At 38.1% G+C, this 72,089-nt stretch overlaps 2 protein-coding genes across 2 annotated transcripts; both read left to right on the top strand.

Moving 5' to 3' along the window:
* The first annotated feature begins 20,259 nt into the window (after window positions 1–20,259).
* Window positions 20,260–23,047, top strand: LOC127125770 (uncharacterized). Its single transcript, XM_051054593.1, has 12 exons — window positions 20,260–20,474; window positions 20,555–20,774; window positions 20,852–20,928; window positions 21,005–21,123; window positions 21,398–21,509; window positions 21,597–21,713; window positions 21,817–21,908; window positions 22,028–22,094; window positions 22,203–22,284; window positions 22,365–22,456; window positions 22,538–22,681; window positions 22,778–23,047. The coding sequence occupies exons 1-12, from the start codon at window positions 20,289–20,291 to the stop codon at window positions 22,922–22,924; spliced, it is 1,455 nt and encodes a 484-aa protein (XP_050910550.1). The 5' UTR covers window positions 20,260–20,288; the 3' UTR covers window positions 22,925–23,047.
* Window positions 23,048–23,709: 662 nt separating this feature from the next.
* Window positions 23,710–27,864, top strand: LOC127125771 (uncharacterized). Its single transcript, XM_051054594.1, has 13 exons — window positions 23,710–24,114; window positions 24,268–24,405; window positions 24,639–24,720; window positions 24,896–24,972; window positions 25,061–25,176; window positions 25,293–25,404; window positions 25,489–25,605; window positions 25,688–25,779; window positions 25,852–25,918; window positions 25,991–26,072; window positions 26,369–26,460; window positions 26,574–26,717; window positions 27,659–27,864. The coding sequence occupies exons 1-13, from the start codon at window positions 23,896–23,898 to the stop codon at window positions 27,803–27,805; spliced, it is 1,485 nt and encodes a 494-aa protein (XP_050910551.1). The 5' UTR covers window positions 23,710–23,895; the 3' UTR covers window positions 27,806–27,864.
* Window positions 27,865–72,089: the final 44,225 nt, after the last annotated feature.

The raw sequence follows: 72,089 nt of genomic DNA on the forward strand, positions 1-72,089 counted from the left end.
TTTCTCGAGCTGTGAGTATCTTGTTTCACAGTCGGTACCTTTTTGCTAAGGTAGTATATGGCATGCTCTTTTCGGCCAGACTCGTCATGTTGCCCCAGCACACCCTATTGGATTTTCTAACACGGTCGAATACATGATTAGAGGTCTTCCTTCAACAGGTGATAGGAGATACTTCTTGATTTTGTCAAAAAGCTTCCTGACATTCATCATCTCTTGACTGTTCTCAGTAATTTGAAGATGGGTTTGCAAGTAGCAGTCAAATGGGAGATAAATCGGGCGACGTGGTCCAGATTCACAATTTCGATCGATGCCTCATGCGGCTGAATAGTCCTTTCTTCTTGCAGTAGTCTGGCAAGTTCTCAGGTACTTCACAATCTTCCTCACTTCCATCCTCGGCTTGGTAGATCGGATTTTCAAAGTCATAATGAACAGTAGCAGATTATTACCAACAGGATCCAGAGTGGATATGAATACGCAATTTGTTACGTGAGTGTGTGCAAGAAAACATAGCTTTGTTTAGAAGATGACAGGAAAGATAAAGAGCGCAATATTTGAATGCAAAAAAAATCCATTGATTCATTGAATGTGAATATGCTTATGAAAATGACAAAACATTTAACCAAATTTGATACATTAGATGAGCAATAACAATTATTCCTGACTAAAGGAAATCGGGATAGTGTCTTCAGCCTTCCCATTATTGAGTCCGTCACCAATTGTTGGGAAAATCCAGCTATCCAGGTTGCAATCGCTATCAGCATCTTCTACAGCATTAACAGTCTCATCTTGATTAGGCAGAGGAGCAGTGATGACAATAGGAGTCTCCGGAGGATCAAATTCAAATTCTCCAGCGTCGATCATATCCTGAATCTTATTTTTCAACAACCAACAATCGTTTGTATCATGCCCGGGGCTATCAGAGTGATATGCACACCTGGCATTGGGATTATAACTAGGAGAAGTAGTGTTGGGTTTTACAGGAGGATCTCTGAGGGTAATTAAATTTGCTTTTAGCATACCCTGCAGTGCTTGTGCTAAAGTCATATTGATCTTCGTAAACTGCCTTCTTCCCGGGTTAATGTGACTCACAGATTTCTTGTCCTTTTTCTTCTCGAGCAAGAGAGCCTTCAGTTCCTCCTGCCCCTTGGATAAGTTCAAGATCATCTCCTGGAGTTGAGCATTCTGAGCATGGAGATCTTTGACAGTTTGTTCGAGGTCCATTTTTCTGTTTGGAGTAAAACCGTGAGAACATTGATCCCTTAGAATACCTGTTATGCAATGTTATGCTATGCAATGTATGAAATGTTTTCAAGGACTTTTGGAATTTAACTTTGCATAAACTACCAAAAAAAGGAAACTTTTTTTTTTTTTTTTTTACAAAATAGAGCAAAGTTAAATCCCTAAGTCCTCGAAATGGTTAGTTCAATGCCATGATGTTATGATGATGTTATGATGTTATGATGTTAAGTAAATAACAAGCACAAGCAAGTCACACAACCATCATTCCTAAGTTTTAAGGCTTGCATGAGTTCCATAGGTAAGTACCCTCCCCACTGAAGTTTGGTTGGTTCAACCTGTCCTAGAATAGTAACCGGGTTCTAGAAGGATCTCAAATCATCGACCTTTCTTTAAGTCCACTTCAGTGCAACACCAAGTGGTTGACCAAAGCTTCCCTAAAGTCCAATCTCAAAGAGTGTAGTATCGAGTATCAACCAACCCCAGTCGGAACCGAAGCCAGTTATCTCACTACTTTCTAATGGCTAGGATGAGTCAATTAGGGTTCTAAAGGTCTGGTTAATGCTTTGATGACACCACGCGAAAGCCAAATTTTTCCTCAAGTAAACATGAGGAACATCAGGACATCCAAAGTGTCACATTAACCGTAGCCATCATTTTAACCATTCCAGTATACGCCGGATAGTCGCGATGATCTATTGCTACTTACCTAAGGTACACTAGATCCGGGTGTAGGATCTTTCACTCAACAATACCCTTAAAAGAAGGAACAATTTGAAAACATAAATGATTTTTTAAGGTGACCTCTCTTTATGTCCCCAGCAGAGTCGCCAGTTCTGTCATACGGTGAACTGACTTTTTGTGTTTTTTTAATCGCAATGTCGCGGTTAGCAAGAGTCGCCACCGACTTTTCTTTTATCCAATAAGGAAAGGTGGAAAAGAACAGGAAAGACCTTAATTTAGATTCTTAGGTTCGGGAGGTACATTATACAAAGGGAAGGTGTTAGCATCCTTTGTATCCATGGTTATCCATGGGCTCTTAATTGCTCAATCATTTATGTTTTTCTAGTTTGAAAAAGTGGTTGAGAAATGTGTAGGAAATGTTTTGAAAAGGAGAATTTAACTTTGTAATGATTCTTGAATGAATGTATACAAAGTGGTTATCTCGTTTAGTTTTGAAAATAGTTTAGAAAAATATAACTCGACAATGATTCTAGTGCGAATGTATGCCAAGTGGTGATTTTCTAATGGAGGTTTTGAAAGGTGTAAGGTGTGAAAAGTAGTTTTAAATTGTGAATAAGCAATTAAGAGTTATACCTATCCGAGGTCTTTCCGGGCATTTCCTATCCTTATGAGGGTAAAACTGTCCTTACTATTGAGAAGTAAGCAGTTTTATCCTTTGGATGTAGAAGGGTCATCGAAGGGTCATCGATTGGTCATTGAAGGCAACAATTGTGAGGATACCTTAGCATTCGAAGGGACGATCATCATTTAACCGTAGGCTACACCGAAGGGTCATCGAGGGACAAAGGCAACATTCGAGGGACTATGATGATTTAACCGAAGGGTCACTGCTAAGTGTATCCCCACATTCGCGGGACATGACCATAATACCGTAATCGTAGGGTAACAAAGAGAGGTCCAAGATCGCATATTAAAAGGCAATGTGTTGTAATTACTTAGATAGCCGTAATCAAGTAGGTAATTAGGTCCATATTAAAATCAATACATTAAGATCAATTAAGCCATTAGAGTGGATCTTCGCCATGAAATGAATACATTAAAATCAATTGAGTAATTCAGGGTGAATCTCCATAAGGGAATCCCACACATAAAGTCGGATACCTAGCCGGCCGTTTCCTCGGGAATATGTAAACCTTTGCATAATTCAACACACGGGTTAGAGCATCAAAGTAAAGTACAATTGAAAATTGCATTACAACACAACAGTCATAATCTCAGGCCAAACGATGCAGAATTATAATAAGTCTTGGTTAGATAGACATAAGGTATAATAGAAAAGAAACAAAGCAGCCCCTGTCCCGTTCGCCTCTGCTTCGCCTGGCGAAGGCTCAGCGAATGCTCGCTACAGGCTCGCTTAGCGATGTGCTAGCGAGCGGCCACGGGTTTGGATTTTGACAGCAGCATGACCTCCTAAAACCTGAACTTGTATGGCACTTGATTACAGGAATAGCATGGACAAACATTCATGATATTCAAGCATATTTAAATTCGCATGTGAAATCAAATTACATATTCGAAACTTCAATCATGATACTTTATGTATATAGAGATTACCGATTAAAAGCATAAAACAATAGCGATGCGCAAACCTGCTTGCAACTGAGCTGCTATGTTGGAGAGACTGATCACTTTTGGTATCGGATGGAGTTGGGCGGCGGTAGCTTCGGAGCGGAGGAGCGGCCTTCAGGGTTTCTTCACTCGGAACTCTCTAAAGTAGCCTCCAGGGTTTCTGTGCCAGGGTTTTCGTCCGTCTTCCCCCCCCCCCCCCCCCCCCTCTTCCTCTTATTTTTTCCGTGACTAAAGCTTGGCTATTTATAGTGCTCTTGTTGTGACCTAATGGGCTCAGAATGAAGCCCAGAAATTCTGACATTCGCAAGCTTCGCTAGGCGAAGGAGTTGCTCGCCTAGCGAGCAAGCTATTTTGGGCTTTTACTGGATCTGGTGCTTCGCTGGGGCGAGTGTCATAACGAGGGGTTCGCTAGGCGAAGGAATTGCTCGCCTAGCGAGCAGGCCAGTTTGGGCCATTTTCTGGATTGGGCCTATTGTGAGCTGGGCTTTCGTCCCTTGAAGACTAGTGCCTTGCAGAATAAGTCGGAGTATCTTGAAAAAATGTTTTATAATATCAACGGGCAAATTTTGGGGTATGACATCATGCCTTCATTAGGCTTCAAAGCAGGAGCACTGGGTTTGGTTTGGTAACTTCCTTGCCTTTCCATTTACGACCATGCTTGGTGGGCCTTTTATTTTGTTTCTTTCCATTTCTGATCATCAAAATGGACTTCCCTTTTGACTTCAAATTCTGCTCAACAATTCTTAACATGCCAAGCAGTTCAGGAAGAGTTTTGTCCATATCATTCATGTTGAAATTAAGGACAAATTGACTAAAACTCTTTGGCAAAGATTGCAAGATCAAATCAGTCCCAAGTTCCTTTATGAGGGGAAAACCCAACCTCTCAAGGTTCTCCACATACTCAATCATCTTGAGCACATGGGGACCTACAAGGGCTCCCTTAGCTAACTTGCCTTGAAAAAAGGCTTTTGAAACTTTAAACCTTTCATGCCTTGCCTGCTCTTGATAGAGCATCTTCAGGTGTCTGATCATATCGAACGTTGTCATGTTCTCATGTTGCTTTTGCAACTCCGAGTTCATGGTAGCTAGCATGAGGCAAGCAACTTCATTGGCATCATTGACATGCTTCTTATAAGTATCTCTTTTTGCCTTAGGTGCAAAACTAGGAGGTTCCTATTTAGGAACAAGTTCCTTCAAGACATACAACTTTTTATCATGCTTGAGGACATCAATCATCCAAATCGTACACACATGATACCAAATTTAATTACTCATTTATTATTTAATTCATTATGTCTTTTAACCATATTAATACAAAAAATAACCAGCTATTAGATGCATGGTTTAGTAAGTGGCTCTGATACCACTGAAGGAAAATTGCGATAAAAAACGCAGCGAAAATTGATTTTTTTTCCTTTAGTGATCCTTACAAATGGGCATGATCAGTGATAGAAATCGTTACCTCTTGTGGTGATTGAAACCTTTGATGCAAATCTAAGAAGTGATAACGAGCATTGAATGGTGACAACGCCTCTACTCAGTCCACACGAACGGATTCCTTTAGTCTCAGTGCTAGCTGCTGCAAATGAAGGCTTTGAGTGAGAGAGAGAGAGAAAGAAACGAAATTTCATCAAGTGAAACGCTTCTGCAAGCTAAAAAATCCCACTTAAGTGTATGTGGCAAATATCTTATTGTATACCGAAAATCATTAAGCGCGTGGTATCTTACCATATGTCGTATTCTACTTAAGTGCACCACACCTTACGATGTTCTACAATTCACTTAAGTGCACCGTACCTTACATTGTTCCTTATTTACTCTATCTCTCATCAATCCGTCCTTTTGTGTGTGACCTTGTAGGTTTTTGCGACATCAGAAATTATATTAAATCGCGTATTTAACATAATAAACAGTGAGCGGCATCTAGAAACACATCACTGCTACCCAAGACACGCAAATGTCATGTGATTTGACAAATCCCTTTTTGTGATAATACTTGTGTGCACAATTTACCCTTTTTGCCCTTATGTCTATATTGAACACAAGGCATAGACCGTGTCATCCTTGTCCAGTTCAATATTGGGCCCTTAGACATTTATCCTGTTACGCAGGATGGGCAAATTCCATCTAGGTCACTCATGTCCCTCATCATGCTTCATGGAGTACCCATCAACTGTCTTTATGGTCATCCAGTTACGGACAATGTTTGATCAGTAATAAAGCACTCGACTCTACATCTAGGGTCCATAGTGGTTTCAGGTCGAAGGGTGGTATACACCATTATCACCATAAGAATAACTTATGACACTTTGCATAACATTCTATATAGTATTCTCATAGCGGGTCAATTCAGTATAAATATTACTCCTAATATTCATACGTATGTTTAAGACTTGATAACTCCTTATCCATGATCCATGAGATGTGGTCATCAGTCTATATACATAATAGTCTTAATGATTTAATATTATCCCACTTCTCAATAAAGCTCGACTACGGATGCTCTAAGAATATTGTCCTTATGTTTAATGGGATCTCATGATCAAGTCACACTTGATACATTAAACGGACTAGCTATTCTAGGGACTTTATTAAACAAACATAATAATGAAAAAGCCTTTTATTATTAATAAATAATTTAATACAAGTACCAAAAGTATTGGCCTCTAGGGCTTACACCAACACAAACCCCACTCACTTTGGTATCCATGTTGATGAATCAACTATTGGTTCTAACATTGAGTCAGATATTGAGTGTATATCCTTTCTAGATAGAACCCATCACCCCTATTCTGACCAAACACCCCTTCAAACCAACATTCGCCCCACTCCCTTGTGATCTATTGACTCAGTTTCAAGGTGATGCTGCTGGTAAACTCAATGCTCTCTCTGAGGCTTATGCTTATAACACAAACCTCTCTGAGGTATGCACTCTGATCAATAACTTCAGAAGTTGGATTGAAGTAAGTTATGAGGAGCTATAAGTTTTTTTCTTGAAGGAAGCAAAGAGGAACTTCCATGCCATACCCACTGGTATAGTTGAACCTCTTCTACAAAAGGTCCATCCAACACTTCTGCTTCTTACTCATTCTGTGACTCCACCTCTTTCTCCGGTTCAGGCTCCCTTGGTTATTTCCGAGCCTTCTCTAGAAGTTGTTAGTGTCTTCGGTGCTAAGAAGACTATGGTTATTGACGAGTTCATTCTGGAGAATTTTGGGCGTCTGATGGCTGCAAATTTTGAAGTGAAAGAGTAACTCAAGCTTCAAGGTGAGAAGACAAATAAGTTGACGGATATACTTGGAGAACTCTTATCAAGACTTCCACCCCATCCTAAAGCCTAGTTTTAAAAACTTTGTGTTTATTTCATTTCTGTTCTGTGTATTCTCATACTTTTTGAATGAAATGAAAATTTTATGTGTGCATGATTTCTATTTATACTTTGTCTTTTATTTCTTTTTGAATGATGATAAAGGGGGAGAAAAGGAATGACTGATTTTGATATATCTAATTACATTCTGAAACCCAAACATGCTTCTAACTTAGTTATTATTTCTGAGAACTTTGTAAAAGTACATCTTTCTAACAAAGTGTTTCCGGAACAAGGCCCGTTCAGGTTGTGATCTATGTTCTAGTGAACTTTTGTTGTGAAATCAGGCTATGAAACTAGTTTTGTCTTAGACATAAGTTATACTATCAGAAATCTGAAAGCTTATGTAACCAGGCATATAAAAGCTCTGACAAATCATGTTTTGTGACGAGGCTCATAACCAGACTCTCTTACACTCAAACAAGGACTCTGTATCAGTTAATTTTGTACCTAAGTTGATGCATTATGGGAAGTTACTTCATCCATGTTCACAAGACTTATGTCTTATGGGAAGATAGCAATCAGATGTTAACCAAATGTATTACTTTCTGAAAGAGAGTAACTACTAGGCTTTTTCCATATGGGACGTTAATTCTTTCATGTTGATTATAATGTTTATAGGTGTTAAGATTTCTTTTAAGTCTTAAATTCAAGGGGATCTGGCAAACCTAACTCTGAAATTCTATGAAAAATGAATTTTTAACAATATAAAATCCAGGGGGAGCTTACAAACATCGCTCTTATATTTTTATGTGATTAAACCAAGTAAAAATTGTTCATCAAAATACATTGTTTTGTCATCATCAAAAAGGGGGAGATTGTTAGAATAAGATTTGGTTCTACATTGTTTCTTAGAGAATAATTTTGTACATAAATGGTTTTGTTGTCTAGTGTGTAGATTTTGCTAACAGGTTCTAACTCTGAAGCAATGGCGTGTGACGTCATCAGATTATGGAATTAACACACTCTTACTTTGAGGAGATACAAGTGATTTACAAGATGCTGTCAACTTCTAGAAATCTCTTAGACAACGGTTCTTATGAATGTTCGTGTTAAAGCTTTTGACTGTGACTCTGATTGTTAGAGCCTCTAAAGGTTTATTTGCCTTCAAGATTTTGCGCTCAAGTTATGAAGACTCTGAAGAACAAGATCTGAAGACTCTGAAGACCGGGTTCTGAGGAACTATGTCAAAACTCTGAAGACCAAGGTTCTGAAGATTTCGCCAACCTGTCTCTTGATCCTTCTAAGCATGCTTCAACATAAATTTATCAGAAATCTCTGAAGTTTAGAAGATAAGACCAAAAGGTTTTGCATCAGGAAAATAGTACACAATACAAAATCACATTTCCTCCACTACCCCTGATTTTATGGGCTAATGATTGTACTATTGTACCATTTTGTCAATTGTACGCAAGCCGTTATGAAAGAGACAGATGCATTTCAGTATTCTAATTCTATCCTTCAATAGATCTTTTTCTGCCTATACAAATGAGACTTGAAAATTTGAATAAGTTGCCAATTCACATTACCGAAAAATGCTTACGATTGAACATACACAAGCTCTTAGTAAATATTATTTTTTGTGTATGTTATTTGTAAACGCACAAGAGTTTTTGCTTCTTACTGTGTGAGAAATATTCATTGTATTAACTTGTGTTAATTTTCTTTTTATAAGCATTCTTTGTAAACACAACTTGTAAATCTCAAATCCTTTTGAGTGGTTTCCTTGAGTGACTAGGTTTTAGTCAAATAGATTCGAGAAGACAAGGACAGTTTGTCTTTGTGGTGTATGTAACCAGGTTATGGTTATAGTGGATTAAGTCCTTCTTGAGAAGGTAAAATCACCTTGTTAGGATGAACTAGAGGTAGCTTCGTTAACAGCGAACAAGTATAAAAATAACCTTGTTATTTTTCTTGTTCATATTATGGCTTTGTTGTGTTGGTTTTGAAAAATATTTTGTTTTTAGAAGCTCAATTCACCCCCCTCCCTTTTCTTGTGTTTCTTGCCACCTTAATCTATTTGGTTGATTGTCAATAAACTTACTAAATCGGCTCATTTCATACTGGTTAAGACCAGTTATCCTTTGCAGAAGTTAGTTGAGTTGTACATTAAGAAGATTGTTAGCTTGCATGGTATTTCGTCGAGCATTGTGTCAGATAAAGATTTGAGGTCATGTCGAAGTTTTGGAAGAGTTTACAATAGGCATTGGGTACTAAGCTGAAGTTGAGTTCTGCTTATCATCCATGGACAGATGGTCAAATGAAGAGGACTATCCAATCCTTGGAGGATCTGTTGAGGGCTTATGTGCTAAAACAAAGAGGTGATTGGGATAGCTACTTGTCGCTAATTGAGTTCACTTATAATAATAGTTTCCACTTAAGTATTAAGATGGCCTCGTTTGAGGCATTGTATCGTAGGAGGTGTAAGACACGTCTATGTTTGTATGAATCTGGAGAAAGTGTGGTGATTGGACCTGAGATTATGCAATAAGCTTTTGAGAAGATCCAGATGATCCAAGAGAAGATGAAAACTTCACAGAGTAGCCATAAGAGTTACTATGATAAGAGGAGGAAAACACTTGAGTTCTAAGAGGGGAACCATATGTTTTTATGAGTTACTCAAGTAACCGATGTTGATCGAGCTTTGAAGTCTCGAAAGCTCACACCACATTTTATTGGTCCATACCATATCTTGCAGAGGAGGAGATGTGACCTATCAGATTTCCTTATAACCATCGTTTTCTAATACTCATGATGTGTTTCATGTGTCTCAGTTGAGGAGATACATTATGGATCTGTCTCATGTAATCCAAGTGGACGGTATTCAGGTGAGAGAGAACTTGACTGTTGAGGCACCGCCCATACAGGTAGAGGATCGAGAAGTGAAACAATTTTGAGGTAAGGAGTTTGCGTTGGTGAAGGTAGTGTGGGGATGACTAGCTGGTGGAAGCATAACTTGGGAGTTAGAGAGTTAGATGAGAGATTCATACCCGACTCTATTTCCTTTAGGTAATTTTCGAGGGAAAAATTTTTCTAAATGGGGGAAAGTTGTAACACCCCAAATTAGATTAATTATTTTAATTGTACTATTTAGAATTTTATTTGATTAATTGGTGTTTTGATCATTTGTTGTATGGTGGTGGGGGTAAGTATCATTGAAGTAGAGGTATAAAGAGAGCAAGAGTTTGGTGTGATTGTTTAGACTTAACTAGAATTTTAATTAATTATTAAAGTATATAGTGTTTTATTTGAATTAATTATATAAATAGTAAAATAATAAAATTGAGCCATTTGTGAGATTTGGAGAAATATATGGGAGCAAGGAGTTAGAGAATTGGGGCAATTGTGTGAATTAAGAAAGTTAAGGGTTAATGAGGTAATTGAAAAAAGTGTATAGAAAACCCTAAGGATGTGTTGGGAGTAAGAGAAAATTAGCCTAGTTTTCCAGTACGTGAAATTTGAGTAAAAAGGTAAAAGGAGAGAAAGAGCATAAACTAGGATTTTGAAGCAGGAACCATAGAGATTGCTTGATTCATCATCAATTATTGCAAATCTAAGGAAATGGGGGGAATAACCTTCAATAAGGGCTTATACATGAGGGGTAGGGTATAGAAGTCCTTACCTCCAATAGGGATGATCATTATGATGAATTTTGTGTTTGTCATTCATGAGTTTATATTCTCCTGGTTTTATTGATATAAAATTAATGTGAATTGATGTTTGAAATTATGTTTGTGTATACATGTATGTTTTCCACCATTGTTGTCTTGATGTATTGTTGATTTAGATGTTAATAGATGATAAAAACCCATATGTTTTCATGTACAATGATGTATGGTATGTTTTGCGACTGTCAGAGGTCAAAACATGGGGTTTGGGGTCTCATGAACGGTTGAAAAACAAGAGCGATCACATAAAATTGCGAGCAATTTGGGATTTTCTGGCCTCTGCTACGGGTCATAGCACGTGTTACGGGCGGTCGTATCAGCCATTTGGTTTCTATACCAGAGGCGTTCCCAAAAAGGGAATTTTGGGTCGGGGAGTGCTACAGACGGCCGTAGGAGCTCCCTGGATTTTGTACCAAGTGAGATGTTTTCGAGAATAACTTGAGTTTCGTGACTCCAAATGAGACGTCGTTCGAAGCATTGGGAAGCTAGCCCGTAGAGCTACCTCATGAATTACTTGATGATGATGTTTTTAATAATTATATTATCTTATGAATTGAGAGTGTGACATTGCCATTATGTTTAAGGTGTTATTTATGACTATTGTGTTGTTGCATGTATGCATAATAATCTAATTGAGGGGATTGATTAAATATTTGATTTGCACTCAATCATATGATGATTTGAATTTTATGATTGTGTTTGAGATGTAATCCATAGAGGGGATTACTAGAGTTGCCAATGCATTATGTTGGGATCATAAGAGGGGTCTTAACACATTGATTTAATGATATGTTGATGCATCATACAAGTTGTGTCAAGAGACATGTTAGCTAGTCCAGAGAGGAGACTAGTGGCTTGTCTCAAGCTTAAAAGAGGGGGCTTGGAGCTCAGAAGAGGGGACCCAATTATAGAGAGAACTGAATATTGAATTGGTACCACATGCATATGTATATAGTTGTACAGTCGAGTTGCATTGCATAATGAATTATATCCATGGTTTTTTAGTTGTGATTGATTGATGAGTTAGGGTGTGAGATTGTGATGAGATATAACGTGAATGAAATTGCTGGAGAATGTTGTGTTATTATCCTACCTTGCAGTATATGCATGTTATTATTATGTATGATTTCTCACCCCTTTGTTGTTGATGTGTTATGTGTTACTCTTCGAAGTACAAATAAGCAGGTAATTGAGTCGCTGCTTAGAGTGGAAGGATGATGAGAGGCCTTTTATTCCTTTTTCTTTCTCCGTTTTAGTTTACGTGCTCTGATATGTAATACTGGGAAACACTTGTGACTTCTTGTCTAATCTTTTGTTAGAGAGTTGTTGTATACTTTCATTTTTTATATTATTATGTTTTGAGGAGATTTCATTTATGAGTTTGATTATGCTATAAAGTGCATTTGAAGTTCAAATGATTTAGTTAACGCATGCTTTATTATGAGAATTTCCGCTGCAATGATACTCTAAGTGAAGGTGAGCATGCGATGACACCCTAAATGAAGGTGTTGATTGGTGTTTTTATTTGATAAAGTGTTAGAGGGCATGCATGTTTTGAAAAGAGAATGTCTTACATCCTACTTGATGGTATGAATACTCTGATTTTAATGTATATTTATACTGAGGAAAATAGGGTGTTACACTATGTAGCAGTATAATTACAAAAGGCCTTTCCTACGACGATGCCCAAAGGGAGATATGACGGACTCTCATTCACATATATTGCCCACTATTGAGAGAACATCACGCTTCAGGTAGCCCTAATACCTTATCAACCCTATTATCCTCCTGCACTCTACCAGCGGCGACCACCATACAGGACCTCTCACAACACGTGAGTCGATCCCTCTGATAACCTCAATAAACACCATACAGTGCTTCTCGCCTCGGTGGACAAACCCTCACCTACCAAATCGTAATATTCCTACTAAGGTCTCTGAGTCTCTCTTCCCTTGTAGGAGAAACATACACCGTTGTACTTTTTAAACAATACAAATGTCATGCTAACCATCTAGATCAATCTAATGGTTGACCGCATCCCATGTTGTTCCACACGAGTGCAATTACCAATATTTTATCTTATTTAAATAGGAAAATGCGCCACTTCAGAAGGATTCAAATCCTCTCTCATTCAAATACCACTTTTTCAATCTCATACTAAGTTGAGCATTGGAGTGATAACCTTGTAGGTCATCCCCTTCTCCACCGCATCAAAAGCTCAAAACCACCGCAACAAATTTTGAATTGATACTTTTCGATCAACTCTAGATCTACCATGAAAAAAGTTAGCTTAAAAAGGAAACAATCCACGATTATGGCCGCTTCCTAATCAATTAGATCAACAAACTAATTGATTAGGTTAACCTATAAAATAAAACCCTAATAAGCAATGTCACTTAATCGATTACAAGACTTCCTAATCTATGAGACATTACTCACGCCTTAAGCGTTTGGACAACAAGTTTTTGGCATAGTATTTTATCATATAAGTGTTATTTTGATTCTGTCATAGAAGTATGTTTTTGGCATAGTACTTTATCAAGTTATAAGATATAATCGAAGGAGAATGTTTAATTGGTGTCAAACAGAGACAAAACAATTTTACATCCTCAACTTAGTTTAGAACATTGATTTTCCTCACAAAAAAGTGTAGGCAAAATATGAGTGATAGACCGGATCCGCTTTTCCACCCCTAATATAAATTATTTTTATAAACTATCTTAAAGAATTTATAAAAAATATCATATGATAAAATCATCCCAACAATATCATAATACTTATATCAGTAAATACACTCATATAAGATAATTCAAACAACCTTAATTTATTAGTTCCCCTTCTCGGCTACAAGTTTTTTTTAGGATAGTTTATAAAACCTTGGCCAAGAGAAAATCTGTTTCTAATTGTAATTGTTTGATCAAGGGAAATATTTGTAACTATTACAACTTAGATGAACAAGTGATTAATAAGTTGATCAAACAATTTGTCACTTAAACAAATAGTTGATCGATTCCACAAGTCAACCAAGTTTTTCCAGCGTGTTTTGGCCTTTATTCAAGTGTTACAGATTTGGTTATGCATCTTGCCTTTAGTTTTGATGATAACAATGCATTGTTTCTTAGAGAATAATTTTATACACTAATGGTTTTGTTGTCTAGTGTGTAGCTTTTGCTAACAAGTTCTAACTCTGAAGTAATAATATCCGATGTCATCAGATTGTGGAATCAACACACTCTGACTCTAAGGAGATGCAAGGGTTTTACAAGATGCTGTCAAGTTCTAAAAAGCTCTTAGACAACAGTTCTGATGAATGTTTGGGCTAAAGCTTCTGACTGTGATTCTGATTGTTAGAGCCTTTGAAGGTTTGTCTACCTTCAAGATTCCGCGCTCAAGTTATGAAGACTCTGAAGAACAGGATCTGAAGACCAAGTTCTAAGGAACAATGTCAAGACTCGAAAGACCAAGGTTCTGAAGATTTTGTCAACTTGTCTCTTGATCCTTCTAAGCATGCTTCAACATCATTTTATCAGAAGCCTCTGAAGATTAGAAGATAAGATCAAAAGGTTTTGCATCAGAAATATAATACACAGTACAAAATCACCTTTCTTACACTACCTTGATTTTGTGGGCTAAGGATTATACTATTTACCATTTTTCCGCTTGTATGAAAACCGTTATAAAAGAGACATCTGCATTTTAAGTATTCCAATTCTACCTTCAATGAATCTTTTTATGCCTATATAAAGGAGACTTAAAGATTTGAAGAAGTTGCTAATTCACGTTACTGAAAAACGCTTACGATTGAACATACATAAGCTCTTAGTAAATATTATTTTCTGTGTATATTCTTTGTAAACACATAAGAGATTTTGCTCGTTACCGTGTGAGAAATGTTCATTGTATTAACTTGTATTAATCTGTTTTTTAGAAGCATTCTTTGTAAAGACAACTTATAAATCTCAAATTTGTTTGAGTGGTTTCTTTGAGTGACTAGGTTTTAGTCAGATAGACTCAAGAAGACAAGGACAATTTCTCTTTAAGGTGTCTCTAATCAGATTATGGTTATAGTGGATTAAGTCCTTCTTGATAAGGCAAAATCACCTTGGTAGGGTAGAGTGGAGGTAGTTTCGTTAACAGTGAACCAATATAAAAATAACCTTGTTATTTGTCTTGTTCGTATTGTTGCTTTGTTGATTTGGTTTTGAAAAAAGATTTTGTTTTTAGAAAACCAATTCAAACTCCCATTTCTTGTGTTTCTTGCCACCTTAATCTATTTGGATGATTGTCAATAGACTGGCTCAATTGGCTAATTTCATACTGATTAAGATCAAGTATCCTTTGTAGAAGTTAGTTGAGTTGTATATTAAGAAGATTGTCATCTTGCATGGTATTTTGACGAGTATTATGTCAGATAGAGATCTGAGGTTCACGTCGAGGTTTTGGCAGAGTTTGCAAGAGGCGTTGGGTACTAAGATAAAGTTGAGTTCTGCTTATCATCCACAGATAGATGGTCAAACGGAGAGGACTATCCAATCCTTGGAAGATCTATTAAGGGTTTGTGTGTTATAACAAATAAGGGCTTGGTATAGCTACTTGTCGCTGATTAAATTCACGTATAATAACAACTTCCACTCAAGTATTGGGATGGCCCCGTTTAAGGTGTTGTATGGTAGGAGGTGTAGGACACCTCTGTGTTGGTATGAATGTGGTGAGAGTGCGGTGATTGGACCTAAGATTATGCAACAAACTTATAAGAAAATCCATATGATCTAAGAGAATATAAAAGCTTATCACAGTCGCCATAAGAATTACCAAGATATGAGGAGGAAAACACTTGAGTTCCAAGAGGGAGACCATGTGTTTTTTAGAGTTACTTCAGTAACCGATGTTGATCGAGCTTTAAAGCCTCGAAAGCTCACGTCATGTTTTATTGGTCCATACCAGATCTTGCAGAGAATATGAGAGGCGACCTATCAGATTGCCTTACCACCATCACTTTCTAATATTCACGATGTGTTTCATGTGTCTCAGTTAAGGAGATACATTTCGGATCTGTCTCATGTAATCCAAGTGGATGATATTCAGGTGAGAAAGAACCTGATTGTTGAGGCATCACCTATGCAGATAGTGGATGGGGAAGTGAAACAATTGTGAGGTAAGGATATTGCCTTGGTGAAGATAGTGTGGGGATGACCAGTTGGTGGAAGCATAACTTGGGAGCTGGATAGTCAGATGAGAGAGTCATACTTGACTCTATTTCCTTCAGATGATTTTCGAGGGCAAAAGTTTTCTAAGTGGAGGAGAGTTGTAATACCCCAAATTAGATTAACTATTTTAATTGGATTATTTAGAATTTTATTTGATTAATTGGTATTTTAATTATTTGTTGTGTGGTGGTGGGGGTAAGTGTCCTTGAAGTAGAGGTATAGAGAGAGCAAAAGTTTTCTGTGATTGTTTAAACTTAACTAGAATTTTAACTAATTACTTGAATAAATAATATTTTATTCGAATTAAATAATATTTTATTCGAATTAAATAAATAAATAGTAAAATAATAAAATTGAGCAATTTGTGAGATTTGGAGAAATAGATGGGAGCAAGGAGTTAGAGAGTTAGGGCAATTGTATGCATTAAGAAAGTTAAGGGTTAATGAGGTAATTGAAAGAAAAAAAGTGTGTAGAAAATTCTAAGGATATGTTGGGAGTAAGAGAAAATTAGCCTAGTTTGTCATAACGTAAAATTTGAGAATAAAGGTAAAAGGAGAGAAAGAGAAAAAGTTAGGATTTTTAAGAAGGAACCATAGATATTGCTTGATTCATCATCAATTACTTGAAATCTATGGCAAGAGGGGAGAATAACCTTCAATAAGGGCTTATGCATGAGGGATATGGTGAAGGAGTCTTTAACCTCCAATAGGGAGGATCATTATGATGGATTTTGTGTTTGTCGTTGATCAGTTTATATTCTCCTGGTTTTATTGATATAAATTCGTGTGAATTGATGTTTGAAATTATGTTTGTGTATACATGTATGTTTTACACCATTGTTGTCTTGATGTATTGTTGGTTTAGATGTTAATAGATGATATATGTTTTTATGTACAATGATGTATGGTATGTTTTGTGACTGTCAAAGGTCAAAACTTGGGGTTTGGGGTCTGATGAACGATTGAAAAACAAGAGCGATCGCATAAAATCACGAGCAATTTGGGATTTTTTGGGTTTTGCAACGGGTCATAGCACATGCTACGGGCGGTCATAGCAGCTTTCTGGTTTCTATACCAGAGGTGTTCCCAAAAAGGGGATTTTTGGCCGGGAGTGCTACGAGTGGCCGTAGCAGCTCCCTAGATTTTGTACCAAGTGAGACGTTTTCGAGCATAACTTGAGTTTTGTGACTCCAAATGACACGTCGTTCGAAGCATTGGGAAGTTAACCCGCAGAGCTACCTCATGAACTACTTGATGATGATGTTTTTATAATGATGTTTTTATAATGATGTTTTTCTATGAATTGAGAGTGTGACATTGTCATTATGTTTAAGGTGATATTTATGACTATTGTGTTATTGTATGTATGAATAATAATATAATTGAGGGGGATTGATTGAATACTTGATTTATAGTGAATTATATGATGATGTGCATTTTGTGATTGTGTTTGAGATGTAATCCATAGAGGGGATTACTAGAGTTGTCAATGCATTACGTTGGGCTCAGAAGAGGGGTTTTAACGTATTGATTTAATGATATGCTCATGCATCATATGAGTTGTGTCAAGAGGCATGTATGCTAGTCCAGAGAGGGGACTGATGGTTTGTCCCAAGATCAAAAGAGGGGGCTTGGAGCTCAAAAGGGGGGACTCATGGGTTCAGAAAAGGGGACCAGGTTACATAGAGAACCGAATATTTAGTTAGTACCACATGTAAATGCATAGAGTTGTATAGTCGAGCTGCATTGCATAATAAATCATATCCATGATTGTTGAGTTGTGATTGATTGATGAGTTTGGGTGTGAGATCATGAGGATATATACTGTGAATAAAATTGCTTAGAGAATGTTGTGTTATTATCCTACCTTGCAGTATATGCATGTTATTATTGTTTGTTATTTCTCACCCCTTTGTTGTTAATGTGGTATGTGTTACTCTTCGAAGTATAAATAAGCAGGTAATTGAGTCGCTCCTTAGAGTGGGAGACTGATAAGACGTCGTTTCTTCCTTTTTCCTTCTCCGTTTTAGTTTACATGCTCTGATATGTAATACTGGAAAACATTTATGAGTTTTTGTCTAATATTTCATTAGAGGATTGTTGTATACTCTCATTTTTTATATTTTTATGTTTTTATGAGATTTCATTTATGAGTTTGATTATGCCACAAAGTGCATTTGAAATTCAAATGATTTAGTTAATGCATGTTTTATTACGAGAATTTCCATTGCAATGATAGCCTAAGTGAAGGTGAGCATGTGATGACACCCTAAGTGAAGGTGTTGATTGTTGTTTTTATTTGATAAAGTGTTACAGGGCATGTATGATTTGAAAATAGAATGCGTGACATCCTATTTTATAGTATGAATACTTTGATTTTAATGTATATTTATGCGTGGGGAAAATAGGGTGTTACACTATGTAATAATATATTTGCAAAAGGCCTTGCCTAGGGCGATGCCCTGGGAATCACCTTAGGAGAAGACGACGACGTGAGGCCTCCCAAGGGGATGTATCTCCTCGCTCATAAGTCTTCCTCGCCCACGCAGGAAAAACATGGAATGAGACATGTCTTGGATAATGGGAAAATCAATGTCATTAACTAACCCACGACTCCCTTGAAAATAGGGATTCAGCAGTCCACCTTTGACTAGGTGGACGACAACCCTTTCCAAAAAAACCTAGGCCCACGAGGCCTCTATAAATACACCCTTTTCCAAAGGGAGAAAGGAAGAACTCTCATTCACATATATTGCCCACTACTGAGAGAACATCACGCTTCCGGTAGCCCTAATACCTTATCAATCCTATTGTCCGCCTGCACTTAAGTAGCGCCAACCACCATACAAGGCCTCTCATCTCACGTGAGTCGATCCCTCAGATAAACTCAACATACACCGTACAATGCTTCTCGCCTCGGTGGACAAACCCTCACATATCAAATCGTAATATACCTACTAAGGCCTCTGAGTCTCTCTGCCCTTGTAGGGAGAACACACACCGCTTTATTTTTTGAACAGTACAAATGTCATGCTAACCATCCAGATTAATCTAATGGTTGACCGCATCCCATGTCGTTCCACACGCGTGCAATTACCAACATTTTCTCCTATTTAAATAGGAAAATGTGCCACTTCAGAAGGATTCAAATCCTTTCTCATTCAAATACCACTTTCCAATCTCATACTAACTTGAGCATTTGAGTTATAACCTTGCAGATCAGCCCATTCTCCACCTCATCAGAAGCTCTGAACCACCACAACAAATTTCGAATTGATACTTTTCGATCAACTCTAGTTCTACCATGAAAATAATTTAGCTTAAAAAGGAAACAATCCACGAGTCTGATTGCTCCCTAATCAATTAGATCAACAAACTAATATCAGCAAACTAATTGATTAGGTTAACCTATAAAATAAAACCCTAATAAGCAATGTCACTTAATCGATTACAAGACTTCCTAACCTATGAAACATTACTCGTGCCTTAAGCGATTTCCTAATCTATTAGGAGACATTACTCCCGCCTTAAGCGATTGGACAATAAATTTTTCTTTCTCTGAATAGTTAAAAGAAATTTTAAGAAAAAGATGAAGAGTTTGAAATAGTTTTGGCGCACGTGTGCATCACGTTAGTAATTCAAGACCTTATCTTGTTTAAATTATATTCAGTCGATCAAAATAAAAATAAAAAACACTAAACGCTGGATCAAACAAGCTTTCACATCTTTAATTTCTTTTGATTACTTGATTTAACTTTGTTTAATTCTTCTAATTGAAACTTTGAACATCTTGTTTAGTGCTTGTTTTTTGATTGATGATACTCGTGATTCATTCTTATTTGTTCAATTGTCATCATTAAACCTTTTAAAAAAAAGTTATCTCCTAAGACTAGAACAACAATAATTATTTTATAAACACCGTAAGATAGTTAATGACATGTAATATATAATTGACCAAATATAACTTTAAATTGAAAAGGTGACAAGTAAAAGGATTAACAATAAAGTCCCCATTCAGTTAAGAGTTGTGCATGGATGCGAGTTTGAATCTTTAACACTCCGGTTATTCATCTTTTTAAGAATAAAATTCTAATCATTAAGAAAATGATAAAAAAAAAATTTAAAAACCATCTGCATTAATTAAGTGTTATCTTGATTCTATCATAGAAGTCTGTTTTGGGGATAGTATTTTATCAAGTCATAAGATATAATCAAAGGAGAATGTTTAATTGGTGTCAAACTGAGACAAAACAATTTTACATCCTCAACTTAGTTTAGAACAATAATGATATTGAGGAACAAGAAACAGCTAATTAGGCGGAACTAATCACCACTCAAAGTCCTTAATATGTCTGTTATGTTTGTAATGTAGCTGCTATGCTATGCTAGATATTGACTTCACAGCCGGCTTTTCTCTTTAATTCATTTACAACTCTCACTCTCATATACCAACCAACCAATAGAAAAAAGAATAGAAGAATCACTATCTATTTTAGCCATGGATGAAGGTGGTAAGAGAATGGAAGAAAGCATGAATGTGGCATTGGATATTGATGCTAAAGATGATCATGTCTCGAAGAAGGAAGAAACACGCAATATCGATGAGCATGAGAAAGACACAATGGTTAAGCAAAAGACAAAAAGGATTGCAACACTTGATGCATTTAGGGGCCTCACCATTGTGGTTAGAACCATTGTCTGAAATCTTTGTTTGTTTGGACTAATGAATGAATGTCTAAAAGTGAATTTGTGTATGGTGTTTAGATAATGATAGTGGTAGACAAAGCTGGTGGAGTTTATCCAAGCATTGATCACGCGCCGTGGAATGGATGTACTTTGGCTGATTTTGTTATGCCTTTCTTTCTTTTTATTGTTGGTGTTGCCATAGCCCTTGCACTAAAGAGAATAGAGAAGATAAAATATGCAGTGAAGAAGATAATGGTTAGGACATTGAAGCTTCTGTTTTGGGGTATACTTTTGCAAGGTAAACAAAACTCCTCAAATTCACTATACACACATTTGTTAAGAAAATAGGTGCAATGATATAGTTTTTGAGTACAGGTGGATATTCTCATGCTCCTGATGACCTGTCATATGGAGTCAACATGAAATTCATTAGATGGTGTGGGATTCTTCAGGTATAGATTATGCAGGGATTAATGCAGAATAATCACATTTGAATACAATTTTGAATTTGTGCGTGTGAGTGTGCAGAGAATAGGTCTTGTATATTGTGTTGTGGCTCTAATAGAGACATTTACCACCAAGCTTAGACCCACTACATTGACCTCTTCTGGACGCATTGCCATTTTCAAAGCCTATAAATGGCAATGGTAAGTACTATTACACATTAAAACCTATTCTGAGTTTTTGATTTTGCTAAATTCATTGTGTTTATACACACTTTCTTCTACTTTTCTGGCATGAATTCTCTGACCATTTGAGTGAGATGAAACAACATACATTCAGTTTCAAACATGAAATATGCTTTTTTTTCGCAAGAGGATAGAAATTGAAGGAAATAATTTGCAATTCAACTTAAATTGGTCCATGGAAATTATCAAATTGCTTTAATTAATAGTATATATTTATATATGCATGACTTAGGTTCGGAGGCTTTATAGCATTTCTCATTTACATGATCACAACTTTCACACTCTACGTTCCAGATTGGAGTTTCGTAGATCATGTTATCGGTGACGAACCAAAGCGATACACAGTATGTTCACCGTCTCTCTCCAATGTCTAAATTGTTACTTAAAGCTTTCATTTTTTTTTATATTTTGTTCTTCCTGCTTTTTATTAGGTCATATGTGGCATGAGAGGGCACATAGGCCCTGCATGTAATGCTGTTGGACATGTGGATAGGCAAGTTTGGGGGGTTAACCATTTTTATTCACATCCTGTTTGGAGACACTTGAAGGTGAGTTCTGAGGAGACAGACAGATACTAGTCTTGTAAGAAGAAAGTTTGGTCTTTGGAGACAGATGAGGATAGTTCTAATAATATTGCGTTTTGTTTTGAAGGAATGCACATTCAGCTCTCCAGGTGAAGGTCCAATTCGCGAAGATGCTCCAAGTTGGTGTCGCGCTCCCTTTGAACCCGAGGGCTTGTTGAGGTTTGTCTTTGTATTTTCTTTCCTTCTACCTGCTGGTACTAAAGTATGTATCAAGATGTTCAAAGTTCATAATCTATTCATATATTAAATATATTTTAAGAAAATGTTTTTTTAACTAGTTCCATATCAGCAATCCTCTCTGGCACCATAGGCATCCATTACGGGCACGTCTTGATTCATTTCAAGGTTGCAAAATCTCACTCTAAGTTATATTTTTCACACAACAAACTTTATTCTATAATTTTGTATTTGATTAGTGAAATGCCTAAAACGGATTAAATCTTATTATGACAGGGTCATTCAGAGAGGCTCAAACATTGGGTCTCGACGGGGTTTGTGTTACTCGCAATAGCCATTATCCTTCACTTTACAAATGGTAAGATAGTGTAACAATCACTTATCAAAATCCATCTCTCAAGGTAAATCTTAACAAAAATATTCTGAAATATCCTGCAGCTATCCCAATTAACAAGCAACTTTATAGCATCAGCTATGTTTGTTTCACAGCTGGAATAGCTGGAACTGTGTTCTCTGCCCTCTACATATTGGTAGGGAATTTTCGACTTTATAGCATCATTCAAGTATTGCTTCTTTTGGTTAATCTTTAGTAAATTTTGATAATCAAACAGATAGATGTTTGGAGGTTCCGTACTCCGTTCTTGTTCTTGGAATGGATAGGAATGAATTCTATGTTAGTGTTTGTGATGGCAGCTCAAGGCATTTTTGCAGGATTTGTAAATGGATGGTATTATGAAGATCCAAATAACTCACTAGTAAGAAGAGAAAAATATTATTTCCATTATATATAGTCTCTTAATTATCATAATTTTCTGATATGTTTTCATTTTGAAAATGAAAATATGAATCAGGTACATTGGATCAAGAAACATGTGTTTGTGAATGTTTGGAACTCAGAGAGAGTGGGAACTCTCTTATATGTTATCTTTGCAGAAATTACTTTCTGGGGAGTTGTTGCTGGCGTGTTGCACAAGTTAAAGATATACTGGAAACTGTAAGAGAATATGAGAGAGAGAAGATATTGGCATTGAGTCATTGATATAGGCAAGATTATCATAATCACCTAAAATATATTTAGATCATTTGTTGTACTGAGTCCATTAAAATGGTTCAACCGAATGAATCGGGAACCGGCTAGTTTGCCAATTGGTTTGATTTTTGTTTTAATAGTCTTTTTTTGGTTAAAGGTTTTAAACTAGTGTTGAATTAGTCGAACCGTGGTTGGTTCAATCGATTTTTATTTTTAGTATTTTTTTTTAGTTATTTATGCTATTCAATTATGGTGGAACTGATTGAATCATGACCCAAAAATCTCTGGTTCTATCTTAAATCCTGTTATTTAAACATTGGTGTTTATATACACAATAATGCAAAAGCAGAGAATCAAATTTAAAAAAATAAATTAATTAAACATAATTACATATGTCAATGTCGATTTCGGACTCAGACACCTCTATTTTAGAGGGGTCGGTACTCCGGTGTACTCTACTGAAAATATTCCTAATACCAAAATAAAACTCTTTCTAAAGATTCTGTCATATTATACTGAAATTCTTCCATAGCAACCCGAAAGACAAGATTCCAAATACAAGAATCTAAAGGAAAGTTATCATTATGAAAATATGATCAAAGCATAAGATAAGAAGGGGAATCTATAATTTGTCAAAGTATGACAAAATAAGAAACAAAGCCTGTCAATAATAATACTAAAATATAGTAACAAACACAAATGTGGTCCTTTTTCTTCTCTGTCTCTCCAATTGCTGCATATGTCTCTTATGTTTGTAATCTAGCTGCTATTATTAGATATTGATTCTCTCCCCTATTGACTTCAAAGCCGGCCTTATCCTTCATTTAGAGCTCTTAGTTTGTCACTTCAATACACACACACACACACATCAACTTAGAGAAAACAAGAAGGATATATATATGCTTGAACAATTTGTTAAGTATCATTCACTACTTAGCCATGGATGAAGGTGGTAAGAGAATGGAAGAAGGCATCAATGTAGCATTGGATATTGATGAAGCTAAAGATGAAGTCATGAAGAAGCAAGAAACAACCAATATTAATGGAAATTCTAGTATTGATCAGCATGACACAGACACAGTGGCTAAGCCTGCATTGGTTAAGCAAAAGACAAAAAGGATTGCAACACTTGATGCATTTAGAGGCCTCACCATTGTGGTAATTAGTTACTGTAAATTTTAAGTTCTTATATTTAATCAATTTGTACAAGTGAAAGTTAAGACAATTTTATTGTGAAGTAAAGATATATTGATTAAATTTATTTATAAGTGATTTTCTAAAATACTAATATGTTTTATCATCTTTGTGTAGTTGATGATATTAGTGGATGATGCTGGTGAAGCTTATCCACGCATTGATCACTCTCCGTGGAATGGATGTACTTTGGCCGATTTTGTTATGCCTTTCTTTCTTTTCATTGTTGGTGTTGCCATTGCTCTTGCACTTAAGGTAACTTTTCAACCCTTCTGTTTTTTTGTCCCTCTGTAGCACTGACATCTCTAAAAAAAGACGTGTATGTGTCAGTGTTGGACACTGACACGACATCAACACTTATAATTACGTTTAATCTATTTATTTTTTTAAATTATTATCGATGTCGATGTGTCAATGTGGATGCCGTGTCCGATGTCCATGTCTATGACCGTATTTGATATGAATAAACTTTGATTATGATAATGCAGAGAATTCCCAAGATAAAGTTTGCTGTGAAGAAGATAATACTCAGGACATTGAAGCTTCTCTTTTGGGGCATAATTTTGCAAGGTAATCAAAACAAAACTCTTCAAACTCACTCACTATATTCATTTTTAAACGTCCAAGGTTTATATAAGTTTCAAAATTTACTAAGAAGTTATGGACAATATTGAATCCACAAAGTTGCATAATTAGATGACTAAATCTTTGTGCACTGGTAAATTTGATTTATAACATATGGCAGGTGGATACTCTCATGCCCCTGATGAACTCGTATATGGAGTCGACATGAAATTTATTCGATGGTGTGGCATTCTCCAGGTGTGAATCAAATAATTGAAATGAAATATTATGCCGGGCCTAATGCAAAATAGTCGCATTAACCTAGTTTATGAAATTTTGTATGCAGAGAATAGCCCTTGTATATTGTGTTGTGGCTCTAATAGAAACATTTACTACCAAGCTTAGACCAACTACCTTAAGTCCCGGGCGCATAGCCATTTTCACTGCTTATAAATGGCAATGGTGAGTTAACACAAACACAACACTTATTCAAATTTCAAATATGCTAATTGAAATTGGTTAATGGAAATTGTGAAGTTGCTTTGATTAATGGTACATAATATACATGTGTGATTTAGGTTTGGAGGCTTCATGGCTTTTCTCATTTACATGATCACAACCTTCACACTGTATGTTCCTGATTGGAGCTTTGTAGATCATGTTAATAGCGACATACCAAAGAGATACACGGTAAATTCTCTCTCTTTATCACGTCTAGGGTACTCGTGTTCACCTTTTGTTTTTATTTAAGTTTTTGTTCTTTCCGTTTATTAGGTGTTATGTGGAGTGAGAGGACACCTAGGACCTGCATGTAACGCAGTTGGATATGTCGATAGACAAGTCTGGGGGGTTAATCATCTTTATTCTCAACCTGTTTGGAGACGCTTAAAGGTAAGTCTTTGTGTATAACAATGATAAATTGATGAATTATCCTGCTATTGTACTAATAATTTTTCGTATGATTTTATTGTAGGCATGCACATTCAGTTCTTCCGGTGAAGGACAATTTCGCGATGATGCTCCAAGTTGGTGTCTTGCTCCATATGAACCAGAGGGCTTACTAAGGTATCTGTCTATTTTAATATAGTAACCAGCGCCACGAATGAGACGTGTCTTGAAATCTTTTTTTGTTGCTAGTTCTATATCAGCAATCCTCTCTGGCACCATTGGAATTCATTATGGACATGTCTTGATTCATTTCAAGGTAACAAAATCTTATCCATATCTATTCTATAATTTAATTTAGTGAAAGGCCTAATAAAATGTTAATTTGCAGGGTCATTCAGAAAGGCTCAAACAATGGCTCTCAATGGGGTTTGTGCTACTCATAATAGCCGTTGTCCTTCATTTTACACACGGTAAGTTAGTGTGACAAGTCATATTCAAAACCGGATTTACATTATGTGCAGTCACACTCGCATTGGTCGTTTAATCAAGATCAGACGATTCATATTTCAATACAGATTTAATTATTTTCTAAATCTAAATATGGGGATTGAATTCTAGACCCGCTGATCATGTTCTAACGGCCACTAATATGACTATAAGAGGTCGTGACAGTAGACAACTCAAATCCGTCAAAATCCATTCTCAAAAACATACCATTTTTGAGTTCAAGATAACATGTTAACAAAATTTTCATGGAACCCTGCAGCTATTCCAATTAACAAGCAACTCTATAGTTTGAGCTATGTTTGTTTCACAGCTGGTGCAGCTGGAATCGTCTTCTCTGCCCTCTACATATTGGTAGGAAAAACGCAATAGATTTTATCTCTTCATTCAAGTAGAAAAAGTTCTTAATACTGATTATTCAATTAACTATCGTTTCTTCTTTTCTTTCATTTATGATAATCAAACAGATTGATGTTTGTCGGATCCGTACTCCATTCTTGTTCTTGGAATGGATAGGGATGAACGCGATGTTAGTGTTCGTGATGGCAGCTCAAGGAATTTTTGCAGCATTTGTTAATGGCTGGTATTACGAAGATCCAAATAAGTCACTAGTAAGAAACGAAACAACCTTTTTATATTTTTTTAGTAGGGGTGGCAATTGGATTCATTTAGAGAAAATCCATCAAATCCATTCATCAAAAAATCCATCCAATCCATTCACTACATAAAAAATTAAGTTAATGGATTGATCCAATCCATCATAAGTATGGATTGATCCAATCCATCCAACACATTTTAATGATCCAATGAATTTTTTTATCTAATTTTAAAAAAAATAATTTTTTTCAAATATTAATTTTTTTTTTTTTTGAAAAAAAAAAAAAAATTCAAAAAAAATCTTTTATTTTGAAATATAAAAATAAATTTATTTTTTTCGAAAAAAAATATTTTTTTTTTAAAATACAAAAAAACATTTTTTTTCCAAAAATTTAAAAATAATTTTGAAAAATACTAAATTTTGATTTTATTTTCGAAAAATTTATTTTTTTACGAATATAAAAAAAATATTTTTTTTCGAAAAAAAAAACAATTTTTAAATTATTTTTTTCAAAAATACAAAAATATATTTTTTTTTGAAAAAAAAATGATTTTTCTCGAAAAAGGCTGATATTGTTTTATTAAAAAAATAAATAAATAAATAAATAATTTTTTTAAAAAAATAAGTGATTTTTTTCAAAAAAGAAAAATTTTAAAGGAAAAAGAAATGGATTGATGGATATCCATCCACTAAAAATATGATAATGGATGGATTGGATGGATTTTTATTTTTAATGGATGGATTGGATTGGATATTTTTAAAAAACTTTTAGTGGATTGTTAATGGATAATGGATTATTTTGATCCATCCATTAACGATCCAATCCATATCCATCCAATCCATCCATTTTGCCACCCCTATTTTTTAGTATATGACATGTCTATATGAACATAATTATCGATTATATATGAATTTCTAATATGTTATTATTTTGCACATGAAAATGTAAATTAGGTACACTGGATCAAGAAGCATGTGTTTGTAAATGTTTGGAAGTCAGAGAAAGTTGGAACTCTCTTATATGTGATCTTTGCAGAAATCACATTTTGGGGAGTAGTAGCTGGCGTGTTGCACAAGTTAAAAATATATTGGAAATTGTAATCTATAACATTAATATTCAGCTTTGTAATTGGTTTCCTCTCTATTAATTGTGCTGTAAATCTAGTTTGTCTTAATCGCTTTCTCTCTACAACTTGGCAAAGAGGTTAGTACTGAAAAAATATAAAATAGATAAGTACAATGACCACTACTACCCCAAGCAAAAACCAACCACCTAACCAAAAAAACATCTTGTTACATCCAATCAAAATTCTGTCATGAAGAACAACATTGCGTTAACTGCTATATTAAAAGCAATTCCCCTAAATAATGAGACAGTGCCAGAATAAACAACATATGTTGTTACATCAATGATCCTTGACAATGCTGCAATCGGGGCGCCTGAATGCTGCAATCACCAACCTTGGCGACCCTGTCGTGGGCCTAAGAGTAAACACCAATGATGATATGCGCCTATTCCAACGAGGAAGACTCATATCTCCATAGATCATCCTATCCGCTCTGTCAAAAAAATTGAGAAACCAGAAACACGACATCATAAGCCACAACTCTCAACTAGAAGTTGAATCTCAAAACTGAGACAACTACCCTCCATGCCTTGCTTCCAAACAAATGAAAGCCTCCAGTAACAGGATCTAACCAAATAGATCCAACACACAACAGAAGAACTATATCAAACAGATAACCGGTCGTCAATCATGACCTTATTGAATAATGAATTTATCTCACTCCATAGCCTGATTAGACGGCACTATGCCAAACTGCATTGGAAATTTTTCTACATATCAAAATCACTATGGTGTTGAGAATATAATTCTTTGTGTCAAAAGCATCATTTCGATAAAGTTTGTTGTTGTCGAAATGCTCTACACATAATTTGTATAGTTGTCGAAATATCAAAGAAGTGTGTTTTCAACAGAAATTTAAAACTTAGCTTTATTTTGTATTTTTAGCTGAGTTATGATAGTTGGAAGTTGATTGGTGTAAGCAATCTCAACCTATAAATATGGATGTACCATATCATTGTAATAATACGTCTTTGACATTTCAACAGTTATACAAATTTTGCGCAGAGCATTTCAACTACAACAGACTCTGTCGTAATGGTATTTTGACACAAAAAATTATATTCTCAACACACTACATAATTCATTGTGTCTAAGTTATCTATATTTATCATTGTTCTTAGTATTTTGAACACTTCGACCTGCACACCTTTCGTCATGATGTCTGCAATCTGATTCTCAGTTCCACAGTGTTCCAAGTTCAGTTTTCCATTTGCTACTTGCTCTCAAAGATAATGGAATCTCATTTCGATGTGCTTGCTTCTTCCATGTGCTAGCGGATTTTTCGTCAGATTGATAGCAGAGATGTTGTCGATCTTCATGGTAATTGCTCCATGATCCTTCCCTGTAATTTCTTCGATCAAATTCATCATCCATGTTGGCTGACATGCATAGAGAGAAACATCTATGTACTCTGCTTCACACGAAAATAATGCCACTATTAGTTCTTTTCTTGAGCTTCAAGCAACTGGTGCACCACCTAACATAAACACATAATCAGCTGGGAATTTTCTATCATCAACATCACTACATCAACTTGAGTCGATGTAACCCACTAGCTTACATTCTTTTCCTTCATCAGATACAGGAAAAAAAATACCATAGTCGAGAGTTCCTTTAAGATACCTTAATATCCTCTTCGTCGCTGCTAGATGTGATACCTTTGACTTCTGCATGAATCTACTCACCATACCTACACTGTATACTAGATCAAACCTTGTGTGACAGAGGTATCTTAATGACTCAATATGTCTTATGTGCTGTGTTGGGTCAACATCATTTTCATCTGAGTTTTTTGACAGTTGCAGTCTTAGTTCAGCAAGTGTCGAGGTCGCATTGCAGTCTTCCATCTCAAATCTCCTAAGGATCTTGCTTGCATATCTTATTTGACGCATCATCAAGCCTCTACTGTTCTTGTAGAATTCGATGGAAAGGAAGTATGAAATGTCGTCCAGATCAGACATTTTGAATTGCTTGCTAAGATCACTTTTGAAGTTTTCGATCTCTTTCTTGCAACTATCTATTATCAATAAGTCATCGACATAATAACATAGTATAAACAATTCATTATTGCTTCTTCTTACATATACTTCATGCTCAGTTGTGCACTTCACAAGTTCCTTCTCCCTTAGAAAGCTATTTATCTTCTTATTCTAAGCTTGTGGAGCTTGCTTAAGTCCATACAGGGCTTTATGCAGCCTATATACCTTGATTTCTTTGCCTTGTTTCACAAACCCAACTGGGTGTGTAACATAAACTTCTTCATCTAAAGGAACATTCAGGAATGCACATTTCACATCCATCTAACATATATACAAGTTGTTCATGTTTATTAGACTAACAATCAACTTGATTGTTTCGATCCTAGTAACAGGTGAAAAAACTCCTTCGAAGTCGATTCCTTCTTTCTGAAGAAATCTTTTGTCATAAGTCTTGCCTTGTGCCGAATTACTTCTCCTTTGAGATTTAACTTCACCTAGTATAATCACTTCACATCGATTTCCTTCTTGCTTTGAGGCACTTCGACAAGTGACCAAGTGTTATTGACTTCAATGGACTTGAGTTCCTCATTCATCGCTTTCATCCACGTTGAATCATTCAATGCCTCAGTTGCATTAATTGGTTCGACATCTGCATATAAAGCATAATTTACCAGCTCACCTTCATCATTGACCACATCATCTGATGTAATCACACATTCATGCAACCCTGTAGGCATGTGTCTTGTTGTTTGAGTTTTGCTTGTGCTTGTTTGACCTCTGACTTCTTCTTGTCGAACTTCTCTTTCGACTTCACTTGTTGGTTCTTCACAAAAGATTCTCACTGGATCTTTCTTTACATTTTTAGTCAAATCTCATTCCTTAAGCTCATCTATGATCACGCCCCTGCGATCACTACTTGCTTGTTCACTGGGTCGAACAGTTTGTATCCATCAGTCGAATGATATCCTATTAGGATCATTTGACTCGACTTGTCATCAAGTTTTCTTCTCAACTGATCATCCACAAGCTTATATGCTATAGATCCAAATATTTTCAGATGACGTAAGCTAGGCTTGACACCAGACCAACATTCTTCTGACTTGATTCCTTCTAACTTTTTGGTTGGGCATCTGTTCAATATGTATGTTGCAGTCGACACAGCTTCTTCCCATAATTCTTTGGATAGATACTTTCCTTTCAACATACTTCTCACCATATTCATGATGGTTCTATTCTTCCTTTCAACAGTTCCATTTTGTTGTGGAGTATTGGGTGGTACCACCTCAAGAACAATCCATTCTTTCTCACATAATGTGTCGAAGTCTTTCGACACATATTCTCCACCACCACCAGTCCTCAAAATCTTGAGTTTTCGACCGCTTTGTCTTTCGACCATAGATTTAAACTTGGAAAATACCTCAATCACTTCACTTTTTTTCTTATCAAGTAAGTCCATAATTTTCGACTAAAATCATCTATGAATGTGACAAAGTACTTGTTACCTCCAAAAGAATCCACCAGGATAGGACCACATACATTAGAGTATATGATTTCAAGAATTGCCTTCGACTTGCTTTCTGCATCTTTACTGAATTTGTTCTTGTGTTGCTTTGCCTGCACACATTCCTCACACACTCATTTGGAATGTCGATTTTTGGTAACTCTGAAACCATATTTCTTCTTTTCAGATCTACGATGTCTTTGAAGTTGAGATGACCAAGTCTATAGTGTCATATTCATTCATCCCTACTAGCTGCAATTGCAAGGCACTTGTGCTCTATCATATTAAGTTCAACATTAAGTTGAAGGTTCTATTCTAAGACATGGGAGCCTTCAAGATTAACCTTCTACCAGAATCGAGAACTCTCATCATCTTATCTTCAATCGACACTTTGTAATTATTTTCGACCAACTGCCATATGCTGAGCAAATTACTTTTCACGACTGGTATATATAATACATTGAAAATTATTGGCATTTTGCCATCTTTCCTCATAATCAGAACATCACCAATAACTCCATAGGCTAGATTATTGTCCTTTCCAAATTTCACTATGTTCTTCATCGAGGATTTTAGGTTGACAAACTAATCTTTCCTACCAGTCATGTGTTAACCATCAACAACATCTCTTTTTCTTCATGCTTTGTAAACTTTGCATCATTTTCTTATTTCTTTAGTTTTTCAGGACAAACACTAGATTAGTGACCATACGTATGACAATTTAAACATTGAATGTGACTTGTGTCAGGTTTTCGTCCATCACGACTTCCTTTACTTGCAACACCACCTTTGTGGTTGCTTTGGTATGAGGGTCTTCTTTGATTCGACGAATCTCCTTCTTGCTGGTTTCCTCTACCAGTTGAATTATTGTAGCATCCTCTACCTTCATTGTCGAACCATTTTCCTTTGCCTTTCTTTTCTCTTGTTGATTGCGCTTACAAAGCCACATCACTCTTCGACTTGCTTGTAGCTCTTTCAACCATTTTTGTTCATGGGATTCAAGCATCCCTTGAAGCTCTTCCTTTGTCAATGTTAACAAGTCTTTCGATTCTTCTATGGCTACTACCACATGATCGAATTTTGGAGTCAATGACCTCAAAATCTTTGCGACAACTGATCTTGATGTCAATACTTTTCCACATACCTGGATTTGATTAACCAGATTCGCAACCCTAGTTAAAAAATCAATTATGCTTTCACTTTCTTCCATCTAAAGTAATTTATACGTTCTTTTGTGAGTTTGTAACCTCACCTCTTTCACCTTCTCAGTGCCTCCAAACGATTTATGTAAAATTTTCCATGCTTCTTTCGCTGATTCAACGTCACTCAGCTTTTCGAAATTGTCTGGATCAACACATTGATGAATTATAAAGAAAGATTTATAATATTTCTTCTTCAATTCTTTGTGTGCAACCTTTTCTACATCTGTCGCGTTTTCTATAAGTGGCGTTACCCCTTCCTTCACAAGACCCCACATGTCTTGATAACAGAATACGATCTTCATCTGCTTATACCAATTATCACAATTCTTATCATTCAAGATTGGAAGACTTGATGGAAAATGTTTTTTCTGATGATTCATCACGCTATGCTTTCCAAGAATCACACAACAAGTGCTCTAGATACTAGATGTTGGAATTTCTCTAAATCTTGGAGAATTCCAAATCATTCTTGATGAACAAGAATCAATTCTTTTGATTGATTTTGCCTCCTATTCTTCACTCTTCACTCGAGTGAATTAACCACACCTTAGTTGTAAGATGATTCCGCTGTACAAAAATTTGAGTAGAAAGAGAAGATGAATTGGGGAAGAAAATAGAAATTAGGGTTTAGGAGAAAAGGATAATGTTTCTGCAGAGTTTCTTTATGCTTTCAAACTGAAGGTTTTAATCTTTTTTCTATGCAACTACATTATTACAATGATAGGGTACCTCTTTATTTATAGGCTGAGATTTCTTTCACACCAAGAAACCTCCAACTAACCTAACTCCGCTAAAAACACAAAATAAAGTTAAGTCTTAAATTCCTATGCAGCGGAATCATCTTGCAACCAATGTGTGATTGATTCACTCGAGTGAAGAGTGAAGAATAAGAGGCAGAATCAATCGGAATAATTGATTCTTATTCATCAGGATTGATTCGAAATTTTCCAAAATTTGGCAAAATTCCAACCTATAAACTGTTATAACATTCAGAACCACATTGGGGGAAAATCCCTGCAAAATGGTGTCAAAATACTCAAACACAGCGAGTTACCTTTTTTCTGATCCATTTCCTACGATAGTCACAACAACCCGATCAACACAACACCATGCATCTTCCAACCGCTATATAAGACCAACTTAAATAAACCACGGGAATCATCTACTACATAAGATCAACATGTGAGGCTTATCCGATGGCTCAACCAATTTATACTTCATGCAAATTGTATCGATCATATAGCTGACTCAATAATATGACAATACAGAGGCTTTGTACCAAAATGAATTATAAAAAAACATCTCGGTGAAATCTGAGGGAGCACTGGCTATCATCCTCTCGTAGTAAAACGAGCTCAAGGTCTTCAAGAAGATCTTGGTCATCTCTTTCTCCTCTAGGGGTGGCACTATCTGAGTTGCCAATTCGCGCCACCTCTGGGCGAATTCTTTGAAGGTCTCTTTCTCTTTCTGGGATATCTCCCTCAACTGGTCCCTATCAGGAGCCATATCCACATTGTATTTATATTGCTTGACGAAGGCCTCGCCAAGATCGTTGAAAGATCGGATGTTCGAACTCTCCAAATCCATGTACCACCTGAGAGCGGCACCGGACAGATTGTCCTGGAAATAATGGATGATCAGTTGGTCATTATCAGTCTGCGTTGACATCTTGCGAGCATACTGTAGCGGGGTATTCGTTACCATTAGAGATATTGACTAAATCCAAGGTAAATCATACAAGTCGAGTCGCCACCGCACTTCTATTTATCCAAAGGAATGGTTAGAAAGCGAACAAAAATCTAAAAGTTTTATCGAATCAAAAACTAGTAAAAATGTCAGAGATCTGGGTAAGGGGGTTGGTTATGCAATGGGAAGGTGTTAGACACTCAAAGCATCCTAGGTACTCCTAGGGAGCCCTTTTCACATTTGTTGCAAAGGTTGTTGTTTTTTTTTTGAAAATTTATTTGTGCAAACATGATTGAAGGGATGAGAAAAGCGTGTATGTTTATCTAATGTATTATTTACTAAAAGAATGGTCAAAAGAAAATGACTCGCACGGACGTCGCATCCACTGCATACGTATCTCATCTGAATCTGAGAATCAGAGTCTTCGTAGCTCGGCTACCTATGGGTTAAAGGGAAGTGTGCTCGGTAAGACATCGCATCTTATGCCTACGTATCTCATCTGGAATGAGAATCAGAGCGAAACGTAGTTCGACTAACTACGGGGTAAGGGTTGAACGACGTTACTACGCAATCTACCGGATGCTCGACCTTTGGAGACTTACTCGCCTGTAGTAGAAGGAGTAAACATGTTCTTAGGAGAAGAAAAATCAATGAGTTTGGGGTGTTTAGGGATGCTCATGCAAAAAGGCAGTCCTAGATGAAGGAACCGCGCAACCTTAATTGACATGCCACGAAAGGCTATGCGAAACCTAAGAAATCGGTAACATGCGGGAAAAGTAAAGGGATCGAGAGATCTACCGTACGGATAAAGATCCGAAGTAACAACAATTAAAGAGATAAGAAACCCAGAGATCTCTCAAGCTAGCACCATCAAAGGAAGTGAGTCAGTATAGGTAATCGGAATAAACCTCCAGGTGGTATCCCATAAATAAAGTGGAACACCAGGCAAACCATCTCTGTAAGAGTCATATGAGCCCTCACAAAACAAAACTCAACAAACAGGTTAGAGAAACAAGATAGGGTAATCAAGAGTTGCCCCCAAATCAAAATGTAACCACATGAATCATGCCATTAAAATTCACAAAAAGCTCACAAAAAGCAACCAAGGGTAGGAGGCTTAAACCTCTTGTCAAACACATGCATCAAAAGGGTATTAAATTCATCCATAATACCTCATACATTCAGAGCATTCAAATTAAAAGCATAAAGTAATGGGAATAAGGCAAACCTGACTGGAGAGATCGAATGAAATTGAATTGCCCGGTTGGGTTTGCAAAGCAATCTGAGGGTTTATATGAGAGGGAATTGGTTCTTTGCCGATGAGTTCCCTTCAGTCTCTGGAGGTTGCTCTGAACTCTGTTAGCTCTTCTCTCACTATCTTTTTCCCTGTCAGGGTAATAGGAATAGAATGACCTTTTGTTTCACTGAAACTCTGAATTTATAACCTGATTTTTGTGGACCTGTGGGCTCAAATGAGAGAGGCCCAAGTCCAAAAATTTTCTATTATATTTTATTTATTTATTTATTTATTTATTTCGTTTTTCGTTTTTCGTTTTTTTTTTCGTTATTCGTTATTCTTTTTTTTTTAAACACGTGGGCTTCGCCTAGCGAGCATGACAGTTCAAGAAATTCCTCTGAGCGTAGGTGATTCTGGTGGCTTTTCTTGGGACTCGCTAGGCGACCCATTCTGCTCGCCTAGCGAGCATGACAGCTCATGAACAAACTTTTGCTCCTTCAAGATTAACGTTTTGACTGACGAATAGACCCCATTTAAACCTGTTGGAAGTATCTCAAGCCATTCCCTTGTGTTGACTGATCATCTAAATAGAACCCACAAAGTGTCTTGGATGATACTCAAGCTTCAAACAAAAGATGTTAGTGACACATTTTTGTGCTTTTGGTTAGTAAACAAAAGTAAGAGAAACAATGATGTATAATTCAAGCATGCATGACAGCTCATGAACAAACTTTTGCTCCTTCAAGATTAACGTTTTGACTGACGAATAGACCCCATTTGAACCTGTTGGAAGTATCTCAAGCCATTCCCTTGTGTTGACTGATCATCTAAATAGAACCCACAAAGTGTCTTGGATGATACTCAAGCTTCAAACAAAAGATGTTAGTGACACATTTTTGTGCTTTTGGTTAGTAAACAAAAGTAAGAGAAACAATGATGTATAATTCAAGCATGCTTGGTGATCTCAAACCAATCACAAGGAGTCCCACCCAAAGGCAAAGAGAACCAAGATGCTAAAGATCCTTGAGGCAATGCAAATGCAATGTTATGATGCCATGAGGGATCTTAGGGTCAAAATTGAGGTCTTACACATACATCACAAGATGGCTGAGAGGGCATGTGTTTCCCTTATACTTCTCAAAGTCAGGCACTTTGAATTTAATAGGGATCTTCACATTGGGCACAAGGCACAACTCAGCAGCACTTTTACCAAAGAGGTCTTTCCCCCTCAAAGTTTTCAGTTCCTTGCGAAGCTCAAGGAATTGGTCCTTCATATCATCCATCTTTTCATAAACGTCTGGGCCCTCAGATGGCTCAGAGTGGTAAATGGTATCTTCGACCCTTGGTAACATGTGCACGATGGGAGGTGGCACTGAAAGGACCGGGCTAGATGTCGGCAGAGAAGCAAGGGTAGACGCGAAACCCTCTGGCACAAAGTTGGGGGGCATTCCCCAAGGGAACCCGGCTGGCATAGATGGTGCGAAGTGAGCCATTGCAGCAGGCACAGTAGAAGTCACGATCTCAGAAATGACCGTCCTCTAGGGAGGAGTTGAGGGCGTTGGAGAAGATTGGCTCTGAGCGGCCAAGAATGACTCCATCAAGGCAGTCAACCTGGCTACTTCTTCCTTCAGTTCGCAGTTTTCTTGTTCTAGGTGATCCATCAGTCTCGAAGAGTTGGCTCTGGTGTAGTACCGGTGAGTCAGCTTGTCTTTGAAATAAATGAAGAACACAGAGTTAGACCATAGGACAAGAAGCCGGGAACAAAACCTGCTTATGCACATGATGCATGCAATGCTCGTGAATATGATTTGTTTTTTATTTCAAAGGAACTTTTAGAGTTCTATTTGCAAGAATTTGGGAAAAATTACATTTGTATCACATATGGAAATATCTCAATCAATAATATCTGGAAAATAATTTTTTTTACCAAAGAAGTACAGCATTGGTAACCAAGATACATGAGAAAAGGACAATGATCATCCTATAGATCCCTAGAAACAATCATCTAAAGCTCGGGATACGGGAAGATAAGACGCACGAAGCCTCTTCACCTCCTCCTCATAGGCTGCCTCCATATCTGCTTTCTCTTTGGCGAGTCGATCATACTTCCTCTTCCAGAACTTGGAAGACTGAGGAAGTAGAGAAGTCCATGCATCATTAGGATCATCAATAACCTGATGCTCGAGGAACTCGATCAAAGCATCCTTTTCCTTAATCTGCTGAAGCAACTCTTCTCGTTCACGGACCCAGGCACGTGAACGGTCTTCGTCTCTTAACTCCTCTACTCCTTGGTCAGGGAGGGTTGAAGGCTCAGCCATAACCAAAGGTGTAGGTCTTGGATACTCGTACGGCATGAGATACTCCGACGCTCTCTTCCTAACCCAAGCAGTGTAAGGCTCCAAAGCGACACAGTTCTTAGGACCCAACTTATTCCTTCCTTTCCTATGAATCTTGCGCCAAGCGCAGACCATCCTAGCTTTCAAGCCTTGGGGATCTTTACCCTCCTGAAAGAACACACCCTCTAACAGAATGTTATTAGGTTTATCCTTTAGGGGGAACCCAAGCTGACGTCGTGCCAAAACAGGGTTGTAGTTAATCCCACCACATGTACCGAGAAGAGGTACATTGGAGAATTCACCACAAGAGTCGATAATCTGCACACCATCATACACACGATTGTACCAAGAGATATCATCATTAGTGAGAGACATAAGTCTCGTGGACCACCGTAGACATCCTTTGTTCTCCTTGAAAGCGACCGTCTGCGGTAAGTGAGAAATAAACCACTTATACAATAGAGGCAAACAACACAAAATGGCACCACCACCCTTTGCATTCCTCATATGCAAAGAGAAATAAACATCACCCAACAGAGTCGGAACGAGATTAAGAGTAGAGAAAATCCTAATAGCGTTCACATCCACAAACTTGTCGATGTTGGGGAATAACACTAACCCATAGATGAGAAGTACAAATATGGCTTCAAAGGCATCCTTACTCATGGCCTTCCCATACATAATAGCTTGAGCAACGAGGAACTCAGAAGGGAGACCTTGAATTCCACCTTTGGTAGTCATATGGGCACCAACCAGAGATTCATCTATATGTAACATGTCTGATATCTCTTGAGAAGTGGGAACATTCTCCAAGCCACTGAACAGCAACTGGTCTAGAATAGGTATACCACAAGGTAGGCATACTCCTCAAGCGTGGGTAAAAGCTGAAAATCCGGAAATGTGAAGCAACGGTACAATGGATCATAAAACTGCGCCAATACACTCATCAATCCTTCATCCACCTGAGTAGTCAGAAGAGGGAGAAGCTTCCCAAAACGAGCCTTGAAACCCAAGGGATCTAGTACATAGGATATCAGATTCCTTAACTCTTTCAAATCTGGTTGTCTGAAGTTGTACTTCTTTGTATTCCTTCTTTGTCTTTCCATGTCTGAAAGTTTGCAAATAGACCTCTTAAGTTCCTTGAAACTTTTCTTCATTATTGATGATATGGATGCGAATGGGTGCATGAATGCATGAATGCAACAATCACACTCAAGGATCAAGCAAAGCACACCAAACAAAGGTCATGGGATGGATCATGGCACCCTTAATATCAATCATCCATTTTGGTGGATTATGGTTTACACCTTATCAACACCCAAGTTCCATTGATATTAAGGACACATGAACGGATCAACCACGAATCAAGGGTTGGTTGCGAGTCACGAGCACGGAGTTTCGGTTAAGGACCACCCAAAGGGAGTGTACTAGGGTTTAAACCTGCCAAACATGTTCTACAAGAGGTTCCCATAGTCATCATCCCATCTTTCGGATATTATCGGAGAAACGACTACTCGTATTCCAAAAATATTCTCAAGAGAGACTCTTATGAGTGTAGTATTGCGTAACAATCGTATCAAATCTTACATTTGAACGACTTTTGCACTACATCCTAAGAATAGGCCAAGATGGGCTTGGTAAACTAAGGTCATTGGCTTCTAAGGTTCATATTGGAAGACCCTCTGACAAGGGTAGTAGGCCTAAACCTCTTATCAAACACATGCATCAAAAGGGTATCAAATTCACCCATAATACCTCATACATTCAGAGCATTCAAATTAAAAGCATAAAGTAATGGGAATAAGGCAAACCTGACTGGAGAGATCGAATGAAATTGAATTGCCCGGTTGGGTTTGCAAAGCAATCTGAGGGTTTATATGAGAGGGAATTGGTTCTTTGCCGATGAGTTCCCTTCAGTCTCTGGAGGTTGCTCTGAACTCTGTTAGCTCTTCTCTCACTATCTTTTTCCCTGCCAGGGTAATAGGAATAGAATGGCCTTTTGTTTCACTGAAACTCTGAATTTATAACCTGATTTTTGTGGACCTGTGGGCTCAAATGAGAGAGGCCCAAGTCCAAAATTTTTCTGTTATATTTTATTTATTTATTTATTTTATTTTATTTTTTTTCGTTTTTCGTTTTTTTTTAAACACGTGGGCTTCGCCTAGCGAGCATGACAGTTCAAGAAATTCCTCTGAGCGTAGGTGATTCTGGTGGCTTTTCTTGGGACTCGCTAGGCGACCCATTCTGCTCGCCTAGCGAGCATGACAGCTCATGAACAAACTTTTACTCCTTCAAGATTAACGTTTTGACTGACGAATAGACCCCATTTGAACCTGTTGGAAGTATCTCAAGTCATTCCCTTGTGTTGACTGATCATCTAAATAGAATCCACAAAGTGTCTTGGGTGATACTCAAGCTTCAAACAAAAGATGTTAGTGACACATTTTTATGCTTTTGGTTAGTAAACAAAAGTAAGAGAAACAATGATGTATAATTCAAGCATGCTTGGTGATCTCAAACCAATCACAAGGAGTCCCACCCAAAGGCAAAGGGAACCAAGATGCTAAAGATCCTTGAGGCAATGCAAATGCAATGTTATGATGCCATGAGGGATCTTAGGGTCAAAATTGGGGTCTTAGAGATGCCCCTATTTAAGGTCATTCTAGCCGGAGAAGTGAAGGTTAAAATCTTCGTCTTGACGGGGTAGAATTGGCTTGAATAATAACAAAGAGACGAATTTTGGTCCCTAAGAGACCTCATGATGCAAATGTAGGTATGAAAAATGGTAGCACTCTGTGGAGATATGTGTCCACAAAAGCAAAGAAATCAGAAGCCACTGATAATCCATATGAGCAATTCACTCCATGGGACCAAGACCCTGGGGACTCTCCTAGGGATAGAAAAAGGATAAAAATGCGCGAGCAGGTCACGACTCAAAGCGTGGAGAACAGAATTCCAAAGGGAAAAGATCCAATGGAAAGACTCGAGCTGACTCGAAGATGCATGTATTGGGGAATATGCCAATACAGCAAAAAAATATCCACAGCGGATACTTCGGATAAAATCCGGATGAAAACAATCCACTAAGGGACTTCGCTGGGGATGTCCACAAGGACACTCCTGGGGAAGCAGCGGGACGAGGTATTACCGGTTACTGGGTAATAAGCTCAAGGAGACATGTGATCTGAACGCCAGGTATGAGGGTGAGAGATACAACATGCTCAGGAAGAGATGAATATCCAAGACCGGTATAAGGGTGAGAGATATCAAAACTTCAAAACGTCTGAGGAAAACCTAAAAGGTATACTTCAACTCAGGGATTCTGACTCCACAGGGGACAAAAAGTCATAATAGGGAGCAGAGAGGAAGGAACACCAGGGATACCGGTTACTGGGCATATAATAGGTGACCAACCAAGGCGTGAATTGGGGAATATTCCCAAAACACTCATCATCCAAAAGAGGGCTAAAAGCAAACTCGATTATAGGATGGATATTCGACTCCACAAAGGGGATACGAATCTTACTCAACTGGGGAAGAACAAAAGGCTTCAGACCCGAGAGTGCATGAGATATACTATCTATTACCGTCAGAACGTAGATAATATACTCGCATGGACGATTATCCACAACCGGCTACTGGTTTAATAAAGGATAAATCGACCGAAAAGAAAAGGCATCGGGATACCGAAACTAGGTATATAATGATGACCAATTCAGGGGAGAAACAATCGTTACCAACAACAACAAGGTAGACGAGAGATGACCCGCTGGGGATAAATTGCGTAATCAGGGCAATTATCCAAGCAGATGAGGGGATATCATCACCGAATATTGGATGAAGATAACTGTCACCAATTAAAGATGAGCAAAAATAGTTACTCTGTAAAAAGGGAAGAAATAGGGTTTACAACTACCGGTATGAGGGTAGAGAAACACAGACTCCGCCGGGGATAATAATTACTAATTATTGAGCAATTATTCATTTACCACGGGGAAACAGGAAAAGATTCTCAAGAGACCGATCTAGGATCAAACTAGATAGGCACACCAAATCAAGACTTGTCCCGGTGAGGATATAACTCAATGGGGAAAACCATCCCAGTATATATGTTGGGAAGGAACAAAAACAATCAACATCCACGAGGATATAACCCGGTGGGGAATATGGAAGAAAGGATAGACGCTTTCTGCCTATGGAGCTGACTCTATATGGAGAGATCAGACACACACGTCTGCTTGGGGAAGTATATCACCAAATAGCAGGAGACAGCAAACAACGATATATGGCAAAGAATGCAACATGAATATCTGAATGTTGTAATTATGCATGAATATGCGTGGTTTATGTATGATGTATGCTGACAGACAGACATATCTAACACAACCAGGTCCAGGAATCAACCACCCGGTACTACATCTCAAGAGAGAAAGCCAAGTTCACCGGGGAGTATCCAATCTGCTGGGGATCAGAGATATCAGGAAGCAAAGAACTCTGCAAGGGATGAATCATCAATCATTCCAGCTGGGGACGAGAGTTATCATAGACAAGGTCCACCATACCAACAACCCTACTGGGGAATCTATCCGAGGAGATAAAGGATTTATCGGGATCAACCACCAAATACCGCTCTTGCCCAAAAAGATCCAAGCTGCTGAGGAAGAAAGATTGCTACTCTGCTGAAGGGAAGAGAGGTGACTCTCAACAAGCAATCCACTTGGTAGGATAAGCCACAAGGGGTTCTGGAGGGAGGAGATACAGTCATGCCAGGAATATGGACAAAAATCTTACCCTGTTGGGGATCGTACCACCCTTGGGAGAGCACTGAGGATCTCCTAAGTATCCTTTCGTCATTGTGAATGTTCACTTTGTTTAAAAACAAATTATAAAAAATTTGATCGTTTAAAACAATGATATTTTCTTAATCAAAACATGCAAAACATTTGTTGAATAGAAACAGATAAGAGTGCCAATAATTGGATAAAAGGCTCAAATTTATTTGATAGAATGGTAGTCTGCGAATGGCAAGACTCCATAGATCTTTACAAATTTGAAATTGGTGATATATATTGGAAAAGGGCTACATTGAACATAATGATTATTTCTTCACCAATTCTGAATCTGATGTATTTGAAGCTTTGGCTGATAATGAGCAAGGATTTCTGACGGACGACAGTTGTAGAACAAAGTCTTGTCAGGATGCAGTTACTTGCCAAATCCCTAATTTTTGCCTAGATTGCCCCAGGATGAGGTACTCAATCTAGCGGGATACCTATATTCATTTTTCATGTATCTAACTTTTGCCTGGATCGCCCTTTCGGGTTTTCGATCCACCGAGACGCTCATTTTTGCCTAAGCCGCCCTTTCGGGTTTTCAACTTAGCGAGCTATTTATTTTTTATTTTTTTAGGCAAAGTATTTCTTGACTGCATCTGAATTCACAGGACGAGTGAAATCCTCCCCATCCATAGTTGTAAGTATCAAAGCACCGCCTGAAAAGGCTCTCTTAACAACATACGAACCCTCATAGTTCGGAGTCCACTTGCCCCTGGAATCGGGCGCGAAAGACAAAACTTTCTTGAGCACAAGGTCACCTTCTCGGAACACACGAGGCTTGACCTTCTTATCAAAAGCTTTCTTCATCCTCTGCTGATATAACTGTGGCACATGGCAGTCAATCTCTTTTCTTCTATCAAGTTCAGCTGGTCAAAACGACTCTGAACATATTCAACATCAGTCAACTTGGACTCCATCAAGACTCTCATTGATGGGATCTCCACCTCCACTGGAAGTACCGCCTCCATGCCATAAACAAGAGAGAAATGGGTTGCCCCTGTTGAAGTGCGGACAGATGTACGATAGCCATGCAAAGTGAATGGCAACATCTCATGCCAATCTTTGTACGTAACAACCATCTTCTGGATAATTTTCTTGATATTCTTGTTAGCAGCTTCAACAACCCCATTCATCTTGGGTCTGTACGGAGAAGAATTATGATGTGCAATCTTGAATTCACTACACAGCTCTTTCATCATCTTGTTATTCAAGTTAGATCCATTATCAGTAATGATCTTATCTGGCACACCATATCGGCATATGAGTTGATTCTTGATAAACTTCACGACCACCTGCCTGGTCACATTTGCATACGACGCCGCTTCAACCCACTTGGTGAAGTAATCAATTGCTACGAGAATAAATCTGTGTCCATTGGACGCTTTCGGCTCTATCATGCCAATCATGTCAATTCCCCACATGGAGAAAGGTCATGGTGATGAGATCACATTCAAAAGTGTCGGGGGAATATGAATCTTATCAACATAAATCTGACACTTGTGGCATTTCTTCACAAATTTGCAGCAGTTAGACTCCATTGTCAGCCAATAGTAGCCTGCTCTCAACATCTTTCTAGCCATGGCATGTCCATTGGGATGAGTACCAAATGAACCCTCATGGACCTCAGTCATCAACAGGTCTGCTTCGTGTCTATCCACGCATCTGAGCAGAACCATGTCAAAATTTCTTTTGTAAAGCACTTCGCCATTGAGGTAGAAACTGCCTGACAATCTCCTCAAAGTCTTCCTATCTTCTACATATGCCCCAGGCGGGTAAATCTGGCTCTAAAGGAAACGCTTGATATCATAATACCACGGCTTATCATCTTTCACTTCTTCAACTACAAACACATGAGCTAGTCTGTCCAAGCGCATTACAATGATATTGGGAACTTCATTCCAAAGTCTAACCACAATCATCGAAGCAAGTGTAGCAAGAGCGTCTGCCATCCGATTCTCGTCTCGAGGAATATGATGGAAGTCAATCTTAGTAAAGAACGTTGAAATCCTCCTCGCATAATCCCTATATGGAATGAGGCCAGGCTGATTCGTTTCCCATTCACCCTTAATTTGATTAACAACGAGGGCCGAATCACCATATACATCAAGATGCTTGATCCTTAGATCAATGCACTCTTCCAATCCCATAATACAGGCCTCATACTCAGCCATATTATTCGTGCATTTGAAAGTTAGCCTTGCTGTAAAAGGAATATGTGTGCCCTGAGGAGTAATAATTACTGCCCCAATACCATTTCCATATTGATTTACAGCGCCATCAAATACCATGCTCCAGCGGGGACCAGGCTCTGGCCCTTCATCGAGCGTAGGCTCATCACAATCTTTCATTTTCAAATACAGAATCTCCTCATCCGGGAAGTCATACTGAACAGACTGATAATCATCGATCGGTTGATGTGCCAAGTGGTCAGCCAAGATACTACCTTTAATAGCCTTCTGAACTCGATACTCAATATCATACTCAGATAACAACATCTGCCAACGGATAATTCTCCCTGTTAAAGCAGGCTTCTCGAAGATATACTTGATTGGATCCATTCTGGATATCAACCAAGTCGTATGATTTAACATATACTGGCGTAAGCGCTTAGTAGCCCAAGCCAAAGCACAACATGTCTTCTCGAGCATTGAGTATCGAGACTCACAATCAGTGAACTTCTTGCTCAAGTAGTAAATAGCATATTCTTTCTTTCCTGATTCGTCTTGCTGACCAAGGACACAACCCATCGAGTCTTCAAGAACAGTCAGATACATGATCAAGGGTCTTCCCTTCCCTTCCACAGGCGGAGACAGGATCGGAGGCTCAGACAGATATTCTTTAATACTGTCGAAAGCTTTCTGGCAATCCTCGGCCCAATCATGGGACTGATCTTTCCGGAGGAGCTTGAATATAGGCGCACATGTGGCAGTCATGTGGGATATGAATCTGGAAATGTAATTCAAGCGGCCAAGAAAACCTCGGACTTGCTTCTCAGTTCTGGGCGCAGGCATCTCTTGTATTGCTTTGACCTTTGCAGGATCAACCTCAATACCTCTTTCACTAACAATGAAGCCCAATAACTTGCCGGAATGGACTCCAAATGTACACTTGTTGGGATTCAGGCGAAGCTGATACTTCCGTTCTTGACTTAGCGATCATGTCGTCAACATATACCTCGATTTCCTTGTGCATCATATCATGAAACAAGGTGGTCATAGCTCGTTGGTATGTGGCTCCGGCGTTCTTCAAACCGAAGGGCATCACTCGATAACAGAATGTTCCCCAATGTGTGATGAATGTCGTCTTCTCCATATCCTCGGGTGCCATTTTGATCTGATTATATCCGGAAAATCCGTCCATAAATGAGAAGACCTTGAATTTAGTTGTATTATCTACCAACATGTCTATGTGTGGTAGTGGGAAATCATCTTTCGGGCTAGCCTTATTCAAGTCTCTATAGTCCACACACATTCGGACTTTTCCATCTTTCTTAGGCACGAGCACAATATTGGCCACCCATTGAGGATATGTAGAAGTCACCAGAAACCCCGCATCAATTTGCTTCTGAACTTCCTCTTTGATCTTCACTGCCATATCAGGATGAGTTCTTCTGAGCTTCTGCTTCACAGGCACGCACTCATGCTTTAAAGGTAGGAAATGTTGCACAATATCAGTATCTAGACCAGGCATGTCTTTATACGACCAGGCAAAGACGTCGACATATTCTCGTAGCAACTTAATCAACCCCTTCTTAACAGATTCTTCCAGAAGTGCCCCAATCGTTACTTCTCGCACACAATCCTCAGACCCCAAGTTGACTGTTTCCAGATTCTCAAGATGCGGCTGAATGATCTTCTCTTAATGCTCAAGTAGCCGGGTGATCTCATCAGGAATCTCTTCAACATCATCTTCCTCTGCCTCAAATACAGGGAATTCAAAATTGGGAGATGGTGTTGGGTCATTATGTTCAATGGGTTTAGAAATCAACCTGCATAATGATTTTGGATATGAAAAGATTTAGAATTCAAACAAGGCAAATCATTATGCAGATGAAAAGATTGATTTTATTCCATTTTGAGGTTTTATGTGATCACCAATTTCATGCAAAAGCGAAAAGGGAAAATAAATGGAAAAACAAACATTTAACATGAATTTATTGAATGAAAATATCATTGTATTTATGCGCCATCAATGTCATCACTCCTCCTTTTGGCATGGGAGAATGGTTTTTAAACAAAGTGATCATTACGTTGACTTATGGACAATTGTTGGAATATCCACAGCGACCCAATTGTTGCAGACCCCTCCAGGGATGATGAAATTGCCAGAATCCTCTGCATCTTCTTCTAAAACGGCAGCAGCCTCCTCATCTAGACCAGTGTGGATGAAACCTCCACTCTTGAATAACCCTTGCTTGTTGAAAGTACCAGAAGAAAAACCTATGCCAGCCCGGGACTCGTTGTCTTCTAACTCAATCATTTTTCCTAAACCAGTGGTTGCACCACGCTCAATGGCCAGCTTTGCATCTTTTTAGGAAGCAAATGAAAGAGTTCTCTTCTCAATAGGCTCAGCAATAGATAAAGCTTGGAAAGGAGTTCCAACTTCAACCTCAGTATCTATATAAGAGAAGGAAGACAAATGGCTAACCAGGAGAGCCCTTTCTCCCCCTACCACCACCAGCTTCTTGTTTTTCACGAATTTCAATTTCTGGTGTAGGGTGGACGTCACGGCGCCTGCCTCGTGAATCCATGGTCTACCTAAGAGACAACTATACGATGGGTGAATGTCCATAACCTGGAAGGTAATCTGGAAATCACTTGGTCCGATCTTGACTAGGAGATCAACTTCCCCAATCACAGTTTTGCGAGACCCATCGAAAGCCTTCACAACTACTCCACTCTGCCTCATGGGAGGCCCTTGATATGATAGCTTTGAGAGAGTGGACTTTGGCAATATGTTCAATGATGATCCGGTGTCTACCAGCACATTGCACATGGCGTCGTCTTTGCAATTCATAGATATGTGTAAAGCCAAGTTGTGGTCTCTTCCCTCCTCAGGGAGATCAGAGTCACAAAAGCTCAGGTTGTTGCAAGCAGTAATGTTTGCAACAATGCTATCGAATTGCTCCAAAGTGACATCGTGATCCACATATGCCACATCCAAAACTTTCTGAAGAGCCTCTCTATGTGGTTCTGAATTTAAGAGTAAGGATAACACATATATTTTGGATAGCGTTTGTAGAAGTTGGTCTACAACATTGTACTCGCTCCTTTTGATGAGTCTCAGCATCTCATCACAGTCTTCTTTCACATTGCCACTCGGGCCAACAGAAGTAGGAATTTTCAGTATGGAGGAGGGCTTAACAGCAAGTGCCGGATTTGGAGAATTCACAGCGTTCCCGATCGGGCGTTCAACAAAATCAGCATTAATTTGAGGCTTCAGCGGTGCTGAAAATACACGACCACTACGGGTCAAACCGCTAACATCGGCAATATTCACAACAGAAGAAGAGGGCAAGGACACCTCTTTCCCATTCTCTACTGCTACGGCGTTGTAGCGATAGGGAACTGCCTTTTCAGAGGAGTAAGGCACAGGACCAGCAGTCTTAATGATCAGAGCGGGAGAAGCCTTCTGCTTGCTACCATTGTACTTGATGATAACAGGCTCGGGTATCCGGAACACTGGGGAGATCACATTGACCTCAGGCTCATTTTCATCAACATTCCTGTTTTGAAGGATCTCAATGACTCCTTCGTCCAGCATTTCCTGAACATCCTTGCGCACCTGGCAACAACCCAATCGGTTAACAGAGCAGACTCGGCATCTATCATGGTCATGCTCATAATGACTGTAGTCACACAACAAACAATGCATCTGGACCAGATACTGTTGAATATGACTGACATATTTGACCTTGTATTTTCCAGGGCAACCCTGGACCATGTTGACAGATTTCCCATGTTCGGGCAATGGGTTCTTCTTCACATTAGGGCCTACGTCCTCAAAACATAGAATACCACACCTCACAAGGTCTTAAACCTTGGTCTTCAAAGGGTAACAATTCTCCACGTCGTGGCCGGGAGCACCAGAATGGTAAACACGATGTAACTCAGGCTTATACCACCACTAGGGGTTAGCAGGTATAGCCGGTGGGTCTCTCGGAGTAATCAGCTTCCTTTCTATCAAAGAGGGATATAACTATGCGTACGTCATAGCAATAGGATCGAAGGTGACCCTTTTCCTCTCGTAACTCATGCTGGTTTGATTACTGTTGTGAGGCTGGTAGGCCTGCGGTTGTGGACGGAGCTGTTGTTGCTGATATTGCGGATGTGGTTGTTGATTGTTACTATGTTGCTGATACTGTTGGTTGTCTCTAAAAACAGGTGTTATATGAGCCACCTGGTGCTGGTTACTGGCGGGACGCACAGTCTTCCTCCTCACAGAGGGTCTTCTTGGTTTCTCATGGGAGATCACAGCATGTGCCTCCCCATCTTTCTTCTTTGCAAATGCCCCATAATGTTTGGCAGAAAAGCCTTCTTCTCTGGTTAACCGTCCTTCACGGACCCCTTCTTCTAGACGCATCCCCATATTCACCATCTCGGTGAAGTCAGAAGGAGCGCTAGCAATCATCCGCTCATAATAAAAAGAACTTAAAGTCTTCAAAAAGATCTTAGTCATCTCTTTCTCTTCTAGCGGAGGCACGATCTGTGCTGCCACCTCTCGCCACCTCTGGGCGTACTCCTTAAATGTTTCTTTATCCTTCTGGGACATGACTCTCAATTGATCTCTATCGGGAGCCATATCCACGTTGTACTTGTATTGCTTGACGAAGGCTTCGCCGAGATCATTGAAGGATCGGATGTTCGCGCTGTCTAAACCCATGTACCAACGCAAAGCGGCACCGGACAGACTGTCCTGAAAGTAGTGGATGAGTAGTTGGTCATTGTCGGTCTGAGTTGACATCTTCCTGGCATACATGACCAGGTGGCTGAGAGGACAAGTATTTCCTTTGTACTTTTCAAAATCAGGGACCTTGAATTTCACAGGGATCTTCACATTTGGAACCAAGCAGAGTTCGACAGCAGACTTGCCGAAAAGATCCTTCCCTCTGAGAGTTTTCAATTCCTTGCGAAGCTCAAGAAATTGATCGTTTATAGCATCCATCTTCTCATAAACATCTGGACCCTCAGACGGCTCAGAATGATAGATGGTGTCGTCTACCCTGGGCAAAGTATGCACGACAGGAGGAGGAACGGCAAGGACCGGGCTAGATGCCAGCAGAGAAGCAAAGGTAGGAACAGGACCCTCAGGCATGAAATTGGGAGGCATCCCCCACGGGAACCCGGTTGGCATGGCTGTTGGAACAAAGTGTGCACTGGCAGCGGGCACAGCAGAGGAGACAATCTCGGAGATAACTGTCCTCTGGGGAGGAGTTGAAGGTGTCGGATAAGACTGGCTCTGGGCATCCATGAGTGACTCCATTAGGGCAGTCAATCTGGCCACTTCCTCTTTCAGCTCGCGGTTCTCTTGCTCTAAGTGATCCATCAGTCTTGAAATGTTGGCTCTAGTGTAGTACCGGTGAGTCAGTTTGTCTTCAAAATAAATGAAGGACACAGATTTAGACCACAGGGCAAGGGACCGGAAATAAAACCTGCTTATGCATATGATTTGTTTTTTATTTCAAAGGAACTTTAGAGTTTTATTTGCAAATTCGGGAAATATTAAGCATTTTATCACATATGGAAATATCTCATCAAATAATATCAGGGAAAAGAAGTGCAGCATCGTCAATCATATACAAGAGAAAAGGAAAATAATCGTCTTATGGATCCCTAGAAACAATCATCTAAAGCTCGGGACACAGGAAGATAAGATGCGCGAAGCCTCTTCACCTCCCTCTCGTAGGCTGCCTCCATATCGGCCTTCTCTTTGGCGAGTCGATCATACCTCCTCTTCCAGAACTTAGAAGACTGAGGAAGTAGAGAAGTCCATACATCATCAGGGTCATCAATAACCTGATGCTCAAGAAACTCAATCAACGCATCCTTCTCCTTAATCTGCTGAAGCAACTCTTCACGTTCACGGATACTCGTAAGGCATGAGATACTCAGACACCCTCTTCCTAACCCAAACAGTGTAAGGCTCCAAAGCGATGCAATTCTTAGGACCCAACTCTTTCCTTCCTTTCCTATTAATCTTGCGCCAAGCGCGGACCATCCTAGCTTTCAAGCCTTGGGGATCTTTACCATCCTGAAAGAATACACCCTCTAACAGAATGTTATTGGGTTTATCCTTTAAGGGGAACCCAAGCTGCCGATGTGCCAAAACAGGATTGTAGTTAATCCCACCACATGTACCAAGAAGAGGTACATTGGAGAATTCGCCACAAGAGTCAATAATCTGCACACCATCATACACATGGTTATACCAAGAGATATCATCATTAGTGAGAGACATAAGTCTCGTGGACCACCGTAGACATTCCTTTTTCTCCTTGAAAGCGACCGTCTGAGGTAAGTGAGAAATAAACCACTTATACAACAGAGGCAAACAACACACAATGGCGCCACCACCCTTTGCATTCCTCATATGCAAAGAGAAGTAGGTATCGCCCAACAGAGTCGGAACGGGATTAAGAGTAGAGAAAATCCTAATAGCATTCACATCCACAAACTTGTCGATGTTGGGGAACAATACTAACCCATAGATGAGAAGTACAAATATGGCCTCAAAGGCATCTTCACTCATGGCCTTCCCATACGTAATAGCTTGAGCAATGAGGAATTCAGAAGGGAGACCTTGAATTCCACCTTTGGTAGTCATATGAGCACCAACCAGAGATTCATCTATGTGTAACATGTCAGCTATCTCTTGAGAAGTAGGAATACTCTCCAAGCCAATGAACGGCAACTGGTCTAGAATAGGTATACCCACAAGGTAAGCATACTCCTCAAGGGTAGGCAAAAGCTGGAAATCCAGAAACGTGAAGCAACGGTACAAGGGATCATAAAATTGCACCAATACACTCACCAATCCTTCATCCACCTGAGTAGTCAGAAGAGGAAGAAGCTTCCCAAAACGAGCCTTGAAACCCAAAGGATCTAATACATAGGATGTCAGATTCCTTAACTCTTTCAAATCTGGTTGCCTGAAGTTGTACTTCTTTGTATTCCTTCTTTGTCTTTCCATGTCTGAAAATTTTGCAAATAAACCCCTTAAGTTCCTTGAAAATTTTCTTATTTATTGATGATATGGATGCAAATGGGTGCATGAATGCATGAATGCAACAATCACACTCAAGGATCAAGCAAAGCACACAAACAAAGGTCATGGGATGGATCATGTTATCCTTAATATCAATCATCCATTTTGGTGGATTATGGTTTACACCTTATCAACACCCAAGTTCCATTGATATTAAGGATTCATGAACGGATCAACCATGAATCAAGGGTTTGTTGTAAGTCACGAGCATGGAGTTAGGTTAAGAACCACCCAAAAGGGAGTGTACTAGGGTTTAAACCTGCCAAACATGTTCTACAAGAGGTTCCCATAGTCATCATCCCATCTTTCGTATATTATTGGAGAAACGACTACTCGTATTCCAAAAATATTCTCAAGAGAGACTCTTATAAGTGTAGTATCGCGTAACAGTCGTATCAAATCTTACACTTGAACGACTTTCGCACTACATCCTAAGAATAGGCCAAGATGGGCTTGGTAAACTAAGGTCCTTGGCTTCTAAGGTCTATATTGGAAAGAGTAATGTCTAACCACAACTTACTTGTGTGACATTATTGATCCCAACATAACCTCCACCAAGTGAATGGACTTGCAAGTCAACTTGCTAAGGAATAACTCCACACAAGTCGACAAGACTATGCCATTCTCCTATCCTAAGTGCACTCGAGTTCGGGTATAGAACTCATCTCACAAAGATCACCAAGCATACAAGGAATTAATGTTCAAGCAATTCAATCATTACATACAATACAGTAATCCCAAATTGCACAAAAATATGTCACACAAAAAAAAATATATATATACAATACAATACAACAAATATGAAAAGTAGGCAAAATCCACTAGGATTAGATTCCCCAGCAGAGTCGCCACTTTTCTGTAGCGGGGTATTCGTTACCATTAGAGATATTGACTAAATCCAAGGTAAATCATACAAGTCGAGTCGCCACCGCACTTCTATTTATCCAAAGGAATGGTTAGAAAGCGAACAAAAGCCTAAAAGTTTTATCGAATCAAAAACTAGTAAAAATGTCAGAGATCTGGGTAAGGGGGTTGGTTATGCAATGGGAAGGTGTTAGGCACCCAAAGCATCCTAGGTACTCTTAGGGAGCCCTTCTCACATTTGTTGCAAAGGTTGTTTTTTTTTTTTAAATTTATTTTTGCAAACATGATTGAAGGGATGAGAAAAGCGTGTATGTTTATCTAATGTATTATTTACTAAAAGAAGGGTCAAAAGAAAATGACTCGCACGGACGTCGCATCCACTGCATACGTATCTCATATGAATCTGAGAATCAGAGTCTTCGTAGCTCGGCTACCTATGGGTTAAAGGGAAGTGTGCTCGGTAAGACATCGCATCTTATGCCTACGTATCTCATCTAGAATGAGAATCAGAGTGAAACGTAGTTCGACTAACTACGGGGTAAGGGTTGAACGACGTTACTATGCAATCTACCGGATGCTCGACCTTTGGAGACTTACTCGCCTGTAGTAGAAGGAGTAAATGTGTTCTTAGGAGAAGAAAAATCAATGAGTTTGGGGTGTTTAGGGATACTCATGCAAAAAGGCAGTCCTAGATGAAGGAACCGCGCAACCTTAATTGACATGCCACGAGAGGCTATGCGAAACCTAAGAAATCGGTAACATGCGGGAAAAGTAAATGGACCGAGAGATCTACCGTACGGATAAAGATCCGAAGTAACAACGATTAAAGAGATAAGAAACCCAGAGATCTCTCAAGCTAGCACCATCAAAGGAAGTGAGTCAGTACAGGTAATCGGAATAAACCTCCAGGTGGTATCCCACAAATAAAGTGGAACACCAGGCAAGCCATCTCTGCAAGAGTCATATGAGCCCTCACAAAACAAAACTCAACAAACAGGTTAGAGAAACAAGATAGGGTAATCAAGAGTTGCCCCCAAATCAAAATGTAACCACATGAATCATGCCATTAAAATTCACAAAAAGCTCACAAAAACCAACCAAGGGTAGGAGGCCTAAACCTCTTGTCAAACACATGCATCAAAAGGGTATCAAATTCGCCCATAATACCTCATACATTCAGAGCATTCAAATTAAAAGCATAAAGTAATGGGAATAAGGCAAACCTGACTGGAGAGATCGAATGAAATTGAATTGCCCGGTTGGGTTTGCAAAGCAATATGAGGGTTTATATGAGAGGGAATTGGTTCTTTGCCGATGAGTTCCCTTCAGTCTCTGGAGGTTGCTCTGAACTCTGTTAGCTCTTCTCTCACTATCTTTTTCCCTGCCAGGGTAATAGGAATAGAATGGCCTTTTGTTTCACTGAAACTCTGAATTTATAACCTGATTTTTGTGGACCTGTGGGCTCAAATGAGAGAGGCCCAAGTCCAAAAAATTTCTGTTATATTTTATTTATTTATTTATTTATTTATTTATTTCGTTTTTCGTTTTTTTTAAACACGTGGGCTTCGCCTAGCGAGCATGACAGTTCAAGAAATTCCTCTGAGCGTAGGTGATTCTGGTGGATTTTCTTGGGACTCGCTAGGCGACCCATTCTGCTCGCCTAGTGAGCATGACAGCTCATGAACAAACTTTTGCTCCTTCAAGATTAACGTTTTGACTAACGAATAGACCCCATTTGAACCTGTTGGAAGTATCTCAAGCCATTCCCTTGTGTTGACTGATCATCTAAATAGAACCCATAAAGTGTCTTGGATGATACTCAAGCTTCAAACAAAAGATGTTAGTGACACATTTTTGTGCTTTTGGTTAGTAAACAAAAGTAAGAGAAACAATGATGTATGATTCAAGCATGCTTGGTGATCTCAAACCAATCACAATGAGTCCCACCCAAAGGCAAAGGGAACCAAGATGCTAAAGATCCTTGAGGCAATGCAAATGCAATGTTATGATGCCATGAGGGATCTTAGGGTCAAAATTGGGGTCTTACACATACATCACAAGATGGCTGAGAGGGCATGTGTTTCCCTTATACTTCTCAAAGTCAGGCACTTTGAATTTAATAGGGATCTTCACATTGGGCACAAGGCACAACTCAGCAGCACTTTTACCAAAGAGGTCTTTCCCCCTCAAAGTTTTCAGTTCCTTGCGAAGCTCAAGGAATTGGTCCTTCATATCATCCATCTTTTCATAAACATCTGGGCCCTCAGATGGCTCAGAGTGGTAAATGGTATCTTCGACCCTTGGTAACATGTGCATGATGGGAGGTGGCACTAAAAGGACCGGGCTAGATGTCGGCAGAGAAGCAAGGGTAGGCGCGAAACCCTCTGGCACAAAGTTGGGGGGCATTCCCCAAGGGAACCCGGCTGGGATAGATGGTGCAAAGTGAGCCGTTGCAGCAGGCACAGTAGAAGTCACGATCTCAGAAATGACCGTCCTCTCGGGAGGAGTTGAGGGCGTTGGAGAAGATTGGCTCTGAGCGGCCAAGAATGACTCCATCAAGGCAGTCAACCTGGCTACTCTTCCTTCAGTTTGCGGTTTTCTTGTTCTAGGTGATCCATCAGTCTCGAAGAGTCGGCTCTGGTGTAGTACCGGTGAGTCAGCTTGTCTTTGAAATAAATGAAGAACACAGAGTTAGACCATAGGACAAGAAGCCGGGAATAAAACCTGCTTATGCACATGATGCATGCAATGCTCGTGCATATGATTTGTTTTTTATTTCAAAGGAACTTTTAGAGTTCTATTTGCAAGAATTTGGGAAAAAATACATTTGTATCTGTAAGACCCCAATTTTGTCCCTAAGATCCCTCATGGCATCACATCATATCATATCATTGCCTCAAGGATCATTGTGCACCTTGCTTGCTTTCCTGTGGGTTGGTCATCTTTTTGAGAGTGATTTCTTGATCACCAAGCATGTTTGCATTTGTATATCATTGCTTTTCTTTTTACCACTAACCAAAAGTACAAAAATATGTCATCTAACCTTGTTACTTGCAGATGAAGCAATCACAGGTCAAGGTAGTCAAAGGCAGTCATTGAGCAATAGATGGTGGCCATTCTTGAGAATTTTGACACCACAATCATTATCAAGAGCTCATGTGAGCCATGATGCCATGTTGAATCAAAATACCAAGTGGTAGAGGCTTGAATTTCATCAGAACATTGCCAGGTCAACTGAAGGCCTAGAAAGTCAACTGCCAAGTCAACAGTGGATTTGGAGGTGGGAAGTGATTAGAAATACTTCATTCATGTTCAAACAAGTCTCATTTGACATTTCAAACATCACCATTGAAGAAAATAAAGTCAGGTCAAAACTTTCCAAAAATAGAAAGTGACCTATAATTCAAATTTGCCAAAAATGGAAAGGTTTTAACCTAACTTCAACTTCAAATTAGATCATCAAGAAAGCTTCAAATGAAATTTTGTTGAACATGAAAGTTGTAGATCTTTCTCTCCCATTTCCAAAAAGTCCAAGATCATCAATTTCTCATGTGTGGTTAAGGAGATATGATCAAAACATGGCAAAGTGTACTTGAAGATTCAAATGTGCATAACTTCTCAACCAAAGCTCCAATTCAAGTGGCTCTTTTTTGTACATTCTTCTCTTGACCTATACTTACCAAATCATGCATTGCATTTCATGAATTATGATCACATGAACATTTGGTATTTCACTTGATTTTTGGAGGGAAAATGTGGAGTTTAAAATTGGTGCATTGTTTAAGTATTCCACCACTTCCAATAGCTCCAAAATGATATTTTGAGTGAAAATGATCACAAACCCGTGCACTGTTCACCATGCATTTTCATGCATAGGGTGAAATTGCCATTTTGCATAAACACCTCATTTCACTAATTACCATTAGCATTTTCTTAAACATGATTAAGAGCATGATTAGGAGGGAGTATATAACACAAACCCTAATTGTTTTCAGCGAAGAACACTCACAATTTTCAGATCTAGATCCAAACACCAAATTTTTCTCTCACTTTTTTCTTGCAATTTCTTCAAACACTTAACCATTTCCATCACTTGATTCATCATCTGGAAGCATCATTGAGTAGAATTGCACGTGGAATCAAGAGATTTGGCACAGTTTTGAAGCATGCTCGAAGCTTGATGCATTAATGGTGAACTCAAAGTCTGGTGAAATCAAGAGCAGTTGAACTTCAATTCTTCATCCAATCAATCATACAAGCATTGTAGAAGAAGTTTGGAGCATTGCAAGGCCTTAGATCCACCAATTCCAGATCTGCTTCTTCAAGAGGTCATTAAATCGATCTCTCTAATTCTTAAAATGATTATGATGTTGTTATAGATCTTGATTTGCTTATTAAACTGAGCTTTAGATCATTAATTTCCATGCAGATTTGAGTTAGTTAGGTCGATTTAAAGTTTTATGCATGAATGTTCTTGGCTTCGATCTGCTCATGATAGTTGGAATTAGGTTAAACCATGCATGGATTCGTGTTGTATGCTGAAAGATCTACACCATGATATGTTTGATTTTAATTTCTGAAAACTTTTGTTCTTGAGCTTGGCACTGTTCATGATGAACATGATGAAGATGATGAGTTTCGTTTCCAGAATTGTGTTTGATCTTCAGAAGTCCTTTCCCTGCGTGTTGCATGTGTTTGTGAGAAGCTTGTTTCTGATTGGTGCATGCAATTGCCATGCTCGCTTGTGATTGGTCCTCTCCGCTTTGACTTGTGTTGACCGTGCCAGCGCATAAATGAAACGGCTGCGTTTCATGCAGCCTGGCGCCATAATTCAAATTGTGTTCCCCTTCGATTCTGGCTTGTGTCAAAAATTCAAATGCCATGCCATATTATTTCATTTCCCTCCATTCATTCATATGCTATGCTTCATCATTTTTTTAATTTTTCTCCATCTTTAAAAATTCATAAATAATTGAATAATGATCCAAAAAATATGTGGTTTTTTGCATGATGTCATATTTTCTGTCTATTATTTTTTGGTTATTTTTTCATAATTTGTGCTTGGCTGGAAATTATTTTGTGCTAGGGAATATGAACATGTATCATATCTTGACCTTGCCTTGCCATATCATTTGTGAAATGCTGATTTTTTATCCAATGAATCTGAAAATTTGCATGATGAAACTAGACACTATGCTTGACATTTTGGTGTTGATTTGGTATTTTTACCATTTGTAGTTTCTATTTTATGATCATGTGAATGTAGGTGTGACAATGTGTGTCACACCTTTGCTTGTTCATCTTATGTGATGTGATTACCCTATCAAATGATCTCCAATTGTCCGGATTTTTTGTGTGATGCATGTTATGGATGTTGTGAATGATCATGAATTTTCTAGGAATTATTTGATTGATTGCTGATTTAATTGAGATTTTTCATTCTGGTTGGTCACATTTGAACTTTAAAAATTGTCTTGAACTTCAATTGATCATGAAATGCATTTGGTAATTGATATTGATGTGAGACCTTTTGGATTGTTTCAAGATGTGTTTGAAGTTGATTCATGTTAATTTTCAGCTTCTGTTTTGAATTTTTTCTCCATCTTTGACCCTAGGCTTTGACCTAGTGGTTTGCCTCTCATGTTTGAAGCTTTGATTTCAGGTTGAACATCCAAGTTACATGGTTAATGATGCTCCATCATTTGAGCATTGATGTTTGCCTTTGATTACTAATCTTTGTGTGTTTTGTAGGTTAATGTTGACTCATTTGAGTTTTACTTTTGGCTTACACATTGTGTACATTGGGATTGTTGATTGCTTATTGACTGTTTGTTTAGTTGTCTGAGTTGTGTACTGATTTGTTTGATGTTTCCACAGGTACATAAGTTGCTTAAGTTCACTTTGAACTTGCTTTTGCTTGGTTGCTTAACCAATTAGGTATAACCTCTCTTCTTCATGTAGTCTGGAAGACCTGGCCTGTTATGTGGTCAGGCACCTGTCTGAAGCCCTCCTTAAGAGGCAATGTCTTTGTGTGTTTAATTTTGTGCCAAGCAGGGAAAGTCCTCTTATGAGGCAATTGGCAGATAAAAGAGATGTGTAATCCATCTCCTGCTATTCAGTGTGTCATCCCTTTGCTCACATAACATGTTGATGCATTGTGGATCTTAACCCAAGATCTTATAGAGTCAATCACTTGTGGAGAAGAGTTCCAACTTTCTGAACTCCCACACCTTCTATTGTTTAAAGCTCTCCCTGACCAGGGATAAGAGCTATGAGGCACACCCCTCATCTCCATTTCATCTGCTTCACCCTAACTCTCAATGTTAGGGTTAAGAGCACAACTTACCCCATTCCAGTTGACTGTAGAGTCTAACCTTGTTTGAGCCTGATTGATTGTATATAGTGTGTGCTAATTGACTTGTTTGTTTTCATCTGTGCATATATGCTTATGTGTGCCTTTGTGCATTTATCATCATTAATTGTACATCATTGCATGATCATTGTTCATTGCTTTGTGACATTCTTGTTTTGTCTTTTGAGGAGTCAATTGTAAGTCCAGCTATTGGCAGTTGTTTCCTATGACCATTGAGGAGTCAATTGTAAGTCCAGCTATTGGCAGTTGTTTCCTATGATCTGGTAGGAGTCGAGTATAAGACCATTTATTGGCAACTTGTTTCCTCTTTACTTTTGTTTTGTTTGTTGTGTGTGAGGAGTCAATTGTAAGTCTATTTATTGGCAGTTGTTTCCCATGATCATCCTTTGGAGATTGGTGTAAGTCCAGTTGATTGGCATCCGATATCCATCCTTTGTTTTGGTTTAGGAGATTAGTGTAAGTCCAGTTGATTGGCATCTGATATCCATGTTTTGTTTTTGCTTTTGGGAGACTAGTATAAGTCCATTGAGTGGCATCTGTTATCTATTTTTGTTTTAGGAGATTGGTATAAGTCCAGTGATTGGCATCCGGTATCCATCTTTTGTTGGCTTTGCCTGATACTTTGTTTACCTGTTATTTGCATTGTTGCCTATTCCAAAGGAATCACTTGGATCATCTACATATGATCTCAAGAGGTGAACATCTAAGAAGTTTTACTTCCTCACCCTCCCACCTTTTGTTTCTTTAAACCTCCATTTGCATGCTAATCCAAAACTTGAAATCTATTGTGCAAACATTTTCACTTCTTTTCAAATTAGAAACCTAGGCTTTAGGCCTTTGATTTTTCAAACTTCATTTTCATAATACTTCTTTTGAATTGAATTCTAATCATACTTTGACTTCATTTTTGTGAATAATCCTAATTGGTTAATTTCACTCACTCAATTATTTTGTGGCTTTGTCCATTCTTGATAAGTTTTCATGCATTAGCCATAGGTTTGATTTATCCTAGTTGGTTTATGTTAATCTCACCCGTTATCCTTAGTGATTGAATTGTAAGACTTCCTTGCTTATTATAGGGTTAACCCCTCACTAGCAAGTTGAAGCTTTTCTCACATGGTGGACTTGTTGTTTGCATAGGTTGAGTTTTCTCCCGTGGATAACGAAAGACCTTAGGGCTTTTGTTTTAAAATGAACCCACTCATATTGTGGAAATCTTTTAGCCGAACTACGGCGTTTTGATCCTTACCTTCCATGGAAAGGTACGTAGGCAACGGGTTCATCCGTTCAAACACAAAAATAATAAATTGTATATTCTTTTCTCATCCCTTCCATCATTGTTTGCACAATATGTCATAAACAAATAAACTTTTTGTACAACAAGCGTGAAAAGAGGTTCCCTAGGAGTACCTAGGACGTTTTGGGTGCCTAACACCTTCCCATTGCGTAATTAACCCCTTACCCAGATCTCTGACTTTTTCATTAGTTTTCTATGTGTAAAACTTCTTAGGCTTTTGTTCGCTTTTTAGCCATTCCTTTGGATAAATAAAAGTGCGGTGGCGACTCTATCTTTGTATGCTTTGCTTTTGATTTAATCAATAAATCATAAAGTGACGAATACACCGCTACAGTATCACATATGGAAATATCTCAATCAATAATATCTGGAAAATAATTTTTTTTACCAAAGAAGTACAACATTGGTAACCAAGATACATGAGAAAAGGACAATGATCATCCTATAGATCCCTAGAAACAATCATCTAAAGCTCGGGATACGGGAAGATAGGACGCACGAAGCCTCTTCACCTCCTCCTCATAGACTGCCTCCATATCTGCTTTCTCTTTGGTGAGTCGATCTTACTTCCTCTTCCAGAACTTGGAAGACTGAGGAAGTAGAGAAGTCCATGCATCATTAGGATCATCAATAACCTGATGCTCGAGGAACTCGATCAAAGCATCCTTTTCCTTAATCTGTTGAAGCAACTCTTCTCGTTCACGGACCCAGGCACGTGAACGGTCTTCGTCTCTCAACTCCTCTACTCCTTGGTCAGGGAGGGTTGAAGGCCCGACCATAACCAAAGGTGTAGGTCTTGGATACTCGTACGGCATCAGATACTCTGACGCTCTCTTCCTAACCCAAGCAGTGTAAGGCTCCAAAGCGACACAGTTCTTAGGACCCAACTCATTCCTTCCTTTCCTATGAATCTTGCGCCAAGCGCGGACCATCCTAGCTTTCAAGCCTTGGGGATCTTTACCCTCCTGAAAGAACACACCCTCTAACAGAATGTTATTAGGTTTATCCTTTAGGGGGAACCCAAGATGACGTTGTGCCAAAACAGGGTTGTAGTTAATCCCACCACATGTACCGAGAAGAGGTACATTGGAGAATTCACCACAAGAGTCGATAATCTGCACACCATCATACACACGATTGTACCAAGAGATATCATCATTAGTGAGAGACATAAGTCTCGTGGACCACCGTAGACATCCTTTGTTCTCCTTGAAAGCGACCGTCTACGGTAAGTGAGAAATAAACCACTTATACAACAGAGGCAAACAGCACACAATGGCACCACCACCCTTTGCATTCCTCATATGCAAAGAGAAATAAGCATCACCCAACAAAGTCGGAACGAGATTAAGAGTAGAGAAAATCCTAATAGTGTTCACATCCACAAACTTGTCGATGTTGGGGAATAACACTAACCCATAGATGAGAAGTACAAATATGGCTTCAAAGGCGTCCTCACTCATGGCCTTCCCATACATAATAGCTTGAGCAACGAGGAACTCAGAAGGGAGACCTTGAATTCCACCTTTGGTAGTCATATGGGCACCAACCAGAGATTCATCTATATGTAACATGTCTGCTATCTCTTGAGAAGTGGGAACATTCTCCAAGCCACTGAACGACAACTGGTCTAGAATAGGTATACCCACAAGGTAGGCATACTCCTCAAGCGTGGGCAAAAGCTGAAAATCCGGAAATGTGAAGCAACGGTACAATGGATCATAAAATTGCGCCAATACACTCATCAATCCTTCATCCACCTGAGTAGTCAGAAGAGGAAGAAGCTTCCCAAAACGAGCCTTGAAACCCAAGGGATCTAGTACATAGGATATGAGATTCCTTAACTCTTTCAAATCTGGTTGTCTAAAGTTGTACTTCTTTGTATTCCTTCTTTGTCTTTCCATGTCTGAAAGTTTGCAAATAGACCTCTTAAGTTCCTTGAAAATTTTCTTCATTATTGATGATATGGATGCGAATGGGTTCATGAATGCAACAATCACACTCAAGGATCAAGCAAAGCACACCAAACAAAGGTCATGGGATGGATCATGGCACCCTTAATATCAATCATCCATTTTGGTGGATTATGGTTTACACCTTATCAACACCCAAGTTCCATTGATATTAAGGACACATGAACGGATCAACCACGAATCAAGGGTTTGTTGCGAGTCACGAGCATGGAGTTTCGGTTAAGGACCATCCAAAGGGAGAGTACTAAGGTTTAAACCTGCCAAACATGTTCTACAAGAGGTTCCCATAGTCATCATCCCATCTTTCGGATATTATCGGAGAAACGACTACTCGTATTCCAAAAATATTCTCAAGAGAGACTCTTATGAGTGTAGTATCGCGTAACAATCGTATCAAATCTTACATTTGAACGACTTCCGCACTACATTCTAAGAATAGGCCAAGATGGGCTGGGTAAACTAAGGTCCTTGGCTTCTAAGGTTCATATTGGAAAGAGTAATGTCTAACCATAACTACTCGTGTGACATTATTGATCCCAACATGACCTCCACCAAGTGAATAGACTTGCAAGTCAACTTGCTAAGGAATAACTCCACACAAGTCAACAAGACTAAGCCATTCTCCTATCCTAAGTGCACTCGAGTCCGGGTATAGAACTCATCTCACAAAGATCACCAAGCATACAAGGAATTAATATTCAAGCAAATCAATCATTACATACAATACAGTAATCCCAAATTGCACAAAAATATGTCACAAAAAAATAATACAATACAATACAATAAATATGAAAAGTAGGCAAAACCCACTAGGCAAATACCCTCCCCAGCAGAGTCGCCACTTTTCTGTAGCGGGGTATTCGTTACCATTAGAGATATTGACTAAATCCAAGGTAAACCATACAAGTTGAGTCACCACCTCACTTCTATTTATCCAAAGGAATGGTTAGAAAGCGAACAAAAACCTAAAAGTTTTATCGAATCAAAAACTAGTAAAAGAGAGTCAGAGATCTGGGTAGGGGGTTGGTTATGCAATGGGAAGGTGTTAGGCACCCAAAACATCTTAGGTACTCCTAGGGAGCCCTTTTCACATTTGTTGTAAGGTTGTTATTTTGTAAATAAATTGTTTGTGCAAACATGATTGAAGAGATGAGAAGAGAATATACAAGTTATTTACATTTTTTTGTGTTTGGATGGATAAACCCATTGCCTACGTACCATCTTAAAAAAGATTAGGATCAAAACCTCGTAGTTCGGGGTAAAAATCTCAAAATGAGTGAGTGGATTGATTGGTCCAAAAGCCTTAAGGTCTTTTGTTATCCAAGGGAGAAAACTCAACCTAAAACCACAAATCCACCATGTTAGGATAGCTTCAACATGCTAGTGAGGGGTTAACCCTATAATAAGCATGGAAGACTCATTGTCCATCACTAAGGATATAGGAGAGTATTACATCTACCTCAAGGATAACTCAAACCTAATATCTAAAGGTTATGAAAAAGTGATTTAAGAAAGTGGCCATTGAAACCACAAAAGCATTTGAATGGGTTATATTTACCAATGAAAAGTATTTACAAAAATGGTCAAAGTTGACTTAGAAGTTCAATTCAAAATAAGTATTATGAAAAGAGAGTTTGAAAATCAAAAGCATAAGGCTTAGGTTTCTAATGTTGAAAACAAGTGTTAGATGTTTGCACAAAAGTTTTGGCTTGGGTTAGAGTGGAGGGAAGAAGAAGAATGGCTAAAGTCCTAAGCAATACAAGAGGTAAGGGACAAGAAGCAAAACCACAAATGGAGTTCCTCTCTTGAGATCATATTGATGATCCAAGTAGCTCCCCTCCTTTGGAATAAGCAAACACATAATCATAAACTCAAGCATTCAACAATCAAATGAACTCTTGGAAGATCCCTCTCTCTTAGAAGCTCATGGCAATGGTTCCTCAATTTGGCTCAATGTTGGAATCCCTAGCACAAAAACACACACATTAAAAGGTTCTATTAACAATCAAAGAATGGACAAGAGGGAGTTTAGAATATAGTCCTTTCAATGTTCATCCTTAAGCTTTAAGCATTCTAAAGGCATGAGGCCTAGTTGCTCTTTGACATTTAAGCATTCTAAAGGCATGAGGCCTAGTTGCTCTTCAAACTCCATTTGCTTGGGTAAAGTCCTAAAGTCTAAGTCCATTTTGTCCAATTCTTTGCATTTGGTTCACAACAAACAGACAAACACAAGCACAAAAGATATATATACAATTATATGCTCAAGTGAGCAAAAGGAAAATGGCATTAACATAAACATGTGCTCCAATGAGCAAAGGAAAAAGAAAATGGATAATATGTACAAGAATAATAAATTGCATAAATGTAAAGTGCACAAAGTAAGTGTTAATGGTTAATGGTTAATGTTAGTAGTTAGTGTGCCATAAGGAAAATTTAGCGCTATGTTAAGCAATCGTAATTGGACTTATGTAGAAGTCACAACTATCTGAGGCCGGTCAATAATAATGTAGGCAACAACACAAGTTAGAAGTCTTGATTAGTTAACCAAGTTCCAACAACTTGCCATGCCAAAAGAAAAAAAGAGAATTGATCTTGTATTGGTTTAAGTCTTTTGCATGATTTAGGAAGCAACCTATCCTTAATGCAAAGCCATTCACTTGATCATTTGATCAAGATGAATTAGATTTGAATCAAGGAAGATTAAACCTCCCTAATCAATGCTAACTTATCAACCTCTAACTCATTGATCAAAAAGAAAAAAGAAGAAGAAGAAGAAAGAGATGAATAATGGATTATGAAATGGAAAGATTAAAATGCATAAGGTGAAATAAAATGTGCCAATCCATGTGTGTTGACCAAATGACATTGAAAGTCAAAGTTAAACAATAAGAAACCAGAAATGGGATGAAGATTGGAGGTCAAACAATAAGCAAAATATTTTTGGCATTTTTAATATCAAAATAAACTTGAATTAAAAATAAAAGAAAGGTCAAACTTCAAAATCACTTCAAATCAACCTTGAAAGGTCCAAGTGATTTATCCCAAGTTCAACAAGGTCAAACAAAGTTTGACAAAAAATTTCAGCATTTTTAAAAGTCAGAAACTATTTTTAGTCAATTAAAAATGAATAAAAGTATCCTAATTGAACTAAAATCTCAAATAAATCTCAAATCAATTAAAAAATTGATGAGAATATTTTTCATAGATTCATCATCATTCAAATAGGTTAGGAAAATATTTTTGTATTTTTTGAATATCAAAAACTATTTAAAATGAATTAAAAATAACCAGAAAAGAGAAAATTCACAAAAAATATCAAATGACAAAATAAAAAATATTAAAAATCATTTTTAGAAACTAGAAATTATTTGGAGAAGAATGCAATTGGTCCCATATTTTTTGGAATTAAAATGAAGAAGTTATGAGTTTTTGAAATAAAAGGGAATAAAAGAAATAAAATCAAAAAAATAGAAAAATCAAAAAAACAAGGAGCGTCTGATCAAGCCTCATTAATTGACGTGGCTGATCAAATGCTCCACATGCGCGCTTCTATGGTAGGCTTCAGTCCACGCGTAACACAATGAATTATTAAAAGTCATAAGAAGCAAAGGCCAGGATTAGATCTGGAAATAAGAATGGATGGCCACGATTGGATCTGGAGACCAGACGGTGGCCAGCGCCACCGTCTTCTCCGGCTAGCTCCGGTGAGAGCTCAAATTTGCAGAAGAGCAAATGTGCACCAAAACACACGATCTAGGCATCAATCTAAAGAGGAAGTGATGTACATCACTCCTATACCACTCACTTCCACTCTAGATTCCTATTAAGAGAGAAATCAGAGATGGAAGCTTGATGGTGTTCATCATGAACTTGCTTGATTTTGAAAATTGAATACACAACAATGATTCCTCTATGGAGAGGACTTCAGACAACACAATATCCAAGCAAATAGATCAAAGAATAGTGAGTTTCGAAGAAAAAACCAGTTGGAGAGAACCTTTGAATTGTGGTGATCTGAGCTTGCTTCCTTGCTTCCTTTGGCCAAACAGAAGTACAATGGACTATAGGATGAAGGTATAGGAACTTTAGATCTAGAGATTCAACCAGATTTAGTTGAATTTCAGATCTGAAAAATTTTAGTGAAAATGAAATAGTTCCTTTGGTGAGAGGTTTGGTTTTCAATTCAGCAGCATTTCAGGTTGATTCATGGATCCAAATTGAATGGAATGGTGCTTCTATTTATAGCCAAGCATGGTGCAAGCAATGAGAAATCCGTGTGTGCATGGCAAGTGGATACTCTTTGCATGGGCTTTCATGATCATGTAAAAGGCCCAAATTCAATGCCAAATGCAATCTGCAGTATAATTGAGCTGAAATGGGCGTGTAATTGGCAATGCACAAGCTTGTGTAATGAGTTCCAACATGTTATGCACAATTATGCCTAAAACTTCTCCTCTTCGAAAATGCCATTTGCCAAATCCAAACATGAGCATGTGAGTAATGGTTGGAAAGGTCTTGATGTAAGGAACAAATGTTATGTTGGGCAAAAATCCATTTGAAGTGTGTAAGTTAGTGAATTTTGAGTTTAAAGTGTAAGGTGCAAAGCATGCAAAGGTGAGGTTTCCAAATTTGGCCAATGTTCAAGCCCCTCTGTTTTGATGATTCAAACCTCAAATGAAAAAACCTCCAACATCAAAGTTGTAGATCTTTTCAAGACAATCAAAATGGACTTAAATTTTTCATAATTTGGATTTTTGATGAAAGAGTTATGGGCACTTGAAGTTGGACTTTTTTGCCTTTCAATGCATTTGGTCCAAAGTGACCTATAATGTTTTGCATTATCACATGTATTTCCTTTGAGATTTTGAAATTTTGAAATTTTGTTCAATATAACATTTGAAGTAGACATCTTAATATTTCCAATGCATTTTATCCAACCTAAAAATCATAAAAAATGAATGAGTTATGTTCTTGGGAAGTTGACCCAAAATTAGGGTTTCAGTCAAAATAACCTATAATGTCTTGGAATGGATGATGACCTTCCAAGCTTCAAATAAATTTTTGATGAACATTAAAGTTGTTCATATTGTCCTTAAGAACATTTTTTATTTTGGGATCATCTCCATTTTACCAACACATAAAAAGTTAGGTCTCAGTGCATTTCAAAATAGTCAGATGAATTGACTGATCAACTTCTCAAGTCCATAACTCATACCTTGATGAATTGATGATTGAGAGCACTCAAATAAGTTCCAATATGCATGAAATGATGAATTAAAGAACTTCCCTTGATTGTATTTGATCATGGGTTGAGGTTGCTTCAGGAGCAAGGCATTGTGGTACACAGATGAATTAGGGTTTCTTTGGGAAACAAACCTCAAACTCTTGACTTGCTTTGATCAAAATGATGAATTGAGATACTTGGGAGGCATATTTGATGGGTAAGAGCTTTGGGAACCATTGCCATGCTTGTTTTCATCTTCTCTTGACCATATCTTTGCACAAAGGACCTCCTTGAAGCTCTTGACCTTGTGATTGCTCAAGCTACAAACAAAAGATGTTAGTGACATACTTTTGTGCTTTTGGTTAGTGAATAAAGATGATAAGAGCAATAATATAAAATTCAAGCATACTTGGTGATCTCAAACCACTCACAAGAGGTCCCACCCAAAGGCAAGGGGAACCAAGATGCTTATGATCCTTAAGGCTATGCAAATGAAATGTTATGATGCCATGAGGGATCTTAGGGTCAAAATTAGAGTCTTACACCTTAAATAACATACTTGTTGAGTTCACTCAAATAAAACTTGCCTATAATACCTTTGGTGATAAATGGATCATCAATAACCTTATTCCAAGTGTGTAGCTGAAGAAGAGAAATTCAAGAAGGAAATAAGTGATTTAGCTCGTCTGATTGTTCATGCTAAACCTCATTATGGTAAGAATTCTTGGAAAAAATAAGAAGAAGAAAAATATATACATCCTGAGTTTAGGAAAGCAGGTAATGGTCAACACCATAACATAGGAGGCCCTAAGTCGGTTGTTTTTAAGAAATCCATTTGGTGATTTTGGTGTAAGGAAAGGGGACATAAGAAAACTGATTGTCATGCTTTTAAAACTTAGTTATACAACAAGAAAAAATATGGAGGGGTTCATAAACTAGCGGAGACCAAACTTGAGGGAAAGCAAGCTCAGGGTAGAAAATAATCTTGAAGTCATTGTGGAGCTAGTGGGGGATGTCAGCTTGGTTCTAGGAAGTCGTTTTGAACTTATTTTAAAAGATACATTTTATGTACCTTCTTTTAGGAGGAATTTAATTTCAGTATCTTGTTTGGATAGACTTGGATTTCAGTTTATCTCTTATGATGGAAAAATAAATTTGATGTTGAATTCTCAAGTTGTTGGTAATGGTATCTTGTTGGATGGTTTATATAAGTTGTCTTTAGATTGTGATAATATTTCCTCATTCTTGGATGATGAGAAGCATGATGAGTAGGTGTAACTTACCAAAAATTGTATGGGGTGACGCTTTGAAAACAACCTTCTATATACTAAACAAAGTTCCTGGTAAATCAGTTCCATAAACACCTTTTGAGCTTTTGACAGGTAGAAAATCCTATTTGAACCATCTCCGTGTCTGGGGTTTCCCCATAGAGGTTAAAATATATAATTCCTTTGAGACAGAGCTTGACCTAAAAACTAGTCGTTGTTTCTCCCTACGTATCCAGATTGAGCTAAAGGATATATATTCTTCCGTCCTGACAGAGGTAATAAAATTGTGGAGTCCATGCATGCAAAATTCCTTGAGCTTGATGTTGTTGATCCTGTCATTGCATCTGATAATATTGATTATGTTATGCCTTACATTTTTACATTACCACTGTCTAATTTTGATAGCGCTAGATCATCCAATACTCGTGGAGGTTTTGATCCAAATGAAAATGTGGTTGAACCACTTGTTGAAAATATAGTTGATCCTCCTATTGTGGCTGAGGTTGCACAACTTGCTGAGCCAGTTGAGCAAATTCATGTTAGAAGGTTAGTAAGACAAAAGTGACCTATTATCACTGATGATTTTGTAGTTTATCTTAGTGAGGATGCTTATGATGTTGGTGATGTTATTGATCCTAAAAATCACCTATAAGTTATTACTTGTTTTCAATCTAGCATGTGGACATATGCAATGCATAATGAAATTAAATCCATGGTCAATAATGATGTCTGAGAATTGATGGAGTTACCAAGAAACTATAAGACGATTGGCTGCAAGTGGATATTCAAAACAAAGAATGACTCAAAAGGTAAAATTGACAGGTTTAAGACAAGACTTGTGGCTAAAGGTTTCACACAAAAGGAGGGGATTATTTTTAATGAAACTTTTTCTCCTGTTTCCACTAAAGACTCTTTTAGAATCATTATGGCTCTTGTAGCACATTTTGACTTAGAGTTGCACCAGATGGATGTTAAGACTGTTTTTCTGAATGGTGATCTTAATGAGGAGGTGTACATGTAGCAATCTGAGGGTTTTGTGTCAAGTGGTAATGAGCATTTGGTTTGTAAATTGAGAAAATCTATTTATGGTTTGAAATAGACTTCTAGATAATGGTACTTGAAATTTGAGGATGTGGTGCTTTCCTTAGGTTTTGAAGAAAATAAAGTTTATCAGTGCATTTATCTTAAGGTTAGTGGGAGAAAATTCATCTTTCTTGTATTGTATGTGTTTACCAGTGATTTCTGATAAACAACCGCTAGTCTTCCAAATTTATATATTTTTGGTAACTCGCAGGATCGACTAGATTGATCCTAGGACATGTGTATTAAGAATTATTATTATGGTGATTTGACTCATGGTTAAGTTTGTTTCTAATTTGTGGATGACGAAAAGTGTTTTGACAACAACTTTGAAAGAAACATATAACTTTATGAACAAAGTAAATGACGATAACTTTATAGTAAAAGGTTTCTTAAAGATAACGAAAATACTTGGGAAAGGTAAAGATAAAGGACTCGAAGTAAATGCTTTAAGTTTTGAGAAAGTACTGGAAATGAGGACTTGGCGAAATGTAAATGCAAAGTAAAAGTGATGATAAATTACTGAAAAATAAGGACAATTCGACAGAATAAAAGGCGGTGAATAACTTTAATTTAAATAATTGGTATGAAAAATATAACATGAACGAAACTTATGGTGTTCTTCATACATACATTTCAGCGTAAAAACTCTTTTCTCTCGCTCCGGTACTTCAAGTGTATTTTGTGAATTTCTGTATATCTGTTTGAACACCCCTGAATCTAAAACTAAGACCCCTATTTATAGCAATTCGACCCTAACGGCCTTTACACATATGACTGTCACATTCGCCATTCTCAAGCGTTGCATATCTCGGATGTTTCCACGTGTTGGCCTGACGAAACGGCTTTGTTTGAATTTCAAATAATTCCCGCTTGAAGCTTCGACTCTGTGAACGCCTACGTCGAAGAGAGCTTTATGGAAACCCAAAAAATCTTCTAAGTCCCAGGCTTCGACAGCAAAGAATTGTTCACCCACGAAAAGAATTAAACAGCTTCGACACATCCATCTTTTACTTATTCTCCAAAACATAATATTTCCAAAGACCTTCAGCTACCTGTCGAAATCCCCAGCTAACAAATTGCCCCCAAGAAATGTCTATTTCGAATTACTGTAGAAATGGACATTTTTTGTATTCACCAGATTTCGACCAGAGACCTTTCATAGACCTAAAAGTCCATGTTTGTCAGTTAATCATGATTAACTTTTTCAAAATGTCTCATCAGAACGTGTGTGCAGTTATATGTCATCATGAGCTTCAACTTCCAAGAAAATGAATAGTATTCCCTGTACCCTTTTCTCAGAAAAACTTCCACGTGGCCCACTACCCTAGTAAAGCGTAACCAGTCAGCTTCGCAGGTTTAGTACTATAAAAACTCATTTGTCATTTTTTTCTTTCTTTTCACGAAAATCTCTATTTTCCTTCTAAGTTCATCTTCTTCGACCTTTCTGAAACGCTTCTTCTTCCCTAAAACCCTAATTCTTCAAAACCTCCAAAATCCATTGCAATGTCTTCTGATAAACAACCAAAGCAATCAAAGAACATCAAAGGTGTTGGATCTTCAAAAAGTTCTACTTCCCAGAACATTCCAACCAGCACAACCATCACGGTTGGGGACCGAGAATACATCACTGCTCCAAAACTTTTGAAAGAACAGAAAGCGATTTTTGCTTCTCAGGTAATGGTTCCTTCCCTTCTTTCTGGAAATGCTTTAGGGTTTCTAGGCCCATTAGTGTCTGAAGAACATTTAGAGAAATGTGCTCAATTTTTTCCTTGTCATCATACTACTAAACCCATAGCCAACAAAACCCTTTCTTCTAAAGACAATGAGGATCTAAACCAGAGAGAGGCTTTTCAACTGGATTTTATCACTGATAGTTTCAAACCCTTTCGGTCTTGTCCAACTCTAGACAAATCCTATCTCGCTTGGTTAACAAAAGTTGAGAAGAAGAAAGCCTCATTTTGGAAAGAATTGGGTATTTTTGACCTAATCCAGATGTCAAAGCTGGGATTTAGTTATTGTCAACCTTTATTATTATCCAACCTATATTTCTGGGATAGCACCTATAACACCTTTCATCTTCCTTGTGGAATGATGACTCCCACACTTTTCGACATAGCTGTTATTGCTGGACTTTCT

Source organism: Lathyrus oleraceus, chromosome 3 (genome assembly GCF_024323335.1).
Source record: "Lathyrus oleraceus cultivar Zhongwan6 chromosome 3, CAAS_Psat_ZW6_1.0, whole genome shotgun sequence".
Classification (NCBI taxonomy): Eukaryota; Viridiplantae; Streptophyta; class Magnoliopsida; order Fabales; family Fabaceae; genus Lathyrus; species Lathyrus oleraceus.

What these genes read in the sequence shown, in the direction of transcription:
- LOC127125770 (XM_051054593.1), top strand. Translation starts at nt 20,289, where the DNA reads ATGGATGAAGGTGGTAAGAGAATGGAAGAAAGCATGAATGTGGCATTG. An exon ending in GAACCCGAGGGCTTGTTGAG is followed by an intron (nt 21,909 to 22,027) that starts GTTTGTCTTTGT and finishes TTTTTTAACTAG; the next exon opens with TTCCATATCAGCAATCCTCT. An exon ending in AAGATCCAAATAACTCACTA is followed by an intron (nt 22,682 to 22,777) that starts GTAAGAAGAGAA and finishes AATATGAATCAG; the next exon opens with GTACATTGGATCAAGAAACA.
- LOC127125771 (XM_051054594.1), top strand. Translation starts at nt 23,896, where the DNA reads ATGGATGAAGGTGGTAAGAGAATGGAAGAAGGCATCAATGTAGCATTG. An exon ending in CCATTGCTCTTGCACTTAAG is followed by an intron (nt 24,406 to 24,638) that starts GTAACTTTTCAA and finishes ATGATAATGCAG; the next exon opens with AGAATTCCCAAGATAAAGTT. An exon ending in GATGGTGTGGCATTCTCCAG is followed by an intron (nt 24,973 to 25,060) that starts GTGTGAATCAAA and finishes TTTTGTATGCAG; the next exon opens with AGAATAGCCCTTGTATATTG.